The sequence below is a fragment of the Pygocentrus nattereri genome, chromosome 6 (assembly GCF_015220715.1).
Source record: "Pygocentrus nattereri isolate fPygNat1 chromosome 6, fPygNat1.pri, whole genome shotgun sequence".
Taxonomy (NCBI): Eukaryota; Metazoa; Chordata; class Actinopteri; order Characiformes; family Serrasalmidae; genus Pygocentrus; species Pygocentrus nattereri.
In genome coordinates this window covers 17547884-17619640 of record NC_051216.1, presented here as the reverse complement: position 1 = coordinate 17619640, position 71757 = coordinate 17547884, and the positions used below count along the sequence as shown (strand labels likewise).

The 71757-nt window shown below is 40.1% G+C and overlaps 5 protein-coding genes and 1 long non-coding RNA gene across 8 annotated transcripts; 4 read left to right on the top strand and 2 right to left on the bottom strand.

Moving 5' to 3' along the window:
- Window positions 1-2689: 2689 nt before the first annotated feature.
- LOC108423975 (tubulin alpha chain-like) lies at window positions 2690-5314 on the top strand. Its single transcript, XM_017691677.2, has 4 exons — window positions 2690-2707; window positions 2899-3121; window positions 3746-3894; window positions 4315-5314. The coding sequence occupies exons 1-4, from the start codon at window positions 2705-2707 to the stop codon at window positions 5290-5292; spliced, it is 1353 nt and encodes a 450-aa protein (XP_017547166.1). The 5' UTR covers window positions 2690-2704; the 3' UTR covers window positions 5293-5314.
- Window positions 5315-6837: 1523 nt separating this feature from the next.
- Window positions 6838-10282, top strand: LOC108423972 (tubulin alpha-1A chain). The gene is given in 5 exon segments (XM_017691674.2): window positions 6838-6960; window positions 8477-8699; window positions 8791-8939; window positions 9148-10092; window positions 10094-10282. Coding segments are annotated over 5 exon segments (1398 nt in total). The 5' UTR covers window positions 6838-6957; the 3' UTR covers window positions 10172-10282.
- A 1421-nt stretch (window positions 10283-11703) lies between these two features.
- Window positions 11704-19819, top strand: dnajb2 (DnaJ heat shock protein family (Hsp40) member B2). Of its 2 annotated transcripts, XM_017691676.2 has the most exons (11): window positions 11704-11981; window positions 12682-12770; window positions 13428-13537; window positions 13634-13687; window positions 14114-14230; window positions 14443-14541; window positions 14878-15001; window positions 15333-15403; window positions 16535-16825; window positions 19189-19251; window positions 19711-19819. In XM_017691676.2, exons 2-10 carry the CDS (start codon window positions 12706-12708, stop codon window positions 19215-19217), a joined length of 960 nt encoding a protein of 319 aa, XP_017547165.1. In that variant the 5' UTR covers window positions 11704-11981; window positions 12682-12705; the 3' UTR covers window positions 19218-19251; window positions 19711-19819. The 2 variants fall into 2 exon arrangements, with proteins under 2 accessions (XP_017547165.1, XP_017547164.1); XM_017691675.2 differs by lacking the exons at window positions 19189-19251; window positions 19711-19819 and having other exon boundaries at window positions 16535-18743.
- Window positions 19820-20548: 729 nt separating this feature from the next.
- On the bottom strand, window positions 20549-49513 carry ptprna (protein tyrosine phosphatase receptor type Na). The gene is given in 27 exon segments (XM_017691673.2): window positions 20549-21319; window positions 21433-21506; window positions 21597-21615; window positions 21617-21662; window positions 21783-21836; window positions 23762-23792; window positions 23795-23915; window positions 23917-23928; window positions 24368-24487; window positions 24652-24729; window positions 24865-24938; window positions 25146-25293; window positions 25723-25935; window positions 26390-26596; window positions 33950-34014; window positions 34444-34523; window positions 34690-34776; window positions 35870-36156; window positions 36523-36554; window positions 36755-36886; window positions 37185-37497; window positions 37916-38069; window positions 39031-39124; window positions 39717-39794; window positions 39797-39826; window positions 44301-44351; window positions 49243-49513. Coding segments are annotated over 27 exon segments (2748 nt in total). The 5' UTR covers window positions 49319-49513; the 3' UTR covers window positions 20549-21247.
- Window positions 49514-59878: 10365 nt separating this feature from the next.
- desma (desmin a) lies at window positions 59879-70215 on the top strand. 2 transcript variants are annotated; one of them, XM_017691670.2, is made up of 10 exons: window positions 59879-60515; window positions 63043-63103; window positions 63279-63374; window positions 64173-64334; window positions 65562-65687; window positions 65922-66142; window positions 66762-66817; window positions 67277-67371; window positions 68219-68263; window positions 68750-70215. In XM_017691670.2, exons 1-10 carry the CDS (start codon window positions 59956-59958, stop codon window positions 68789-68791), a joined length of 1464 nt encoding a protein of 487 aa, XP_017547159.1. In that variant the 5' UTR covers window positions 59879-59955; the 3' UTR covers window positions 68792-70215. The 2 variants fall into 2 exon arrangements, with proteins under 2 accessions (XP_017547159.1, XP_017547160.1); XM_017691671.2 differs by lacking the exon at window positions 68219-68263 and having other exon boundaries at window positions 59880-60515.
- Window positions 63382-64232, bottom strand: LOC119263606. Its single transcript, XR_005130381.1, has 2 exons — window positions 64118-64232; window positions 63382-63758 (listed from the first exon to the last, which is right to left on the bottom strand). It is a non-coding gene; the product is annotated as an uncharacterized LOC119263606 (long non-coding RNA).
- Window positions 70216-71757: the final 1542 nt, after the last annotated feature.

Genomic DNA, 71757 nt, shown 5'->3' with positions numbered 1-71757 from the left:
ATAGTAAAATAGAAATTAACCAGTGTTTTAATTATTAGCTGATGGTTGTGCATTGCCGATGTGCCCCCTGGTGGAGATTTACACGTTACTACAGGCTTGAGTGACGTTGGTGGGATTCATAGTAAGCAGGATAACAGGGTCAGCCAGCTTCACAAATCGCTGCATATGCTGTGGAAACGTTGTCTGCGAAAACCGGCATTTACTGATTTTTAAAAAGCCCTGGCCTAACACCACAGTCGAAATTTTAAAAATAAAGCCATAAAAATCGGTCACGTTTTTATCCGCCCATTGCGTAAGAAAATAAAAATGAAGCTCAGCACATATGTGTTTAATATGTTGACACCAATGTATGAAACGTTGAAATTGTAGTCCGACTCAACTGCTGTGTTATGTGTTCAAAATTTCGTATGTTACTGCTTCCAAATGTCCTTCTTGCCAAATGTAAGCGTAAAGCCGAGGCAGCCCGCAGACCAACATATCTGAACGATGAGTATGTCGAATACAAGTAAAAGGTACAATGAGTTATGGCGGTTTGTCTCCATCTGGTGGAGATTTTCCTGTATTACATGCTTTCGTGCAGCATGATGTTGGTGCGATTCATGATAAGCAAGGCTTTCAGGATCAGCGAGCTTTACAGAACAATGAAAACGTTTTGCAAACACGGTCTGCAAAACCCTGCATTGCTTCATTCCTGAATAACAAAAGCCCTGCTCCACTGCTCTACTTGCATTGCTCTCACTGACTAACATCCCATCCTCCAGTGGAGCTGTTGACACAATTCAGTGTCACTGCTGGGGTGAGAATAGTCCACCAAATAAAAAAAAATCCAACCAACAGCATCCAGTATAGCCAAAAACTGACCACTGATGGAGGGCTAGAGGATGACTAACACAAACTGTGCACCAACGGATAAGCTATGGTCTCTCACTTTACAAATATGAAAGTATGAGTATATAATATATATATATATATATATATATATATATATATATATATATATATATGAATAAATAAATATTTTTTCAGGATTTAAATTTTTTAAAACAAAGAGAAAAAAATAGTTAAGGGAAGTAAAACGAAGACAGAACATATAAGATTGTGCACTATTTCTAGGTCACAATTTAAATATAGACAAATTTGTGACATTTTCCATGTTAAGGCCTTTGTTGGTTTGTTGGTTTCAGTTAAAGTTTAGACTGCATATTTCCTATGATGTGAGCGCCTCTTTTGTGAAAAGAATAAATTGTAAATTTCATCTGTGGTAAATTTCATCTTTCAGCTTTGCCACCTGGAGCCTCCCAGGGGGGATGAATTTGCTCTTTAAATCTAGGCTCCATATAAGGACTGCTTGCTTCACGTCAGCTCAAGTTTTTCCTTTCCACTGTCAGCCTAGACTTGCTGACTAGGGATCTGGACATCCATTTCTGTAAAGCTGCTTTGAAGTCGCCTTATGAAAACGACAAAATCTTTTGTATTTCAGAAAAAAAGCCTGCTTGAAATGTGGTCCAGCAAAAGGGCACTAACCTTGTCTGCAGAATGTATGCCGGTGCATTCATTTCCTCAATCTCTATAAGACTGACAGCACACGAAACACATCAACTTAGCAGCCTCTGTCTACGGCTGAGGGTTAGAACAAAGTGGATGAATCATAGTTGATCCTATACTCACAAACTCTTGCTATGTACAATGTGCTATGAAGAAGACCCTCCTAGCATGAGTGAAACTAAAGCTGTGCAACTCATTGTTTACAATATCAAATAACTATCATTAACTATGATTGATGAGAGGAGATGAATAAGGACAGATATGCCAAGGGCACGGTGGCGCTAAAGAGACTCCAGAGGTATCAACACTGCAGTCATAGTGTTTAATTCTGCCCAGTGTTGAGCTTTTCCTGTAAGCTGTTAGAGAATATTAAAATTTTAATGATTATAATTACCTTATGATCACTTACCAACAAAAACAATGTGGATAGAATTTTTAATAAATATGATACAAGTAAAAAAATCAGTTTGAATGGTACAATTCCCTCTTGAGAGGTTCGGATTCAGATTACAGGGCAGAGGATGTGAACCAAAATTTATGCAAATGTCCAGGATGTTACACAAAGGATACATTTAAGGTTTGGTCATTATTCTATCCCATAAGTGCCATACAAGTCAATCTGAACAGCTATTATATTACAACTTTTCAATAACCAGCAACAAAGCCCTATTCAAAGTGCACTGAACAGGGTATTACATGACCTTTTTTCTCTGTGAATAAGCACATTTAATTCAGGGAAGTGTCTTGTCTATATGTTTACTGTACTAAATCATGAATGTCCTACTTACCAAAATTACACAATCTTGCAGTCACTCTTTCTCAGTGTGGTGTTACATTTGTCGGTGCTGATTTGTAAAATGTTTAACACTATTAGAACATTGCATATGTAGCACAACTGTGGAGATCACAGCAGAAGTCTATTCAGATTTACACTGCAGAACAACAATAAAAATGTCCTCAGAGTATAGGAGGTGCTAACCCCCCCCCTCCCCTCTTTGTTCTCTTCCTCCGCTAAATGACAGTATCAACTTCTAGGTCTTCTCTCATTACATTGAACACTGATACGTGGACCTAGGTATAAATATGCTGTGCCATCCAGTCAGAAGCATTTGGATCTTCATCCCGATCACTTAACATCGGCTAGAAGAGAAAATACAACATGGTAAGAAGAATCAACTGATAGGGTCAAATTGATGAAAGAGACACTGATACATTGTGTTATAATTAGAAGGGTATAATTTAATGGGCAATATCACATTCTGTGATCCGTCCTCTTGTCTGCATAGCTAGATTTTATTGTATCTGTTCAAATGCATGCACAGCTTATGCTACTTTTTGCACGTCAATCTGCAGCGTGAATGCATTTCTGTCCATGTTGGCCAAGCTGGAGCACAGATTGGAAATGCTTGCTGGGAGCTTTACTGTCTGGAACATGGGATCCAACCAGATGGGCAGATGCCAAACGAGAAGACAACTGCTAGAGCAGATGATTCCTTCAACACCTTCTTTAGTGAAACAGGAACAGGAAAACATGTCCCGCGTGCCATCTTTGTAGATCTGGAGCCCACTGTGATTGGTAAGCATTAAAACATGAATCGAGGACAAAGGTTATTTTAAGGAAAGCATTCTGGGTTTTTTTGTTTTTGTTTGTTTGTTTTTGCATTGTTAATCATAAGCAAATTGTGAATGATGTAAATTATAAAGGCATTATTATAAGCACATTTTTACATATTTTGATGTGCAATGTCGGTGGCGCGGTGGGTAGCGCTGTCACCTCACAGCAATAAGGGCCTGGATTCAATTCCCAGCTGGGCTACCAGGGTCCTTTATGTGTGCATGTTGTCTGCATGGGTTTCCTCCCACAGTCCAAAGACATGCCGTCAGGTTAATTGCTAAATTGCCCCTAGGTGTGAATGTGTATGTCTGTCTGTCTGCCCTGCGATGGACTGGCGACCTGTCCAGGGTGGATCCTGCCTTCCGCCCAATGACAGCTGGGATAGGCTCCAGCACCCCACCTCGACCCAGAAGGATAAGTGGTTTAGATGATGTCTGTGTGAATGTGCAATGTATACTTACAAATTATGTGGAGCAATTATGTACCAATTCTACTGATCATTGAAGCAATAAGTTATTTGAAGTATATTTTTAAAAAGTCATCTGTTCATGCTGTAAAGGTGTTCACCCCTCTTTACACAAACAGATGAGGTGCGCACAGGTACATATCGTCAGCTCTTCCATCCTGAGCAGCTCATCACTGGCAAAGAAGATGCTGCCAATAACTATGCTCGTGGCCACTACACCATTGGAAAGGAGGTCATTGATTCAGTCCTAGACCGCATTCGTAAACTGGTATGAAAGCCGTGCCTCAGAGCTATATGCCAATTTTCTTCTTATATGACTAGCTATTATGGCTGACTTTCATTATTATCATTCTTTTCCTGATCTTTAAGTAGAAATAGTCCAGGGTCTATTTACAAAGCTTCCTAGTGCATGAGCGCTGATTTAGGACCTGATTCTTTTCTTATTTAAGATGATCTTATATAGGAACAGATCCTAGATCAGCACTCCTACTCAGGGAGGTTTCATGAATACAGGCCCATGCATTTCAAACTGAAAGTGCTTCAGAGTCTCAGCACTGCACAGTCTCAGCTAGTCATTCATACTTGATTAAAATAATTACTGCATTAGAGTTGAACCAGGGGTGCTGGAATAATGAGGGTGCTGCAACAGTAATAATGCATTATTCTCTTTATCCTTTCTATGGCTTAGACTGATCAATGCACTGGTCTACAAGGCTTCCTGGTGTTCCATAGTTTTGGTGGAGGTACTGGTTCTGGCTTCACCTCCCTGTTAATGGAACGCCTCTCTGTTGACTATGGCAAGAAGTCCAAGCTTGAGTTTGCCATCTATCCAGCTCCTCAGGTATCCACAGCAGTGGTCGAGCCCTACAACTCCATCCTGACCACCCACACCACTCTGGAGCACTCAGACTGTGCTTTCATGGTGGACAACGAAGCCATCTATGATATCTGTCGCAAGAATCTGGACATTGAGCGCCCCACCTACACCAATCTCAACAGGCTCATTGGCCAAATAGTGTCCTCCATCACTGCCTCTCTCAGATTTGATGGAGCTCTGAATGTAGATCTAACAGAGTTTCAGACCAACTTGGTGCCCTACCCACGCATTCACTTCCCTCTGGCCACCTATGCTCCTGTGATCTCTGCTGAAAAAGCTTACCATGAACAGCTATCAGTTGCTGACATTACTAATGCCTGTTTTGAGCCCTCCAATCAGATGGTGAAGTGTGACCCTCGTCATGGTAAATACATGGCCTGCTGTCTCTTGTACCGTGGAGATGTGGTGCCCAAAGATGTCAACTCTGCCATTGCTTCAATCAAGACCAAACGGACCATCCAGTTTGTGGACTGGTGTCCCACTGGTTTCAAGGTGGGCATCAACTACCAGCCCCCTACTGTGGTTCCTGGAGGAGATCTGGCCAAGGTTCAGAGAGCTGTGTGCATGCTGAGCAACACCACAGCCATTGCTGAGGCCTGGGCCCGTCTGGATCACAAGTTTGACCTGATGTATGCCAAAAGAGCCTTTGTGCACTGGTATGTGGGAGAAGGAATGGAGGAGGGAGAGTTTGCAGAAGCAAGAGAAGACATGGCAGCTCTGGAGAAGGATTATGAAGAGGTGGGCACTGATAGCATGGGAGAAGAAGATGACGATGGAGTCGAGTTTTAACCATATGTCAAAATTGACTAAATATTGCAGTGATGTGTAGGACATCGGTGTTATACTACCAAATATTATGTTAAATGTTATTATCTATAAATGGACTGCCAGTTATAAATGTAGAATGCTGTAGGGAAAAGAAAGAGATTAACAAATAAATGTTACTGTGCATGTGCTCTGCAAGTTAGAGACCACCTTTTGGTCACTTACTGTCACATACCATCCCTGAGAAAAGAAAGTAGATAAGACCGACAAAGATTTTAAGTAGAACACAAGAATGGGACATAGTGAATGTAAATGTAATTGGGAATTCTTGGATTGTTAGAAACAGAAAAGGCAACCAACTTCTAAGACAGGACTGGAGGTGTTTACAAGCGGTATGCAAAAGCTGAAGGAAGGCCTCCTAAAAGGAAAAGAGACATATGTAAACATGTGACATTCAAGGTTAAATTTATTTGTTGAGGCCTAATATTTTTGTTAAATATATGTTTTCTGTTTTTTCCCATTGCTGAAAAATGAATAATTTGGACAGAATAGCTATTTTGACTGAGAATTAAATAAATAAAGAGGTGGTATCTGGGTCTCTGACTTTTGCACAGAACTGTACTTTAGAGTAAGATAATGCTGAAAAGCTCAAGTTTTCTCAGTGTCACGCAGTGTCCGTCCTTTCAGTGGGATTATTTCCTAGTAAAAACTAGGAGCAAAAATAAAATTGTGCAAAGGAATGGTGGAAAGAAGCAATGTTTGCATCATCCACATTTACCCTGTACCACACAAATCATTCAGTTGGCCCTGTGTGATTCCTCACTTTCTTAATGAAGAGCAGATTCACGTCTTTATTGAGCAGAAACATTCATTATATAATCTTTATACTACTACTGTAAACTGCTCAGTATGCATTTGTAAGTGGTGTATCTTTTTATTTGGTTTTCATCAGTTTTGCAAATCTTCTAGGCAAATAAGCACTATTACTGTATACATGTACATCAAACAAATAAACTATTTTCAAAACTTCTGACCTATAAAAACTTTAAAAAACATTTTTGCCCTTTTGGATTTTATTACATTACAGAAGGCTTCTGTCGATGCTACATAAGCAAATGGATACTTACCATGACAACAAAGAGGACTTGCATCATCCTAAAGGCAAATCTATGTGTGAAATGTCCATGTTTTTTTTTTTGCACTTTTCCAAAACTGACAAAGAGCTTTAAGATTACAGACTGCTTTAAAATTCCTTTCAAGTTGTTTAGCCCGTCCCACAGATGATAAAATGTCCAGATGGTTTTTCACACACCCAGAGCTCCCAAGAGAGAGAGAGGGATAAGGGGAGAGAGAGAAAGAGAGAGAGAGAGAGAAGGGGGTGGGGGGGCTTTTGCTGCGTCAAATTCTGCATAGTGCCATACAAAATAGTAACTCAAAGTAGGACATCACCACCATCAGTAGTGCATTTATTAGTATAGTATGTATAATGTACAGTATGCGGTTTGGTCACAGCCTTAGAGGGCGGCCTCTTTGCATAACTGTCTATGTCGCACCAACAGGCGATCCTGCTTCCTGCTTCCTCCCTCCCATCCTCCTCCCTCACTATAAAAACCCCACCTCTCTCTCTCTCCCCCACAACTGCCTTCTCTTTCCGAATCCTCAAGTCGGCCTGAAGGAAAATCTGTCAAGATGGTGAGTGCTGACGTAGATCAACTCTAACTAATTTTTTTTTTAGCAATCTGTGGAATAAAACTCTGTAAAGTCTACATTCTTTAACAGCATACGATTTAATTAGTGGAAAACAAAAGTCATGTGACTAAAACTATTTCTACTTTGTACAGTTTGGAAATTTTCTATGCTTTGAATGTGTAGTTAAATAAGTCTGTTAGCTTAAGTAAACAGCAGTGCTGGCTGATTTTATAGTGTATAAAGTGTTTAGACACAGGGAACATTTGGACGGAGTCACAGTTTAGAGCACAGGGAGGGAGCACGCCTTTCCTAATAAAGAGGATGTGGCTGGGGCCTACAAAGCCAAATCCTAGACAATGCTACAGATTCCGTCAGGAAGCCTGCTTGCTCACCCCTCCATTATTAGATGGGTGACTCTGCTTCATGTGATTCTGTTATCCCAAAAAAATAAGAAAACCCTCTGAAATCTCTGCTAGGGGAAGTTCTGTGATGGCAATGCCTTCATTCTTAAGAGAATGAAAGCATTCATTTGCCTTCATGACATATATAGAGGCACTGGCAATAGATGAGATCATGAGTGACTGACATTGGAGAGACTGGAGCCATGTGGAATAATAGATATGTCTGTTTCTGCTGAAGCAGCCTGGGCGAGACATCTCTACTTGTTACACAAAGGAGGGTGTGCAGCTGAATGGGACAGGGGAGGGGGTGGAATAGGGGCTGTCCTCTAGGGAATTGGGCTATTTCCTCTCCAACGCACAGCTCCAATGAGCTGGCCAAAACGTGATATGCACATGCAAATGTACAGTAACTGGACAGGACAGCACTGTAGACTAAACGGCAGATAAGAGAGGTGAAAAAAGAACTGCAAAGTTGTTTAGTTGACGGACAGAGATCATCAAGTTCAGCCCTAATTTGAAATGCAAAATATTGATGAATGCCCTTTATTCATAGTTAAGAAAAGGCTGAGCATTCAGTACTGACCTCGAAGCAGCTTCTCTGTTATACTATGGGGCACTATTTAGAGCATATGAAGAATCTGGAACAGAAAGTCCCCACAGTCCAGATGACAGAGAGGAGAACATTTGACATTTTTTCCTTTTTACCAAAAATTGAATAGAGAATACACAGATACGGTCATAGGCAAAAGTTTGGGCACCCTTGGTTAAACTGATTTTCTAAGAGAATATACTTCTGCACATTTAAATACACTATCACTGTTTATTTGTTGATTTTTAGCATATTGAAAAAAATAATAATATCACAATCCTGTGCACAGTGTACTGTGCTAATATTATGGCACATTTTATGTTTTATTTTTGGCAATATGTTAATCTTAGCAAAACTGTGCAATAAAACAAGCAGAAAATGACATTTAAGTATGTTCTCTGTATAGGATTTGTTATCTTATTTTCACCTTGAAAATCAAACATGGAATTAGAATACGATTGTACTAATTTCTCATGAACTGAGAGTAATGTTTAATTTTTTTTCATTCTGTTCTTATGCATTTTTGTAGCGTGAGTGTATTTCTATGCATGTTGGCCAAGCTGGGGCCCAGATGGGAAATGCATGCTGGGAGCTTTACTGTCTGGAACATGGGATCCAGCCGGACGGGCAAATGCCCAGTGACAAGACTATTGGAGGAGGAGATGATTCCTTTAACACCTTCTTCAGTGAAACAGGGGCAGGGAAACATGTCCCACGTGCCATCTTTGTAGATCTGGAGCCCACAGTAATTGGTAAGATGATGCTGCCTAATTATATAACTGTTGGGTCATGTGGTAGTCCATTTTAATTTATAGTTGCTCTCTGTAATTTTGTTTTTTTCAGATGAGATCCGTACTGGCACATATCGCCAGCTCTTCCATCCTGAACAACTCATCACTGGCAAAGAGGATGCTGCCAATAACTATGCACGTGGACACTACACCATTGGAAAGGAGATCATTGACTTGGTGCTGGACAGGACCCGTAAACTGGTTAGGTTTTCTCAATTTTAATAGAAAAGTGCATTTTAATAGAAGTCCTATTGGGGAGCCAAGTAATAAAAATTCTGAGTGAGAACTAGACATAACTGTGATGTTCATTGATGATATAAAAATATGAAAGTATATATATATATATGTAAAACAGAATAAAACCATTATGAATTAAACATAATCCTCAAATTGTCTATCTTCCCTCCAGGCTGATCAATGCACTGGCCTTCAGGGATTTCTCATTTTCCACAGTTTTGGTGGAGGTACTGGTTCTGGCTTCACCTCCCTGTTAATGGAACGCCTCTCTGTTGACTATGGCAAGAAGTCCAAGCTTGAGTTTGCTATCTATCCAGCTCCTCAGGTATCCACAGCAGTGGTTGAACCCTACAACTCCATCCTGACCACCCACACCACTCTGGAGCACTCAGACTGTGCTTTCATGGTGGACAACGAAGCCATCTATGATATCTGTCGCAAGAATCTGGACATTGAGCGCCCCACCTACACCAATCTCAACAGGCTCATTGGCCAAATAGTGTCCTCCATCACTGCCTCTCTCAGATTTGATGGAGCTCTGAATGTAGATCTAACAGAGTTTCAGACCAACTTGGTGCCCTACCCACGCATTCACTTCCCTCTGGCCACCTATGCTCCTGTGATCTCTGCTGAAAAAGCTTACCATGAACAGCTATCAGTTGCTGATATTACTAATGCCTGTTTTGAGCCCTCCAATCAGATGGTGAAGTGTGACCCTCGTCATGGTAAATACATGGCCTGCTGTCTTCTGTACCGTGGAGACGTGGTGCCCAAAGATGTCAACTCTGCCATTGCTTCAATCAAGACCAAACGGACCATCCAGTTTGTGGACTGGTGTCCCACTGGTTTCAAGGTGGGCATCAACTACCAGCCCCCTACTGTGGTTCCTGGAGGAGATCTGGCCAAGGTTCAGAGAGCTGTGTGCATGCTGAGCAACACCACAGCCATTGCTGAGGCCTGGGCCCGTCTGGATCACAAGTTTGACCTGATGTATGCCAAAAGAGCCTTTGTGCACTGGTATGTAGGAGAAGGAATGGAGGAGGGAGAGTTCTCAGAGGCCAGAGAAGACATGGCAGCTCTTGAGAAGGATTACGAAGAGGTGGGCACTGATAGCATGGGAGAAGAAGATGAAGAAGGAGAAGAATATTGAAGAGGAAAAAACGACAATGACCAATAAAAAATATGCAGTCATCTGAGTGGCCAAAATGAACAGATTCAGAAACAACATTCCAGATCACTGTTATGGTAAATACAAGGTCTGCTATGTTTTTGTAACTGAAACAATTAAAAAGAAATGGGAAAGTGAATTTTCTGGACTATACTTTCTAACATGACACTCATGCTGAAAATGACCCTTATTTGAAACTCACATTTGCACTGTAATGTTTTCACACATGTAATAATGAACAATGCAGCAGTGATAAACTATAGTCAAAGTAAGTTATTTGCGACAAGCATAAGACTGTAATTGTTTTCAATGCCAGTCCTGGGGAGCCACAGCTTTGCTCTAGCGCACTTAATCAAACTAATGAAGGAGCGTGACACAGCTGAAGCTGTTCAGGGCAGTGGCTCCTCAGGACAGGTGTTGAAAAACCATGCTGTAGAGCACAACATTCCATTCCAAACACTAGACTTTGGCAGATCTAGTAGACAGTTCACAGCAAATCTGAGGGGATTCAACAATGTCCCTAAGACTTGGCAAGAACAGGAGCATTTTTTTTGCTTGAAACAGCATAATCTCAATTTGTCCTAAGAGAAAATGTGTGACCTAATGTATCCCACAAATACATACTGCCACTGTGACATTTGCAACTTAATGTAAACATTTTATATATCTGAAATAACCTTAATTAAGGGTTATTGTGAATTGAAATTTGCATTATTTTTTACAAACTGCTACAGTAAAAACATGACAGCCACACCAGAGAAGGTGGTCTTCAAGAATGTAATGCAGTATGCTAAAAATAACAACCAAATTGTTTCATGGAATTAATTGCAGCATGGCTGGCTTCTTTCCAGGAATCCTGTAATAATTTCATTACAAACCCAGTTTTGTATAAATTCACATAAAACAAATTATGGTGTGTGTACTTCCAACACATTATGTACTTTACTATTCAATACACTTTAACACTCAATACTTAGTATAATATGTGGCCCTTTCTGAGGGACAGGGAGATTATTAGGGGTGAGTGAAACGTCTTTTGGATCTGAACTATGCTGTACTAACAGTGCCAGCTGAAGCTCTCCTCCTCTCGCACGCAGACTCCCGTAAAATGTGAAATAGATGCGCACAACGATTTAAAGTACCAAACACTTAGCCTCAGTCTGACGTCAACAACTGTCTGATGTTGTGATAAATATACTAATAAATACTATTTTTGATTTTTTTTTAATGGTGGTTAATGGTGGGATACACCAGGGAACTTTTTAATGCTATATGTTTTATTTAACAAGAAATACGTAGGGCACCAGTAGACGTGGACGCGACGAACGTATAAAATGAAAAACGTAAACGTTTTTTTATCCTATAAAAATAATAAAATCACTCCGAATAAAATATCACTGTAATTGGACAAAATAATATGTTTACCGTAGTTCACTCTCACACTAACTCTCAACCCAAGTTGTAGGAGAAGGAGAAGTGGGCGGGACAGTGATGTCACACCCCCTGGCATGTTCTAGACGTTCTGTGTTTTTTTTTTTTTTTTTTTTTTGCGCTCATGCTCAGCTGATTGTGACAGAGCGGCGCGGCTCGCAGGAGAAGGGAAGGGCGGCGGGGGACAAATATAGTCGCGGGGGAAAGCCCTCAGTCTGGATATGAGGCCCGGCAGAGCAGCGCGACGGGAAAGAAACTGACTCAGTCGCATGCTGTGTGTGTATATCTGTGACAGATCATCGGTTAGAGACTAGCGAGATTAGCTATCCCTCTCGCTCGCCCACAAAATAATACATTCGTGTTTACGAAGAGACGCTGCGCCTCCTCGGTGGACGCTTCTAAAAAAGGTAAATACTCCCCTGTCGCTTCGTTCTGTTGGTAACGTGGAAAAGACGGTTTACTGGGTTACTGAATGTACTAAAACCTGCTGGTCAGTAAATACCGTTCGTCTGGGCTACTTTGTCCACCCCCGGTGTAATAGGATGACGAGTGTGGGCGCCGCAGCTGTCAGTGGCCATATGGGCCAAACACATCGCGGACTTGGAGCTTGAAATAACAGCGCATTGTGTGTGGCTTCCAGAGAGCTCCAGGCGTTTGCAGGCACACGGCCCCATCTGAGGGAAATGCCATTCTATATTCAGTCACTTGATCCAAATCCCATAGTTGTAGTTTACGGAGAACACATCAACAATTCATTAGTAGTGGATTAAACATGTACCATTTAGCTGGAACTGCTGTGTGACCAGATTGCTCCATGGCACAGCTCCATATTTCACTCCGCTGAGGACTTTTACAGTCGTGTAAGTTACCAATATGCTTACGCTAGTATGCAAACCGTTTTGTGCAGTACATTTAATAAAATAAAACAACACCCCAGTTCATGCTGGGGCTGTCAGATTCTGTAGGTTAGCCATGAAGCACTGTCACAAGTTTTTGTGACACTAGTTTTTTCTAGGCTCCTGTCATCAGCATGTAATAACGCTCATGAGAGACAGAGTTTAGTGAGATGTCTTGTCAGAGCTAATTTTATTTTTCTCTTCATTGCAGTAGGTGCAGTGAGGAGGGGAAGACATGGTGGATTACTATGATGTTCTGGGAGTGTCACGCAGCGCCTCTCCAGATGACATCAAAAAAGCGTAAGTTCCTATTACACAACCTTATAAATAATTTAGTTTTGTTATTTCAAGTCCTTATTTTATGTACAGACTAGCAGAATGAAGAGTCTTCTTGTCAGTTTGCTTTGCCAGTTTCAATGAGGGGCAGGGCACAAATAGCCGAGTTAGGTTTACTTCACAGACACTTGCAAAACTGAAGACTCAGACACATTGCTCAAGATGTCTGTATTATATTTCCATGTCAGGGCACACTTAGGCACTGATACATGCCCTGCAGAAATGCAAATATTAGTGCTCTGTGTAGATGTTCATTAGTGAAGCCTGTTTCTGTTTCGTTTTCATGGCTCAGTCACAAATAGGATGACTGGGCACATTTCCCTTTAAAACTTTTATGACTCAGCACTATTTACGCCCAGTGGACTAACGCTCTGTCCTGGACCAGAATCAGGTTTCCCTGTTTGCTTGGACTCCATATCCAGTACACTCATTAACCTAACACCGTCTGAATCCTTATTTCGTGTTTCTGATTTGCAGTTTCCATTGTAGTTTACATGAAAACTGTTTGTAGTATCAAAAAAGTGGGACGAAAACTAGCTCCTTAAAAGAGCAAGCTCTAAAACACACTGTTATGATCAATCTTGTTTACTCACTTGTGTATAAATGTGTTTGTGTTTGTAGCTACAGGAAGCAGGCCTTGCGGTGGCACCCAGACAAGAACCCAGACAACAAGGAGGAGGCAGAGAGAAAATTCAAGGAGATTGCAGAAGCCTATGAAGTCCTCTCAGACAGTAAGACCCTCAAGACTTTGACCTCTGCGTTCCAGTTGTGTACAGTTTTGTTTCTTGCAGGTCATTATAATTTGTTATATTTTTTTCATTTTCAAGGAAGCAAAAGAGAAGCATATGATACCTATGGAAAAAGTGGCATGCCAAGCTCAGGTGAGGAAATCATCTTACAGTGATCATTAAAAATATTAATAATTTCATTATACTCCATTTTTGTTTACAGAGGAGCGCAGGACAATGTAACATGGATATTTTGTGTAATTAAACAGGTTCCAGTAGAATGTGCTTCTTATACCCCCATTGCAATGTCATCTAAGAATTTTCACAGCAGTTTACAAAGACATGTCTTAAGATTCACCCTGAAGACTGTTCTTCTGTAACTGTAACTTTTTTATCATACATGTTTTACAATTACTGATCTGTATGCTTAAGTTACATAATTCCCTACTATATTATTTTAGTCAGCCTCTTGGTTGCTGAAATACTAAGAAACAGCAAATGTATTAGTTTGGGCAGTACTCTTTGGTGTGCATTTAGGAAAGACCCACTTATGTTTTTGTATATCTGCTTTCCCCAAAGGCTCTGGAGGTGGCTCGTATTCCGATGACTTCCCAGGATTCACCTTCACATTCCGCAGCCCAGACGAGGTGTTTCGGGAGTTCTTCGGAGGCCAGGATCCGTTTGCTGACTTCTTTGGTTAGTTGGCTGGAGTGCATGAAGTGCATGCTTCGACTGGAGGCTCTTTGACTGCTGCTGTTTCTTCTCTGTCACATTTTCCCTCACACCTACAACTCTCATGAGCTCGTCACATTCTTCCTCTCCTATTGTTTCTGCAGTATCCCAGTGAGCTGTGTGTGTCTCTTTCATTTCTAATCTCTCTCTGTTTCTTTGTATCTCACATCTGTTAGATGATTTCCCATTTGGAGGCATGCACAGCGCCTTTCACGGTCACCATGGCTCCTCCAGACTCGGGACCAGTCGGTTCTTTTCCTTCCCCTCAGCAGATGGTTTGAATCTCTTCCATTCTGTAGCACATGTTAACTGTGATGCTGTAGACCAGTTTATTATAGACTGGGATTCAGCTTACAATAAACCGAATGCTGCTGTGAAAATAAGACATAAACATAATATGTGAGCACTAGTTGGTCCAACAAATCTTGAGGTCCTCATTTTTCTCTTTAGGCCTCGTTTTAACAGTTAAAAAGAACAGTTAAAAAGTTAACAGTTAAAAAGTTACAGTTTTTTACAGTTTTTTGCAGTTAAAAGATATCTTGTAATTGACTGGGGAATTCTGTTTATGTATATTTGTCTTGTGCATTTATTGATTTCTCTTTCACTTGCAGTTGACTTCACCACCTTCTCCTCCTCCTCCTCCTCCTCCTCAATGGGGGGCATGGGAGGGGGGAATTTTAAGTCTGTATCCACTTCAACACGCATTGTCAATGGGAAACGCACCACCACAAAAAAGTAAGTTCGCTTCTCTATGTGCTTACCTAATGTAACCTCATATTGTTTTATTATTGTCACCTAGTTGTTGTGCACATTGTGGTGTTATTTTCAATATTAAGCTAATTTTATTTGCAGTCCGGTAAAGAATGTTTAGTTCAATAATACATGTTCAAGATAGATGTTCAAAACAAGGATTTATAATTTGAAAATTAATTTGTAATGAATAGCTTGTTACTTTTTACACTCACACGCAAATCTTCATAAACAAGGGAGAACATAACTGTGAAGCGCTCCTCTTAATGATTTTTTTCAGTGAGAACACAGTTCTGTTATTTATTTGTGCTGGCAGGATCAGAGAGAATGGGCAAGAAAGAACAGAGATTGAGGAGGATGGGGTTCTGAAGACTGTCCTCATCAATGGTAATGTTTAAACATTAATTTTTCAGTCTGTGTAGTCTTCATGTTTTCATAGTAGTGGGATGATTTAAAGTGATGGTTAATCCAAAAAAGTATACAAATGCACAACAAATATGGTCTGTCCGATTGGCTTAGACATGTTTGGTGTCTGAAATGTACCTTATTTTTGCACTGGAGCTATAAGGCCAATGTATGTAACGAGAGTAAATTTATGGCCACCGCTTAGTATTGTGCGAACATGGACAAAAGTATGGACAAAATTCACACTGCAAGGTGCAATGTATATACACTGTTTGCCCATTTTGTCAGGTCCCCTTACCATATAGGTGCATTTTATAGGTCAAGTCAAGAGGCTTTTATTGTCATTCCATCTAAGTAGAAGTACACAGTGGAGTGAAATTACGTTCCTCAAGGAACAAGGTGCAACAAGGAACAAAAAGTACAAAGTGTGAACTCTAAAATTCTAAAACTACAGACAGTTCACTGAAGAAAACTACTAGGAATTCACTGAACTCAAGCAGGATGCTTTCTTATTTAATTTAAAACATCAGTTAATTTTTAAAGTATAGTCAACGTTTTTTCTGCATAAGCTTTGGCCCTATTCACCCGAGTCATCAGTGGTATAGATGCCCACAGGAACTGGTATTATTTAGGTGGTGGATCATTCTCAGCAATGCAGTGATGCTGCCATGGTGGTGGATGGGTGTACCAGTGTACCAGTGCAACTACAATGTCAGTAATACTGTAGTGCTAAGAAAGGTCCAGCGCTCAAACCACCTGCACAGTGGTGGTCCTGTTGGGGTCCTGACCATTGATGAATGGAATAAAGTAAGGCTAACAAATTATGCAGAGAAACAGAGCTGTTCCCATATAAAGTGTACCTGTATGGTAAGTGGACCTGATAAATTGGACAGATACAAGGGATGTGTACCTAATAAAGTGAGTATAAGCTTCAATACTTCTAAGCTACATTTGTTGCACAGTTCTAATGCAAAACTAGAGGACTATTTGGACTGTTTCTGTAATAAGGAGCAAATAATGTAAATTAGATTTTTGGCTGTACCACTGCTTAAAGTCAGGTCAGGTCAGCTATGCAGACCTCCACTGTAACAGTGTTGGTGTTCATGTTCTCAGGTGTGGAAGATGAGATGGCCTTAGCTCTGGAGCTCAGTCGCAGAGAGCAGACCAGCCAGCCTCAGCGGACGCACCAGCAGCAGCTCCCTCCGAGAGCCACCCACACCGACCTAGCTAACCACACCCCCCGAAACAGCACTCAGCGCTCATTCAGCTCCGCCCCCTTCTTCCATTGCCCCGATGCCAGCGAAGATGAGGAGGATGAAGACCTGCAGATGGCACTGGCCTACAGCCTGTCAGAGATGGAGGCCCAGCAGCGGGCAGCCGCCTCCGCCCAGGACATGATCTCAGGTGCTAGGGGAGGGCGGGACAAGCAGGCTCAGGGTGGTCAAGGTGGGAAGGTGGGGGTTGTCACTCATAAACTCAGTGCAGAGAGGCATGGGACAGATGATTCAGCACAAAGCAGCCCTTCATCTCCAGAGGAGAGAGAAGCAGGGAGGGGATCAGACAGAAGTGTCAGCCCTGGGGGGATTGTTGTAGAGGATAGAGAGGGTAAAGAGCCCATAGCAAATGGGACAGCTGTGCTGAAAAGACGGAGAAAGTGTCGGTGTGTGGTGTCTTAATGTGAGCTGACAGCAATCCTGACTGGTGGAACAGAGAGTGAACACAACGTTAAACACTACTGCATGATGTTATCAGTATTAACCCTTTGAATGGCTGCTGTGGTGTTCTTAACCCCGTTTATAGTATTGTACAGTGTGCCAATTGAGAGGTCTCTGCCAGTTGTTGTAGAGTGTATACCACTGTGTTAAGAAGAGTGTTTTTTAGTTCTGTTTTGGATTTTTTACTGTGTGGGGTGAAGAACAGGACTGGTGCCAATATGAATTGGTTTATGACAGAGAAGCTAGTTCACACAACAGCTGACAATTTTGCAAAGGTACAAAAGGTGCAAATAACAAAATGGCAAAGGTTTTGTTTCTGAGAAATCCAGTGCTATACCATGAACATTGTACTGAAGCATATCATATACATCTATACACTACATATTTGTACTTTGTGTGAATTCACTGCTTGGCAGTTAAATAATGAAGTTTTAATATGAGTCAGATTAGCCTTGTTTAGTTCATCTCCCTTCTCCAAGTGAACTTTGGTCTCTGCAAATGCAGAGCAGTGCAGATTTTGGAGACTGAAAGTATTGAATGAGTCATTTTTGCCTTTCAGATTCCAAGATAAAGAAAAATCTGACTGTTAGAAGGAAGGTTATGGTTGTATGTCGCTGTATTCTTGCAGCTTTTCTGCTTCAGCCTTTTTTTGTTTGGAGTTCTTTTTAAAGGGAACTGTTGAATGTGGTGAGAACATTTTTCAGGCAATGAGGAATTTCTCAAAATGATGCTACTATGAATGTGTTAATGCAAGATTATACAAAATGTTTACTACTGCAAAAAAGCAGAATTTAAACTGATTACACTGTCTAAAAATGTTTGTGGCATGATGGCTTTCCTCTTTATGTTAATTCTGTGCATCATAATGATGCAATAGATTACTCCCTTCTTGTAATGTAAACTACAGTCAAAGATAAGGCAAGAAGAGATCCACAGCACTTAGATTTGAAGTGCATTTAATTATAGGTTGCAAGGTTGGAAAAGAAGAATTTATGAATTAATATGTTATTAGTTTTATATCAGAGTGATCGAAAGCTTGTGCCTTTTCTTTGTAAGGATTGGGATGCATGGTTGTGGTTGAGAATGCAATACTTGATGTGCCAATTCATGTGAATGTTGCCAAAGGAATAGATATGTCCTGTTATCACCTGCTTGTCCATTTGGTTATTAATCACCAAAATGGTCAGTAGGTACGGGTATAAAATGTGTAAAAGCTGCACCATTTCTCTTATATGCTAAGGCAGAATGTACAATCCAGCAAATCAACACAGTAACATAAGCACATGTTGTTTTCAAATATGATACTGATTGTCACTGACAGTTTGTTTCTCTATATATTTTTTATATTACACCATGTTAAGAGAGTGTGTTTTTATAAAGAGCTACAGAATGTGCACTTTGTTCTTGATAAATGGCATCTGAAAGGACTGAGTTTATATTACCTGAGAGTCTCCAAACAGATATATCCCTAATTAGGGCTACAGTTTGCTACTTATGAAAATAACACTTGCATTTTTTTGCATTTTTGTTTAAACATCTGCTATTTGCTCATTGTTTACTTGGAGCTGTCAACACTAAGAGGAAGAACAATAAAAGTCAGAAACCAATTTGATGATAAGCACTTCTTTTTGCAAATCATGCCATATTTTGCTCACCGATCATTTTTCACTCTTTCAACACAGAGTTACACAAGACCTAAAGACTTAAATATAAAATTTTTTCTCTTGTGTAATTTTTATAGGGGTTCCTTTTAACGCTTTACAAACGATGAATACATTTGTTCTGTAATTCTAGCTGCATTGGACAAAATTTGCACTGTATTTTTATACACAATGAAGCTGAAGTTCCTGCAAAGAAAGCAAAACACAAAAATCCTTTGAATCTGCAACAGATTTTTGTATCTAAACATTTTTCTTTGTAATCTTTGGTGCTGCCATGGCCTGTAGAGTATACTATCCTCATTAGTTCTCATTACTGATGTGTCTCATGTTCATCTGCATATGTTTCTGATTGTGTCTGTGTTTACCTGACTCCCTTTCCCTGCCGTTACAGAGTCTGACTTCCAGGCCTTCACGGGCTGATTGGTCACCACCTCCCCCCCTTCTGTCCCTTGAGGTAAAGATTAGTCTAGTTTAAACTCCAAACCCTCTACTTTTTCATTATGTGTGTAGTGCATCCTTAATACCAGACTGTCCATTTCTGTGTACTGTAGGATAAGGGTGGGCTACCATCATTTGGATTTCTGAGCTTTTCTGCAAAGCTTTTTTTTACAAAGCTTGATGCCAGTTTTTATTCGAGTCATATATATGGCATAGAGGGTTGCCCATTCCTTCAGTATAAAATAATACACAATAGCGTTACATTTACAAAAGTAAATGTAATTTGGAAGACATTTAAAATTAGATAAATAGTTGCACCGTTACCTCACATTTTCATTAGCCTGTCTGTCTAGTGGTACTCACCTTAACACCATATGCTAGTGTTGGTATGTCATTGGGAATGGCATTAGAGCAGTAGAGGTAGCCTGTCTCAGTGACAGCACTAACACCTCATCCATCCATGTGCCCTGAACAGGTGAAGAGCTCCCAGGTGCTCTGCTTGCCCTCTGGCTCTGCTGCTGCTCACTCTTTTCAAAGTTTTATTTGGAAAAACACAACAAACAGGTCAATACATGTACTGAGAATGTGTGTGTGTGTCTGTATTTGTGGGAGTATTCGAAGCTCTGAAAGACTGGAAACTTATTCTGATATTTTTCTGATATTCAGACCACATGAATCTCTATCACGCTAATTTGTAAAGTGTCTTATGGAGGAAGCTACTGAACAGAATTTGCAAATCATGTTATGTGTTACAGAAACAGTGAATGTGTAGCACTTTGAAAATGCTATATTTAGGAATTCAAAATCATCTGGAATATTGTGATAAAGATCAAATATTTGTTCAAAGGGTTCTCATGTTCTTTTATTTCATTGGAAACAAATAATGACTCATACAATGTTGCCACTAGTGCACGCTCACCTACACCAAAGGGTACATCCCAAAGGCTTTGATATAAACCTAACTGGACTGCACTGACCTGAAGGCTTCCTGTGACCTTAGCAGGCAGCACTGTGGTGTTGCACATGAGTGACGAGTCAGTGGCTTCCTTCTGTTACGCTTTCGTCTGATACCCGAAACCTCAGGAAAGCTCCAGTCAGGAACTAGTTTTCAGGGACTTTTAGACAAAAAACAGCAACACTTCTCTGACTAAAACCTGTATGTCTGCTTACTGTGTTCTCTGACAAAAAAAGCTAGTACTCTTCGTCCTGACACTTTTACCTGCAGTTTCTATTTGGGGCTTCATGCAGTAAAAGATATAAGTGAGGAGGATCTCAGGAGCAGGGTGACAGAGCACAAATAACCCACACCATGCTGCTGCACCACACCACATTTAATTGAGAACAATTGAAAAATTATAGTCATATATTTCTCTTTTTTTGTATAGTTTTCCACACATTTGCTACAGGAATCAACAAATAGACTTGTCAATGAATTATTTACAATAATCACACAACAGAAAGTTTCCACAAGTCAGAAAGAACATGAGGAAAAGCAAGCACATTGAGTGATGGTATTACACTATGTGTTTGAAACACTAATCGAGCAGTACATTCCTCCAAAAAGAGTCTTCCTCTGATGTTAGCATTTTGCATACATGTAGCCACCATGTTTGACTGAATAGGACAATAAATGTGGATTCAGTAATTTTTGACCTCAGCAGAGTTCAGATTCTCAATTGGCATCATCCATTGGCAGGAAAAACAGATGTGCTAAAACTTGCCACTGAAATTAGGTCCATTTGTATCAGTACCTGAAGCTTATGTAAGTTCACCTGACTATCTACCCAGCTATGACTGACTCACTCCAAAAAGTCTATCCATTGTACCCAGGACACAGTGATCACTGTTAAATTGATTTCATAGAGCCTTCCCTGTATCTTCAGTGAATAAGGCCATGGTTAGAAATGCATTAGAAAATTTCTTGAGTATGGTAGTGTCCATTTAATAGCTTATGTGAGTGTGTGAAGGGAGAGAAGGATGCATATAGGCAGACTGGCACACCACACAATGGATCACTGTGGGAGGGCCTTCAGAATGGCATTCACTTCTTCTGCCACGGCTGTGAGAGCAAATTCAAACTGGTCCTGGAGAGAAAGAAGAAAAGATGTACATCAATATATTTGAAGCAAGTACATGCATACAAACTTCATGCGCATTTTCTACAACCAAATATAACATGCACAAATGACTCCCATACCTTGGTGCGCACCATACTTGGCCTCTGGTCACGAATGTGCTCTAGTGTTGCGGCAATGTCAATCTCTTTCACACCTAGAAACATAAGAACACAGTCATGAGACATTCACAAGAAACCTCAATGAAGTGTGAACTGGCATGAGACCATGAATACATGTAGAATACCTTTAGCCATGCGGTTCAGGGACCATGTCAATTAGATGTAAGTACACAGTTCTTCCAGTGCCGTCACTACAAGAGATCACAAAGCAAATGATTACAGTTTTTTGCCCTCCAACAAAATACACAAGTAATAATATATCTAGGTACCTTTCTGCCCCTTGAGACTGAACTGGTATTGCAGTTGTTTACCTGCAGTGCACAATGATTGGGCAAGAGCGGCCACGGTAGCACTTGTTCACTTTCCTGAAAAAAGAACGACCAGGCAAAAAAAACAAACAAACAAAAAATAAATAAACAGGATTAGCATTGGTGGTGGAGAGATGCCTTTCAACAGCCAAACAATATTTTTCAGTTTTCTTTAAATGTAACATGCTGCTTCACTCTGAGCTATCAGTCTGTCAGATGAAAGTGTAGGGTTTACAGGAAAGGAAAAGCGCAGATGTCACAGCTCCCTCGTTTAGAGGAGAGAGGCGGAAGAGGAGGAAGGAGGAAGAAGGAGAGGCGATGGAGCGTCCTTTCAGCTTCGTTCCTGCTGCACTCACACCTACCAATGATCATTTTTGTGACTATGCAACTGGACCCAGACTACTAGCTGCAAACCACAAAAATGACACTGGGAGGTGTGTAACGTTCAGGAGCCCACCAACCTCCATCAGAGAAAAGGGCAGAGAAAGGAGAGCAGGAGGAGAAAGAGAGCATGAAAGAGAGAGACATCAAGAGGGAGGAGAGCAGGGAAGATAGCATGACCCAGCAATCCCAATTGCAGAGGCAAAGGAAGGGAGAAGAATCAAGCAAACACATCTTCAAGGGTGGGTTTTTCGCAGGGCTTGAGGGACACAGTGAAAACAGGACCCACATAAGGAAGGAGAGCCAATAGTAAGGATTGATGAAGGACTTTGCAACAGTTCACCATGACAGAAGTTACTTGACAGTGCAGGGACGTGGGAAGGTGTTGTACCACCCCTTACTTTCAGGACTGTTCAACTGCTATTGCAGAAGTGTGGAATAGATTGAGTATAGCTGTGCTTGTCCACATAGGTGGAATTTGTTTTATGTTTCATTAATATATTTAAGATAACCGCTTTGAGGGTGTGCTGCTAAAATGCAAGCAAGTTTAGCTGTCCAGAGTAAATGTTCAGAGTTATAGGCTAGCTTTGTGCCCTGTGACAGCAGGCCTAACATTCTTCTTAAAAATGAAAAAATTCAATCAACATAATTGAAGTTTCATCCCAAAATTCTGTATACAGTACAACATTGTAACAATGTTGGATGTAATGAGATTTTGAGAAGAATAACAGCTAATACATAATGGAAAACACATTTTTATTTCTTTAATAAAAGCAGTGTTAATGAGAATATGGCATTGACATTTCTTGTATAGCACTGATATTTATAAAATAAAATATATCATTAAATAAATTCTCAAAAGTCTATTAGGCATATTGGAATAAACAATTACACCCCACAGAATGTTTTGATTATTTTTTCAAGCCTTATCTCCTGCTCGATCTGTGTACAAGTACTGATTCTTTTCAGACAGTGGGTAGTTTGAATATTGGTGATACATGATGAAACATATTTCAACAATATGTTTAAGCAATCTGATTGGAAAAATCTTAATATTATTCAGAATGAGAGAAAGTGAAGTGAGCAGAGCCTGCATCTGCTACTGCTATATCAGTGACTTGCGTAAAGCTGTATTATTATCTGCATTATAGCTATTCTATTGTCAAAATATCAATATTTTCTCCAGACACATTCTGTTTGATGTAAATTTCCAAACAATTCAAATGATCTCAGCACGAACATTTCCATCTTGATATGCTGCTTAAAATTTCAGCATGTCCAATTTAAAATGCCCTCCCACACCCCTGTGTGTGTATGATTATATGTATCGCTGCTGCTGGAACAAAATCTCATACCTCCAAAATAATAACTTTACAGGAGAAGGCATTCTTTACTTTAATGTGAGTAAATGAAACCAGACTTTTCCCCAAGTAATTTTTGGTCCATTCATCATGACATGTTACACAATGTAAAGGGCAGCAGGCATTTTAAAATTTGTGATAAACAGAAAAATGACAAAATTGGCTAGGTTTTATTCCAACAGCAGAGAGTTGTTGAATGGCTGTGTTTGAGTTTCATGCTGTGCTCAGCTGTTGCAGTACCTGCGGAAGTCCAGCAGGGGTCGTGTGGAGGTGGGATGCCCTGTGCAGGCCAGCTGAGCAGGTGGAACTGGGTCAGCGTACCGGTCTCCTGCGTCTGCACGTTTTTCAGGTAGAAACTCCGCACCAGGAAGTCCTTACACCAGATGTGCTCTGAACACTAGGTTCACCTGAGGGTCATGAGGGAGCCCAGTGAGGACCAAGACAACCATATGGTAGCTGTTTATCATCATCAACTCACACACAAACACCTGGACAAGGTGTAAAGGTTGGATTGGTGCCTAAAACGAAAAGTACATACTAGACTATGATTTATGTGCTGTAAAAACAGGACTGGCCAAGTTAACAAACCATTTCTAGAAACTGATGATTGCTGCCCTTAATTAACATTGATGGTGTAACTTGACGCAATACAATATGCAAAAATAAATGTAGTGCTGTTTGTCAAGATATATTTGTTTGTGTGGCACACTGCTTTCACAGGGTTTTACAATATGTTAAACAAGAAGATTTAATGATCAATGGCATCATTACAAAAAATCTTCTGAGGAACTCAATGCATGTTAACTAATACAGGGTGAAGTTTTTCAGTGAAATAAAATTTTTCACCTCGTAGATGTTGTATAGAGATGATCCTTCATCCGGCCAGTAGCGCTCACACTGTTGTTCTCCATCCTCTACCAGAGCAGTCATCATCACTATCACTGTGCAGCCATTCTCCCATACCATCTACATCACATTCATACACAAGTGCAGTCAAAATAAAGGCTTCACAAAGCAAAGAACACTGCTATATTCAGCCTCTGGTTAATAGGCCTCTGTTTCTAGTGAGTAAATGGTCACTGAATGAAGCAGTATGGGAGTTAATTGTTAACCACTGAACTGTTACTGACCTGCCAGAAGTCAGCAATGGTGTGTGGCAGGGGGCCTTGGGTTGCGATGTAAGCAGGCATACGTGGGTCATGGTCTATCTGTTGAGGAAAACGGTAAAACTATTAAGCGAACTACTCACATTGAAGAAAGAAATGTGATATTTTTCTGATTTTTTAGCAATTGGATTTAATTTCTGGTTACATTCTTTCAAAGGTAGCTGGAGCTGTTCTTACTATAATGCTGGCATTGATGTAATCCTCTCTGTTGGGGTTGATTTCATGCTTCAGCTTTACCCGGGAATGGTCATCTGAAACACACAAACACAATGTAAGACATCCGACAGCACCAATGTACCCCACTCAGAAAACCCATCTATAAATGGTGCCTGGTGTGACCCATGTGAATGAATCTCAGCAATTCTCTAGCATTATTCTCTATTGCACAAACCAAGTATTGTACAAACAAGAAATATTTAAAGGAAATGATGGAAAGTACAGAAATAAAGTAGTCTTACATGGTACAAAGTCAGGGTAGCGATTCTTCTCCAGGTTGCTCTCACTCTGGGCGATGGAGACAGAGCTGGGTTCAGCCTGGTACGAGCACAGGGCCTCCCACTCCTTCAGCAAACGATCCTTATTCTTCAGATGGTCCTCCATGTACGCCTGACAAAACAAGGTAATGCAGCTGCCCATTAGAGCACTGGATTGGCACTGAATTTTTTTCTTTTTTCTTTTTGGTAGTTCTTGGTTTTACTGCAGTTGTTAGAATTAAGATAGCCGCTGATTAAGACAAATACAAAAAAACTATACAGACATAAATATAATAATGAATTTATACATTTAGTTAACTCGCATTTCATTTTATCTTCATAGATGCTAATCAAGGTCTTATTAGCTCACATCAATGTGCTTGTTTTCAAGGCTGTAAAAATATGATTTAATGTTTAACTTGAACTTAGATAGTAAATTACCTTGGCCTCAACAAATAAACTTCAAATAATAAGTTTACAGAATGTAATATTGTAATAATTGTTCTGTTAACATACTATTACAGATTCAAACATGCATATGTGTAACTGTTGTTTTTTGTACCAGTATCATGTGTCCAGTTGAGATATCCATATTGGACTGGGCAGGTTCCTCGCTCCAGGATGGTGTGCTGCTGTGTGAGCTGGGGCTGTGCTGTGGCCCGTCACTGAACTGAGACGACACGCTGCTCACGCGGGATGTGTCTGTACCTCTGCGACCGCCCGGCTCCGGACGGCTAAATGATGACTTCGCTGCCATGTGCTGCCGACAAAGCTCCTGAGACACGCATAAAAGCCACAGGCACAGATAAAAAGCACTGCTTACAAGTACTATATTACCTTTATGACATCATATAATGACTGACCTGTCCAGTATTGCAGTGTAACATATATTATTTTGATGCTGTCATATCAAAACCTTTAGTTTTTTTATTTATTTACACCATTTGAAAATGCAAACTGACCTTTTACATTGTTTGCACATTTCGTGTTCATGATGAATGGACCATTAGTGTCCAAAATTACATTAAAAAAAAGTCTTGCTACATTAAGGCACCCTTTAAAATCATTACAGTTAATCTGTGCTAAAATGACTATTTCAGGGATACAAGATTTTGTTATTACAGTGAAAATTTATAGTATACCAATCGACACACATTTTCCAAATTGGCTCAGTTTTTTTCCTTCTCCCTTTTTTTTCAGTAATTCTGTGGGGTGATTTGCGCTCCCACCTGGTAATCAAAGTGAGTCTCAGTTCCAGCCTCAGGGCCCAGTCCCAGTTTGCCTGAGGCTAGCTGACGGGCATGATGACGCAGACAGACGACTGCTAGGGCAACCAATACTACCGCACCCACACACGCCATGGCAACCATGGTCAGGACGACCCCACGTGAAGAACCATCTCCGATCCGAGTGGCTTGAGGAAGTCCCTCAGTCCTCTACAGAAAGAAAGGGGGGGGCAGAAAACCTGGCAAATGAATAGGACACCCTCTTAATCTCAACCAGTCATATTGTTGTAATTAAACATTCAAAATCAATTTAAATGTAAATTTAATCTACTCAGCTGCATCTGCGCTCTCAGTGCTATACCAAACAATTAAACAATGAGGCGAGAGTTGAGAGGGAAAACATGGAATAAAGAACCATATATTTTTCAACAGCCATTTGGGCTCAGCTTTGCCACCAAAAAAGAAACAATTATTTGTGAATGCTGCGGGGATCCAAAGGCCCAGCCGAAAATGTCTGGAACAGCAGTGCAGAGGAGGAGAGCATGCTAGGTGCAGACTTTGGGTGGTCTCTCTGGCACAGTTAACAGAGCGTCTCCCTCGCACTCTCTCTCTCTCTTTGTCTCTTTTGTTTCTGTCTCTGTTTGTGTAAACAAGCTGGATGTCAGTGCCATCATCAACGACTAATTACCCGGGCAACCTACACAGACACACACACACACTCACACACACACACACACACACACACACACACACACACACACACACACACACACACACACTACCGCCACGTGCCAGCCCTCCTCAACCCTCTGAAATAATTAGCAAAAGTCACCTGCCCCTCGCCCCCTTCGCATAATTACCAACAAGTAAACAATTAAGGAGACCCCTCCCCTGAACCCAGGGTTAATCAGCCAAAGGAGAGATCTCTTACTCTCTTAATGTTTTCTCTCTCTCTCTCTCTCTGTGTATCTTTCTCTGTCTATCTCTCTCTCTGATTCTCTTTTGCCACTCTTACTTATTTCCTGGGAGAGAAAAAAGGACAGAGAGGGAGAGAGAGAGGTAAAATGTGTTCAGCCCCCTGACTTCAACCCCTGCCTGTTGATGTTGCCATGGTGTCTGGGAGCCTCCGCAGGGGAGAACAGGCCCTGGTGCTGCCATGGCAACAAGAGAATGCTCTGTGTAATCCACAGCCATGAGGGACAGAGAGAAAGAGAGGTGAGAGAAAGAGAGAATAAGGGAGAGAGAGAGAGAGAGAGAGAGGACAGAGAAAGCGAGGACAAGAGAGGACAGGAGATGAAAGGAGAGGAACGGAGAGTATATTGCCTGGAGTCATTACTTATTAAACAAAATGTGTCTTAGAATAGCCAAAAAAAAGGCATGAAAAACGAACATAAAATGAAAATTAATTTAACCTGCATCATAGACATTTGATGCCGCATTTATGAATCAGCGCAACTTCTAAAATAATTAGGTTATATAACACAAGTTTTTATACACCTTTATTGAGCCTAAACCAATTGGTCGGTGCACACCCAGGATAAACTCAAACACTAATCCCACATCTAAACCTTGACAGCTGGTGCAATAGACACAGATTAAGCCTAGCTTTCAAGTGAGTATAATTTAATGGAGGACTAGGCCTAATCTGATGCTACAAAAACATGCTTTGAGAGCATCACAGTGGGAGAAAATAAAAGGGAAATGTTTGAAGTGGGTTTTTTATTATTATTATTATTATTATTATTATTATTATTATGTTTTTCACATTGCTGAGACTAGTGCATTTAATACAAACTCACTAGTTCAAACTAAAATGAAACTGGGCTTTAACTGAACATGGATATGTAAAGCAGTCTCACTGAACTGCCTGCAGACAAACGGTGATCACAGCCACCCGAAGAAGTGAGCACGCTGAGTTAGCAATGAGAGAAGAGTGTGAATACATCCTTCTGTCTCACCACGGAGATGTCAAGGCACCCTCTCCCTCATTCGAGCATTTCTCAAAATTCACCAACCATTCCTGACCCCCCACCCCCTCTGTCTTCTTTTTCTCAGTCCTCTTCACCCCCCCCTTTTTTTTTCTCCATTCTCCACTCATTCCTCACGTTTCTCAGCGTGGGTCTCTGTCCCCCTTCTTCATCCCTCCCTAAGTTCGGCCCTTTCTCTTGAAAGGCCAGAAGAATGTTCCAGAGAGTGGATAAGGGGGTATGTAAGGGGGTAAGCGGGGGTGGGCAGTGTGCAACTGGACGGAGGGACAATACAAGGGTGAGGGGGGAATCGGGGGACGGAGGGGGTGGGGTTGAAGGGGACGGGGCGTGGGGTGCCTCACCTGCTACTCCAGAGAGGCCCCCGAAAGGAAGAGTGACAGGCTTTCAGAATGGAGCAGGGGCGCGGGCAGGAAAAATGAGCTGGTTTAGGACAGGAGCACAAAGGCCCCCCAGGGTCCAGGAGGGCCAGGCGGAGAAACGACAGAGGAAAAGAGGAGAGAGGGAGCATGAGGGAGAGGCGTAGGCCAATGGCATGAAGGACTGTAAGAAGTGAGAGCGCAGTCACAGAAGGAGTAAAAGGGCATTGAGTGGTTGATAAAACACAATTCAATTTCACTCTGGCAAAAGAGACACTTGCTGACACCCATTTGCACTCACATTGTACTCCATGCACTCTGCAACTCTGCATATCTAAATGAAGTAGTGAACAATAATGTGATTATATATATATATATATGATACTTGATTAAGGACTGGGCCTATTCTGCCCTTACAAAAGCAGCTTAGCAAGAATTCATACTATGAGAAAACTGGAGGTAACACTACAGACACTGAATGCACTGCATGTAAACTCCCCATTACTCACTGAATTAAACCAATATATTTACACATTTACACATACCACTCATCCCACTGAGTTAACCCCTTAAAACTCCAATGGCCTGCTAACTACAATTTTTTTTATATTATGTAAGTCGTAAGATTATACTACTAGATTATAACCCTGGGGTTCCAGAGAGGAAGATAAAACCCTCTAAAAGTAGTAAATGATATGTTATATGATGTGTTTTGAAAGCATACTAAACCAGAGCACGTCTGTTGATGATAAACATCTGTTCCTTGAGAAGTGATAGAATAACAAGCTGTGTCCCAGGACCTCTAGACCATCCCCCATAACCCCCTCTGACCCCAAGTGAGCCTTTTAACCTCAGCCACACTCACACATGTATTGTGTGTGTGTGTGTGTGTGTGTTGTGTGTGTGTGTGTGTGTGTGTGTGTGGTGTGTGTGTGTGTGCCATGGGTGCATGCATGCTTTGGGTGATTTGAGGGTTACAATCATATAGATCCCTATCTGCATCTCAATAGATGGAGTGGTGCAGAAACTGAGTGAGCCATTTTTCAGAGATCTCAGCAAATCTCATATCCCATCAGTAAGGAGTCTGCATTTTATCTCTCCCCATTCAGTCCTAGAAACTTTATTTCAGCTGCAGAGTAAAACTGGCTTGTTATCTGATTGGAGCATTCAGTACATGACTCTTCAAAATTCGCTCTGTCACAGCACTGTCCTCAACTTTAAGAATAGATCTACTATATATATATGATAAGCAAAAAATGTTTCCAAAAAACATGAAACATAAAACATGGTTTTAAAACATAAAACCATAAAACATGCACTTCTTGGAAAATTCCCTAAAACATCAAGATATCATTCTCACAGAGAAAATGCATCCCTAACAGCCTACAGAGGAATATTTTGCTTAGATGCTCTGACATTTTGCTTAGCGTTCTGACATTTCAAATGTCTCAAAAGCTGGACAGCTTGGAGGACATTTGAAAATGTGAATTATGTGTTGACTAAATACTAAATGGAACTAGAATACACAGGACGGGATGAGGGTGATAATAAGCCTGATGCGGCCTCCCACTTAAAGATAATCCAAGCACCAATTCCTAAATGAAACCCACAGAAATCCAGTGAACTAAGGGGCACCTGCAATGGCTACAAACACATTACATCATCTCACTCATCCAGACTGCACTGCCTGGTTTCCACAGCAACCAATCCACCTGACATCACCATCCAAGATGCTACGCTCAGAGCTCAGTGACAGTATTTAATTTCAAATGTACATATGCAAAAACACACACACGCACACACACACACACACACACACACACACACACACACACACACACACACACACCCATACCCCCACACACAAACACACCCATACCCACACACACAAACACACACACAAAGCACACAAAGCACTGGAGACACTACGTTAGTGAACCATCTAAAAAGAAATGGTCATGAACACCATATGGGAAGATTCAAACAGCGTGTTATTTTGTTGATGTTGTTTGATTGATTGCTTCCTACTCATTTTAGCGCTATCACACTCTGGTGTGGGCACAGAAGCACATCAAGGACTGGTATTTCTTTGATAACTGAATTTTAAAGAAAATGAAATGAAATCTTTAAAACAACTCCAAAAAACTTTTCTGAATACCTCTAAATGTTTTAAAAACAGTCCAATATAATTCAGCAGTATTATCCATCATGTCATATTTTTATTCATAAATTTAATAATATAAAATACTGCTTTAATTCAGTTATTGGTGCCTGTTTCATGAGCGTTCTCCTCATAAAAAATAACTATGTTCTGTGCAAATACATTACCACCTTAAGCACCTTATAAGCACCTTATAAACTACACTGCACACAAACACACAACTAATGAATCAACAATTCATCAAGGCGTGGCCATCCTCTAAATGGGGTAATAAATCAAAGCCAAGGAATGGGAACCATTCGTGCTTCTTCTATATTACAATTTATGAATCTATGAGCAGGTTCAGGCTTTACCTTATAATTAACCATTTCCACCCCATTCAGATATGCTAAAAACACTCATACAAACTATTGCTGTGTCTCAATTTTTATTAATTTTTCAATAATCCAAAAAAGATATTTTGTCTAGAGCTTTATCTTTAAAAAATTTTTTTTAGCAGGAGTCATTTTTATTTACCGAAATAAACCCAAATGTTCTAGGCTTATCCCAGATCACAGTTTACACAGTAGTAGAGTAAAAAATGATTTGTAGAACAATTCAGCACTGAATCAAACTAACTGGGTTATATCAGACAGTAAATGTGGTTATTGAACCAAGCCTGTTTGCCACTTACTGTCTCACAGTCTGTATGAAAAAAGGCTGTTTCAATCTGAAAATATATGTGGCAAAATCTACAATGTTAAATTTTACTCTTACACTTTCAACCTGGACTTAAATTGAGCCTTCCAGCTGTTAATACAACCCTGTAAGTGTACACTTTTAACTTTCTAGATCTCTTATATTTACTTGAATTAAATTTAATTCTAATGTGCAGCCAAAGTGTAGTATGAGCTAAATTAAAGAAAGCAATTATAAACATACACAATAATTCCTTATAACTATATTCCTATCTTAATAAAAAAGCAAAAGTAGGCAAAAAAATAATGCACTTCAGCCCTACCTCAGTATCAATCCGCAGAAAAGGCTCATGTAAGCCCACAAGCACCCATGTCCTGGATTAATCACCGGGACAACACCAGCATGGATGGTCTCCCTTCCCAACACAGGACTGAATCTACACTCAGCAGCCTCCGTAAAGCCCAAGCATAGGCACCGGGCGAACAGCATATTAAACATTACGTCCCTGTGTGGCGTATCTTGTAAGAAGAAAGCCAGGGAACAGCACGAGGACTGAATGAAATGGAATGAACGGAAGCAGCAGGAAAAGGAGGGCAAATGTGGCTCCTTGAGCTCCGGCTGGCTCATTTGAAGGCCCCACATCCCACAGCCCTGCTCCACATGTTGCTCATGGCTGAGAGGGAGGGGGGCTGTCCAAGGGGAGGGGGATGCTTAGAGCATGAGGAGACAATAAAAAGAATAGGGTATATAAAAAAGTGTGATGGTGCAGAAAAAAAGGGGGTTCATATGAATTACCAGTTAGTACACTCTAGCACATCTGGAAAGACCCCAGTCATTAGGTAATAACATAATGAAAGAATGCAGCAGACAACAGACTGCTGAGTGTTGTACATAAGGAAGAAAAAGTCCCCCTCAAATATGACTAGAATAATGTGAACTTTAAACAATGATAACTTGAAGGGAAAACAGTAATGGGATTGTTAATACTGTGAGCCTTGATAAATATTTAAATAGGTAAAATTTAAAATGCGTCCCATGTGTAATTATATGCTACAGTTTGACACTACAAAGAACTGCCAGTCTCTCCAGCACTTTTAGTGAATTCTGCATTTTATTATGATAGTGTATGCGAGCCACATACTTTGCTTAGTGGACATCACACTTAAAAAGATTGCTGGATAATCTGAGGGAGGTTGCAGGAGGCAGAACTCAGCATGAAGAGTGAGCCATATACATGAATTCAATTCAATTCAATAATGAAGAGAAATGATAGAAGCACAGAGATTGAGAGAGAGAGAGAGAGAGAGAGAGAGAGGTGATGGTGGGGAGGTGCAGAAGAGGATTTAGCCCTCATAATGGAGAGACAAAAAAGAAGCAGGTGCAACCAGGTCTCATTACTGAGGCAGCGAGAAAGAGAAAGAGAGAAAACTGAAAGATAGGGCACAAAAGAAGGACACACACAGACACACACACACACGCACACACACACACAGATACAGATAAACGCACACACATCATTCATACATTACACATCTCAAAGCAAAGAGTGTCATAGCCACACAACAGAACAATGCAGAATAATTAAAAATATGAGCAGCCGGATGCAACAAAAGCCGCTAGGCCGCATTCAAGGGTCCACAACAGCTGTAAGCAGTGAAAAGAGAGAGTGCGAGCGAGGGAGAGAGAGGCAAATGCTTGAATATGCACGGCGAGCACAAAGGCCAAGGGAGAAAAACGGGGGAGTGGGGTGGGGGAGTGAGAGGCAGAAAGGGGGAGAGGGGAGGGGTCAGCGGCAGAGGTAACAAAAAGAGAAGGGCCAGAAGAATGGCAGAGGCGAGAATGGCAGGGGACACAGAGAGAAAGAGTGGGTGAGGGAGAGAACTGAGGAGCAGCGGGGGAAAAAAGCTGGAGGAGTTAAGGCGGGAGAGCGGTACAGTAGAGACAGAATCGGACAGCCAAAGAACAGAGAAACGGCTTCAGCGATTTTCTTTCTTTCTTGTGCTTTCTTTTTTTTAGCACTCTTCTTGCCTGCTGAATTTGTTTGAATGTGATGTGAATCTGAAAAGAATTAGCCAATACTTTGTCACAATATGTGATTTACATCCTGGGATGAAATGGCGTACCGATTCGAATAAATACTAATTAGAACCTTCCCTGCTTAGTTGTATGGATGTATAATGAATCTGGCATCACCAATAGATACACACGTACCAAGAATGAGCGGCCCACTTTGCAAACCAATTAACAGAATGGTCAATCTATATACTTGTCAGTAAGAATTGCAACGTGAAAAGGGGCATCTCCGCAGAAAAATAGAAAGAAAGAGAGAGAGTGAGAGAGAGAGAAGCAGGCACACAGACAGAAAAACAACGGCACCCACCTCTCCTACTCCTGTCTGAATGATCTTTAGACCCGTCTCTCCCTCCAAGAAGTTCTTTTCAGCCACTGAGGAGCAAAGGGAAGTAAATTGTTCATAATCACTTTCATGCATAATAAATGCAAAAATGATGAGTCACACTGTCATTTGAGAAAATATGAAATGCAGTCGCCAAAAGGAAAAACACCGCCAATTGTGACATCTCAGTCTGAGGCACTAAATGATGTATCTGATATAGACAAATTTTCCAGCCACATCCTTTCAGCGAAAAGTGTTTGAAAGTAGGCTAATGTTTCTGAAGTGTTTGCAAGATGTTAGAGAGCAGAAGGTGATGAATGTTTGAAATAATTAGAGCCACAGCTAATGCCACTGGCCCCTCCCCCTCTCGCTTTCTCTTTCTCTCTCAGGCTGTTTGTTTAATTGCCTGTAGATTTAGGATGGAATGAGAGTGAAGAGAGGAGAAGGTGTGTGAAAGAGAGAGAAAGCCTGTCACTCACCCGCTTTATTGGCCACGTCCTCGGCACTGAGGTTCAGAGAGTTCTGTCTGATCCTGAACGTTAGCGCAGGCCCCACCACGCTGCAGACACACACACACACACACAGCCACTGATGGATGTGCTCTGGGCAGCTGAGATTACACTTAATGGATTACACTTTGTCTTTCTTTGGCGCCTTCTGTGTGTCCCTGTTCTTTCAAGCTTTGAACACGCATATTCACATATACACATGTACGCTGACTATACCTGATGTTGATGAAGCTGCTCGTCGTGAGGTGGACCCTTTCTGCAAGTGTCTCTAACAGCTTCACCCCATCATACAGACTCAGAGGACTGGAAGATCACACATAGGCACACAGCATCCTCAGAAACCAGCATCCTTAGAAAGTAGTATAACATTTAAAGGGCCCATATTCTGTTTTTCTTGTATTTTATAATGGTTTCTCCCTGAGATCCATTTGTTACATTTGTATGGCTTTATGTACTAAAAACAGCAAGAATTCTTTTTTTACATGATAATTTTAAAATGTCTTTTTTATACCATTAAGATTGAACATACTGATTTTGTTAGTTTGCCATTAGGACTGACATATGTAAATGACTTTTGATTGGCTGTCTCATTTAAAAAGGAGTCTAGACTAAACACTCCTTATAACTTCACTGTGAATGGGTGGAGCTAAATGGGTGTAGGCTGAATAAGCAGACACATGTAAATGTGTTTGTGACAGCACAAAAACAGTGATTTTAAAAAAATGGGTTGCTTTTTCCAAGAATGGAATACATTTTGAAACTTTAATAATGTTTATATATTATATCAACCTCTTTCAATTATAAAAAAAAAGTAGCAAAATTCAATTACCCTGATATGGTCACTTTAAAAATATGTATTTGCTGTATAATTTGTTAGTTCTTATGTCAAAACAATCCGAGAACAATCATTTCTTCATTTTTGCTTTTCTAGATGGCAGTAATCTAGGAAATGCTAATTCGATGCCCTCATTATCAAAACAGCAGAATCCGGTAAGTATTGTGTTATATTTAATGCCCTTCAAATAATACTTACTACTGGTATTGTATCTTAAACACTTTTCACTTTATAGCTTTACACTGCAAGCTTTTCTGTGTCACTAAGTGAGCGTTATAGTATATAGCATAGCGATGTCAATAATGATTTTCCAGTGAAAATTCTACCGTGGCTTGGACAAGCTTTATTTATTCCTATGAAAAAGTCTTTGAATGTGAAAGTGAATTAAAACCCTTGAACCCCAGGCTTAATATTCAGTTATTAATACTAAACTTATTATTAAGTAACTGCTACAAAAAACTAATATGCAAGTTCTTTATTCTCTGAGACTGGGGAACTGAAGAACAGACCATATACAGGGTCCTTAGGGTTTTTAGGGGTTAAGCTCAATCAATCTAGTACCTCTGGTTCGTGACTATGTAACCATATTCCTCTCTGATGTTGGTCCCATCCTTGGCTCCTGTTTTTTTCTGGCCTGGTGAACTCTTCTCATTCAGCTCCATGTCCTTCATTGGCACGATGGATCTCTGTGTGGTGAAACTGGCTCCGTGAGGCACAGTTACTGGGGCTGGTGTAGTTGGGGCTTGGGTAGGGGCCATCTGAGGCCCGGCAGCAGAGGGTATGGCCACAATAGGAGACAGAGGTTTGGCACCTTTCTGTGACACCTTGTCACCGCCCTCTACAATCGTCTGCGAAATATAAAACAGGACAGAATATATCTAATTTCATTGAGAACACTAACATGACAAGAGCAGGATAACAAAGACCTAAGGGTAAATTAAGGAGCTCACTCTGTACCCCTACAATAAAGTTTAATTTGAGCCAGCCCTTAAAATTTTACACACATTGGTCATAATCTTACTACAATGTATTTACTTGTTGGAATGGAACAACACTGTACTCATAAATATTAATTATTAGACCTTAGTGGTGAGTTTCTCACTCTGACTGCTGTCTCAAACAGTTAAGATGATCTAAACACTAGAACGATGCTACCAGAAAGTCTCTTTAGTGCAACATTTAAAATAACCTTTGGCCAGTATTTTAGACTGTACCTCTTTCACTGTGACTGTTCCCCGATGGTTATCTGAGGATGAAAAAATAAGAAATAGCACAGTTAAATAAACACGTTACTCAGCTTGATCTCTTTAAAACTAATGACTCGCTGAAGAAAGTGGCTTGAGATTTTTTTAAAACTCTATCATACAATTTTTATATTAGGTGTTGTTTTTTTTGTGTACATTAGCAAAGAGGTGCATGTATGTTTGCGTTCGTTTTGTGTTATACCGCTGTTGGTGATCTCGTCCGTCTTCATAAACTGCAGTAGGAGGGCCAATTTGTTCAACTGCTGAGGACTCAGGTCTTGTGGAGTCATCCCCAACCTCTCCAACACGGTGGAAAGCTGCACCATTGCTTCATCTACAACACACACGCACTTATGCAAAAACCTAAAACATCATAAACAGCATTACGCATTCATACTGTAGTGACTGTGATTAGGAGTTAAGAATTCCCAAAACCTAAAAAAGGTAATAGATTTGATCAATATCTATAGATTTTTACCTAAATCTATTCTCTCTTCTCAATTTAAAGCATCACCATGAATAAAAATGCATTACACCTATGATGCAGGCCTAGACAAAAAGCTTTATAGTTGCATTATAAAACAGAAGCTGACCCCTTTCCCCCTCCACAGTGTGAACATATAGCCGCTTACCGTCCAGTCCAGACAGAGAGCTGTAGTCCTGCGGAACCTTTTTGTTGGTGCGCTGGCGTGAGCTGGGTCGCTCCTGCAGGGTGTAGTCCTCTTCATAATCCAGCGGGAAGTCCAAGTCCTCATAATAAAGGGCGGCAGGGAGGCCTGCTGCCCCCCGATGGCGGAATGAGGGCTGTGCAGAGGAGAGGTAGAGGGAGACAGCGTCTTCCAGCAGCTGCTGTTCTCTGTCTCGCTGCTGCTGTGAGCCGGAACGTGAGGAGGGGCGCTGGTAGCCCACGCCGGCATGTGGATGTAAGGAGTGTTTGATATCGTCCTGTAAGAGAATAATCAGAGACCAGTCTAGCGTGGGAAGATACAGACACTTACTTCACATGAAAAGCATTTGCAGACAAGGTCAGAAAAAAAGATGGGACGATGGGTTTGTCTGTTTTTTTTGCCTTCTAGGAAATGCAGCACTTCTTAAATCTGGCTCCAGTGTTGCTACATGAATTAATGCAGGGACATTGTCTGCTTAATGAGAGCATGAAAGTTTATATGTTTATATGTTATATCTTTTTTTCTTGTAATTAAAATCACTGACATAATTTTTCTGTTACCCTTAGGGGCTCTAACCAGGTACTAAAGAACATGTATACATCTCTGACCCACTCTCCGACCCAAACACACACACAAACACACACATGCATAAAAACACGAATGCACACATACACACACAACATCTGTCATTGTACCTGCAGGTAGGCATATGGGTCCAGCGGTAAAGCTTGCATGCGTAGAGACGAGGACTGACGAGGATCTAAAATCATATAATCCAAATAGCTCTGGGGAACGGTGGGTTCCGATTTAGAACTGGCATAGGCCTTCTTATTAGCATGTTGTGTAGACCTGTACAGCACACAAAAACACCTATTTTTCCCACTAACACTTCACATATGGGCTAGCAGTGTGCACTGTGAATTACAGCGAAATTTCTAGCACAGGTTCAGTATTAGGATCTCATAGAACACACAAACAGATCCAATGCCGTAGAAGAAACAAACTGTTTCCCTAAAGTACCTAGTCCTTGAAGAACCAAGAACCACACGGAAACATGTGAAAAACTTTTAGAGGTTTAACACCTTAAAATCCCATGATTACTATTCAGTAATTACAGAGACTTCAGTGCAAACTGGTTGAGCTATTCTTTGGTTGTAGAAGTGTGCAATAAAACCACTGACAGGCCCTGACCATGTAATGGGTTAAAGATGTTAATGTAAAGGTTTTACACCAATTAAAGATTTTTCCTAGAACTGTATGTCCAAAACAAGAAAGATTTGTGACCCTTTATTTTTTAGCACAGTGATTAATTTGATTAATGTAAAATATTGCTTTTTGATCATCTACACTCCCAGAAGGTATCAAATTGTTACTGGGGAGGTAAACCTCAAGACTACATCTTCAGTACCTTTAGTCAAGAAACATAACTACTATATTCTATTGCAATTATATTTTAAGTTGCACTGACTCCATACATGAAAAGTGTTCAATTCCAGTCATTGAACAGGAGAATCATCAAACTGTGCTGGATACCAGCCCACCAAGACCAAAACTGAACACCCCTGTGCCCCCCCCCCCCCTTGTATTGACTTCAGGGTTTATTAATATTTTTCTGTTTAAAAATGAAAGGATATGAAAAGATATAAAATATGAAAACAAATATTCTATTCTTGTTACTAAACAAGTTTCAGCCAACAAACATAGAAAAGGTCATTGATGTTACTACATGTAGCATTGATCTATATTATAATAGCCAGAATATAGTACAGTGATGCTCATGATTGTTACTGCTGCAGCTGCTGCCACTCACTGTGCTGGCTGAGGGTTTGAGCCCGAGTAGTGAGGAACACGGCTCAGCTCCTTTGCTATAATGTGCTGGGTGATGTCATCCTGCCAGGAAAATCCTGCCCACACACACACACACACACACACACACACACACACACACACACACACACAACACACACACACAGAACAGAACAGAACAGACAGAGGATGTGTTAGAGAATGTGGATTACCTCGCAATTGTAGGGCTTACTATGCAGTTATTAATCCTAAAAATTATTATTATTATTATTATTATTATTATTTAGTAACTACTCTAAATGATTCAGCAATTACTACCCATAGGACTAATATGTAAGTAATGCACTAAAGAACTATGTGAGGTTTACAGTGCTTAATGTGGTCACAATTTTCACAACTAAAAACAGTAAAAACATGTCTGTGGTGAATTTGATATATTATGAAAATTGAACAGCTCAGTTGGTAGAAGTGTGGTAGCAAATACTTTGACTTCTCATGTGGTGTTTTTGGCTACAGGATTCATGTAGCAGGATCTTAAAACAAAATTTATAATAAAATCATGAGTCATTTTGAGTAGGGTGGCATAGACATGTTTTTAACTACTTGATGACTGTTAGGTCATTTACTCTCCAGAGAACTGTCTAAAGGAGTGATGAGTATAATAGTTGAATGGGCTGTGCTTGCGTGCACCTTGCATCATTAGCTGTTTAGATACTTCCTGCAGTCTCTGGAGAATAGGCACAGACACTTGGTACTGAACCTGATCCAGCTGGAGCTCCGACACTGACCAAACAGCCTGTCTGTAACACATAATACGCAGAAGCATTAGCACATAACATACAAACATACTGAGACAGAGACAGTGAGAGAGAGACGTGTCATTATGAGCATATATCCATCCATCCCATCCATCCATTTTCTAGAGCGCTTCTCCGTCAGGGTCGCGGGGGGATGCTGGAGCCTATCCCAGCAGTCTTAGGGCGGAAGGCAGGATACACCCTGGACAGGTCGCCAGTCCATCGCAGGGCATATGAGCATATATACTGTTTATTCTGTATTTTGCAAGTTTAGTTTGGTGTTCTTACTTTTTCTACTACGTAATATCATTAATCTATTATGGCTCATAGGAAAGGCTCATAGGACAGTATGTCCTCCCTGCACAGTATTCAGAGGAGGAGCTTTATATTGAGATTTAATTCAATTATCAATATATCCGTACAGTCACAGCCGATTAATCGAGTAAGCAGTAGTGCAGCTAATTTATGTAGTTCAACTCTTACCAGAAATGAACTCTTCTTTATGAACACACAAATAAAGTGTAAGTAAAGACCCATGATGTAAATGAAAACAACATGAGACTTTCTCGACAGAGTTTTCTCATACTCTTGCATACCCAAAATTCACTGCCCACATGCAAACCACTGAGTCATCCCTGACTAAAACATAGCATTTAAAAAAAGATCCCGGTGGAATTGATCCTGAAAGCGGTCAAGCTCTCAGTCTGAACTCCCCATTCTCCATCTAGAGCTGATATGACTCACGGCTATTTATAGATGGAGGGAAACAGGAGAATGCACTATTTGGGGAAGATGGATCAGTTACACACGGATATCGAAATATGAGACATAATCTGGCATAAGAAGACCCCAGCCAAGTGTTTAAGTGATGACACACTAAAGCTGAAAAATTGTAATGACAAAATTAATGTGACATGTACTTCATTACTTTAGAATGGATATTTTAGATAATAAACTTTTCACTAGTTACTAAATATTATATATCAGTGTGTTGCACAGGTCTCAGGGAAGTGGAAGATTCTTTTAATGCAAGGATATCCAAACTTACCATGACAATGTTTTACAAATTTTTATCTTTGAATAGGCTTTTTGAATAATTTTTAATGTAAGCGCTGTATGGACCTATTGAAGATTTAGGTCATGGAAATGGCCACAGAGAAAAAGAGCTTTGCAACAGTGACACTGTGTGCCTTTTTTATTCATATAATATAAAACTATTTTTTTCCTTGTAATTTATTAAAATTGGAAATAACATTTTTACATGAAAACTTGAGACAGCATTTTTATTAAAGATTAGATAGATCTATACATATAATCTATAATCTATAATTCTAAACTTCTTCATAAAAGAAAACAAGAAATATTTTGAGTATTATTTTTGCGAGTTTGAAATTGAGAGATTAGAGAGGGACAGAAACCTCCCAAAAACAAAGTATCCTATAGATGGTTAGATATATGCATTATATTTTCTCAGTTGCTTTACAAACTGACAATCATGACTGCATCATCCTTCCGTTTCTGTTTTACTGATGCGTTAATGTATGTTTCCTTTACAAAAAGAACTTGCTGTGATTCTGAGGGATCAGGTCAAGAAAGGGTATAAATATACTTCTATGTTATCAGAAAAGTCAGAGAACATACTTTTTACATTTATAAGTAAGGTATTATCTCAGCTGCGACAAAGCCATCATGAAGGCAACAAGGGAAACCACTGTTTCATTTTTTTTCTCTTAATTATCTGAAAAGGTGTTCAGAGGAGAGGTTTCAGCTCCCAGAGCTATTAAATGCTTAATGGAGGGCATAATGGAGAGAGTGAGCTTTACAACTGACAAAAATACGGATTACAGCTAGAAAATAGGATTCTGAGGATTTATGTTAGATTTGTTAGAAGAGTTAGGAGTTAGAAAAGTTCAGAAGGATGAAGAGAGAGCACCATTAAAAGAGCAGAGCATCTGCTGGGTTTGGACTCTTTCAGGCGTGTGTGTGTGTGTGTGTGTGTGTTTATGGGTGTGAGCGTAGCCCTGTGCATAAGTAATAAGGGCACGTCTGGAGCACCTGCTTCTGTGCGTATGCATATGTGAGTGTGTGTAGGTGTCAGAGAGGCTGCTGCAGAGAACATAACATAAGAGAACACAGATGCACAATAATATCGGAATCATATCAGTATCAACAGATTTTTGCTTTAAAAAATCAGCAGCAGATGTTTAGATATGACAGATATTTCACATCAATATTTAATGACATATTTATATTCCAGATGAGCAGAATATTTAGATGACACTCAGCTACTGTGGTAAAATATCTGCATTGCATTCATTTCCCTGCATTTATACCCCAAATGAAAAATCCTATATTCTCAGTAATGTTAAACCAGGGAGATGTGGTGCCAACTATACATTTTATGAATATTTATGTATCAGTTATTTCCTGCATAGTTTGCATAGAAGTACCATTATCTGCATATTTTTAAATAATGTTTTCAATTTTTTACTTGTTTTCCTTCCCATTCTTTATGTAAATAGATAATATTATATCTAAGCATCTCATAAATTTAATAATTGCACTTGTACCTTTGACTGGAAATTAAATAAATGAAAGTTGGTCTCTACCTTTTGCACATAACTGTATGTACATGGAAAATATCAAATTTTTGCACCAGCACATAATTATATCAGTGCATCCCTCTAAGAGAATATAACATGCAAACATACAAAGTATAGTTATACATCTGTCACCTTGTTTCATCAGACCAAGAGAAGAACGTCTTGGCCGTTTGTGACCTACTACACTCACAGAATAGCCAATGTATTTTCAGGATCATTCTCTAAAAACATTTGCACAAGAGCAGTGATTAAACTGGGCTCATGTGTACACATGTGTGTTTGTTAGAGTGTCTGTGTCTGTGTGCGTGTGTATGTGTGGGTGTATGTCTCTATGTGCAGCAGAAACACAGTGCCTGTGCGTAAGCGTAGGGTAGTGACTCATCAGTGATTGTGGAGGCGTGCACCAAGATGCAATGGGCTTGATGATGTCAGGGTTGCCATGGAGATGGAGGGCAGTCAAGGGAGGGGCTTGGTGAGGGTTAGAGGCAAAAATAAAGAGAGAGCGAGAGAGAAATGGAGAGAGGAGCAGGTGACAGACAGCAATGGCCTCTGACACTCACAGCAGTTTAGTAAACTTGCAGTGGTACATCTCAAATAAATAATGACAAAACCTCAAAACTGTCTTAAAATGTTTCTGTGCTTACATTCCAAAATGCTCTACCCTTGTAGATATCCACATATTTTCATATATTCAGTGGGTAATGCTCAGAGCCTTCTACACTATCAGGGATGAACTTATGTGATGTAAATAAAATTCATTCTGTAATTTTAGGTCATTTTATTTAATAGAATAATTATGCCTGATGCATTTAAACTCTGCATGTTTTGTAGAAATTTTCTTATTTCATTATAGAGCTGTTGGAAACAAAAGGGTTAAGTTCTTCAACTGCCCAAGGGAAAATGGTCCAATTAGAATGCTTTTTTTCTCTGTGGTATTTAAGTAGATACAGCCACGTCAGCTCTCCTATTGGTTAGGAATTTCCATGAATGCACAACACATCAGATTAACCACCAAAATAACAAGAAACTGACAGTAGAATCATCCAATCATGTTTTGATTTCCAGGACAAATTTTGTGAAAACACCATACTAGTCCTTGGGGAAGTCCTTGATACGTCACTGACTGTGAATATGAGTGGTAACCCAATGCTTTGTAGTCAGATGTTAGAAATGGAAAGCTCTATGTCAGTGCTCTTTACTGAATGAGCTGCTGTGAATCTGCTCTAAGTTAAAATATATGGTAATATGTCTTTTACAAGCTTCAAACATGTTTGATCTAGAACTGCCAAAAAATGTTAATGTGTATTGCCATTAGCTCAGAACTAATATGCTACTATAGTCCTATAGGAGTGCTAGCAGAAACTGACATGATCATAGAAATTATTTTTCTGACATTTATGGCTCAAAGTGAAGGCCTAGCTCTAACAGTCACAGATCACAGCTAAATATATTAGAACCATTCACTTAAAATGTACACAGCTCAAGCATATAGCATACATACACAAACACACTCATGGTCTGCAGACAGATAAGGAATAAGCAAAGTGAAAGTTCCTGTGATGGGGATGACATTGTAAATTATTCAACAGTGTGTTGTGTGACGATGTGACTCTGTGTGTGTGTGTGTGTGTGTGTGTGTGTGTGTGTGTGTGTGTGTGTGTGTGTGTGTGTGTGTGGTGAGAGAGAGAGAGAGAGAGAGAGAGAGAGAGAGAGTCTCCTGTTGTGTACTGGCTGGATATTGCAGACCTGAGGCAGGAAGCACAGAGCTTCTGATTAAATCATCATGAGCAGGAAGTGCAGCGGCAGGACACAGAGGTTAGCATGGAGCACTACACAAACCTCCACTAACACAGAGTTATTCCTGATACACTCACCATCAGAGCAGAACTGCTCTTTGGCACACAGCCTCTTGTCAAACAGACAGCCTATGGAGAAAGAGAGAGAAAAGTGGGAAATAAATTAGCAAAGCCCTTCACTAAACACACATAAAGCAAATGAGAATAAATTGCATCATTGTAAATCTTTACTTAACCCCTTTTCATAGTAGCTATAAAATGAGGATTCCTCTTGTTGTGGAGGTCTCTCAGTTAATCTATGCATTTTCTCTTCAGCAATGCTGATGGAATTTATTTAGATGTATAGAACTGTATCTACAACTTTTTCATTTTGGAGGTTATGCACACTTTTTTATATCAAGAAAGCTGTAGCTGGGCTGTCTGTTTTCTCTCAGCATGACCATCTTTGTGGGGAGGTGTGAACATTTTTCACAGCATGGCAGTTTTCACTTCTCCCTTTTTACTCATCCTTGCTCACTAGCAGTTCAACACAAATTCTCTACATTTCATGCACAGAGAGCCAACAGTTAATGTGATAACAGAGGTATGGAGGAAATATTTAATTTGACTATATTCGTTGAAGATGCTGTCAAATTCCCATTCAACTTCAAACTGATTTCTTAAAATTAATAATCAATTAACAACTCAGTCAAAATGTAGGTATTTTAACAAAAAACAGTTGTGACAAACTGTACCATATTTTTTGCCAATACTCTGTATAGCTTGACAAACCTGGCAATAGCTGCTACGAAACAATGCCTTTACAGGTATTGCCGGAACAGGTCAATTGCAATTTATGTTAATAATACATTTTTCACTTTGTAAGTTAAACAACCTCTTTGGTTCATTTAATTTCAAACAGTGGCAAACACACTGTAAAATCACCAGCTCAGTTAAATGTCATCCAACATTGCTGTTTTGTCCATTGGTAAATAGCTGTGAGTAGTTGACAGCAGCTCTTATTTGAGCTGGGCTTTTGGATGTCTGGGTGAGTGACCTCTCCCCTACACACACATTCAGCTCTGCATCAGTGGGCAACCTGTAAACAGCCCCTCTGCTCAAATCTGTTTCCACCTGTTTTTCTTCATCTGCCTCACATGCAGAAAAGTTAGAACTGCAGCCAGCTAGCAACAACAAAGGCACATTAAACTCAAATAATGAGCAGCATTTAACTGCACAGTGCCCTGGAACAGCAGCTGATGGCCTGTTTGCTCCCAGGTGCAGAGTTGTGTGGACAGTGGAGGGGTTTGAGCAGCCTTGGTGGCCATGCTGGACACAGCTGATCAAACACTGTGGTCAGCCGACTCCAGACCAACTTCCTGTCTGAATATGTGTGTGTGTGGGAATCACCTGGGCCGGCCAGCAGCACTCCTGCCAATTGAATGGAGCAGGATAAACAGAGATAAAAAGCTGCGCTGACAGCACTGACTAACAGAAAAGCCTGGAGTGGCCCGAAAGGAGACTTGAGCAGTCTTAATAGTCAACTGATGCAACTCAGCATCATGGAATTTCCCAAAGATACCACAACATCACAATATTTGATGATATTTACGTTTGTATGTTGTTGCACAATTACTGAACCAAGCCATGAGTGCTGGTCCCCTGTGTTAAAACAATGAGTGTGCATACATGCACTCAATAATCTGATCATAATTGGATTTCTCAGTGTATGTATACTCATACTCTGATGTAGAAATCTGATAAAGAGAGCTGGATTTTAGCTCTGTAATCTGATTTCTCAGTGAACGTATACTCATACTCCAACTTCTTTTGGATGTCTCAGTCTGTACAAGCGCAAGAACAGATGATGGTACCAGTAGCGTTGTACATATGTCAAAATGTTTGTAGATGACATTTCTTCTCAAAATAAAGCGTTCCCACTTTGCTGCAGTTCAGCCTCCTTTACCAAGAAGGCTTTATGGTAGGTCAGAGAGTTTAATGTTTTTCACAATGTGCCTGTTTTTTAAGGTTAAAAATGGTTCACAATATTGACTGATGCTTCCAGGATTTGTGAATTCAAGAAGTTGAAGTTCACTAGAAACTAATTCACATGGCCAGCCACACATCACAGTTATTTTCTTTAGTTTTTTTCTTGTATATATCTTTATAGCACCCTGGACTCCCAAGTTACGACTCCCAGTCCAAATGGCAGGCGCAAAGTTTATTCCACACTTCTGCAGCCTAAGAAAAACTGAACCAGTTTGCATTGGAGTCCCTGTAGTTGAATAGTAAGCCTTCGTATGTAATATGTCTTGGAATTTAAGGGGTTAAGAGCCCCTACACTAGATGTTGGAACAGTGTTGTGAAGATGTGATTGAATTCAGCCACAACAGCATTAATGAGGTCAAGCACTGATTTTGGACAATTGGTTCTAGATCTCAAATGCCACTCCAGCTTATCCTAACAATATTGGATGGTGCACCATCACTCCAGAGAACATGGTTCCACTGCTCCACTGACAAGTGTTGGGAGAATTTATATTTCTGTAGGTGAGTCTTGTAATTGGGTATAGTGGCCTTAGCTCAGGAGTGGCTGCTCATTGTATTGGCAATGCTTTCGATGAAGATTAGACAAGCTGTGTGTACACAATGTGTGCACGCGAAAGCAGCTGAATTCACAAATTAGAAAAGATGTCATGATTTTTTTGGACATATAACATAGCTTGTTTTGACTGGAATATTTTGTTTTGCTTTGTTTCCATTTAAATTACACCAAAGACAACTTTACACAGTATTGTAAACTACAAAGAAAGATGTGTTGATATATTTTCACTTATTTTTTGCAATATTTACAAAAAACAGCAAAACATCAACAATCATTTTACTGGGGGCGTTCAAACTTTTCTACAACTGTACGAATACTACTACAACCAAGTCAATATTACTGTATATAGCGGTATAAACAAGCCCTATCTGCAATGCCAGTCTTCTGAACACTACTTGCTTAGAGTTGATGGATCATTCACAGTTACAATAACATGATTTTGGAATCACAGACACACACACACACACACATTATCCGAGTCGCTTATTCTCCTGGGTCATGGGGAATGCTGGAGCCTATCCCAGTGGTCACTGGGGCAGAAAGCAGAAAACACCCCGGATGGGTCAACAGTCCATCACAGGGAATAACAAACAAATATAATATTGATTATATATATGTCATCAAGCATGCAAAACACTTTGTTTTCCTCTCATTCTCTATGAGAGAGAATTTATACATCAGCTATTTACCAGCAGAAGGAATAGACAGATGTGCTGGTGATTTCTGCCGGCCCCAGTGAGCATATCCTACTTGCATTATTCATGGCAAATATAAATAGGATGAGACGAGGCTTGTCAATCTCACGTCCCCGCTTGCTAACAGGTGGTGATTGGAGCTGTGTGACAAAATGAGTGATTCAGGAGGAAATGGAGAGAGGGAGAGTGGGAGAGAGAGGGAGAGAGGGTGCAAGAGAGAGAGAGGATGTTATCATATCACTGAATATGGCAGAGACAGCCTCTGATCTGACAGCTTCCTGCTCACACTGGACGCATTCTGCATGTTGATAGTGCTTCTCAGTCACAAGCTTACATGACCCAATAAAGAAAAAAAAGAAGAAAAAATGAAATCAATATTTTGAATCACAACTAAGCAAGCAACCTTTTAAACTGAAGGCTCATCATCATTCAGTAAAGACTATGTATATAATGTGTAAGATATGTAGTTTTAAAGGTGAAGAACAGAATCCGCTTCTTATACTTTCAGGTGAAATCTTGCAGACTGAAATTAAATCATTCAAATGCAGACACACACACACACACACACACACACAATATATATATATATATATATATATATATATATATATATATATATATATATATATATATATATATATATATATATATTTATGTGATGGATGGAAAGAGGGTGTGACATGGGCTAGCATACATACAGTGAGTCACCGCTGCCCCTGAGAGCACAGGCTAACACAACAGAATAAAGAGAGACAGAGAAAGAGTGAGGTATCTAACATGGAGAGAGTGGGTGTCTGGCAGGACACAGTATGTGTATATATGTCTGTGTTGAGAAAAGTGAAGCCGTCAAAGACTACAGCTATGTATGAAGGTCGGAGATTAGCTGTAAAAGCATTAATATGTCACACCAGATCAAAGGAAAATAGACTGCAGTGCCACATACACAATTCACTGACTGTCTTTAGAGTTGGTTGAAAAAACACCCAATTGACATTAGTGAACAATGAAATCATGATTTAGCACCTGATAACATCTGAGAAATTAAAAACAAATCATAGAAATATCTAATATATATCTAGAGGCATCCCTCAAAGCGACAGTTTTGAGGTGTGCTGTGTGACTAGGGCAGAGCAGTGACAGGAAGCAGCCTGGTTTTAATAATTAACTCGAGTAAAAGGGAGAGAATAAACAGAGTTGAACGCGGTCGCTGTCCGTGGTGCTGAAAGCTGCCACCTTCAGCCGGTCGCCCATTTCCACCAGTTGCTCAGCATGGTCACCTCCACCGTAGCCTCGGTGTTTAGTTTGTTTTGGTGACCATGTTCAGCTCAACAGGGAACCGACCTGACCATTTGGTGCAATGTGGGCCAATCACAACTGTTCGTGCCCTCGTATTCTTTTTCCGTGGTTAATGATTTCTTGCTTTCCAGACTTCAGTAATCAACTCACACATGCAGACCTCTCAACATGAAATGGATGGCGCCTAACAGCCTTCTGTCCTTTCCTCCAGCAGCCGAGAGGGACTGTCAATATATCACAGACAGGCGTTACCTGAGCCAAGAACTGATAACCCAATCACGCCTGCAAGCAAAACTAATGCCTACGTGTCTGTAGAGCCCTGTCGATCGAGGGCTCATGAACCCACGTCCTGCAAGTTCACGTTAGCTTCTCGTAGGTTCTTTCTGGGTGACTTTTCCCCCCTGCCCACTCCCTCCTCGCCTGTCACTGCGCATCTATCTACTCACCGTATTTGCCCGCCATCCCGAGCTGGTAGAGCACGGTCATGCCCAGCACGACTCTCCATAGTCGAGGATGCATCATACCGAAGAGTCGTGAGGCTGAAGCGGATGGTCCCCGTCCCACCACGGCGGCGATCTAACATCTAAATCCACATTTCTGGCCCCTTCCCTCCTCCCCCGTAGCAGCACAGGTGATGGAGAGCACGGCGCTGGAGCTGAAACCGAGCGAGGCAGGACGAAAACACACGGAGGCGTTGACGGCAGCTCGCGTGTGGCGCCGCCCTGCGGTCACGGCCAGCGTTACTCACGCAGTGACGTCATTTCGGGAGGCCGAGGGTCCACCAAGAAGTTCATGAAGGACCGCTGCTTGCCTATTTCTTTATTAATGAGGCAGGTGAAAGATGAAGCATTCCATGTAGGGATTTAAAAGGAGAAATCATTCAGTTATCTGGAAAAAATGTATATGAAATGATTTGTGATGCACACAAACAATGACACAAAAATGATGCATGCAAAACTATGTGTGTGTGTGTGTGTGTGTGTGTGTGTGTGTGTGTCATGTTCATAAATGTAATTCAATAATAATTACATGACTTTAAATATTAGAAAATATATCAGACCGTAAACCAAAGCCTTATTTGCGGTAAACGTTATTAATGAATAATCGATTTATTATCTATTTATAGAAGTTATCTATTTATAATTTCTCGGCGTGAAATTACTCTGAATAGCTATTTGATCACTGAGATTTGTTCACAGCAAAATGAAGCATCAAGGGGGTAGAAGTGAGTTTGACATTGGGGGTCGGGCACATTTGCTATGAATCTGCCGGGAAGTCACAGAGCTGAACAGCTGCTTGTGAGAAGTTTTGAGGAGGATTCAAGAGGCTTATGAGAAACTAAGCATATCGGATCATTTCTGTTTGAATTGGAGAACTGACATTGGACAGTATGGAGACCGTTTAAGAAGCGCTTACTTGTGTTCTCTGATGAAGCGGAAATCAGCTTCTTAGCCAAATGTGCCCCCTTTCCACCTTAAATGGTGCGGCAGTCATGCGCGCCAGCTACTGCACCATTTAAGGTGGAACGGGAATTCGAATAAGAAGCCGGCGCACAGGCACCTGACCCCAGCATCGTGGTTTTCTGTGGCTAAAATCTGGCTGATATGTAACACTGCTGTCCTGTCTCACGTGTAGCTACGACTCAGTATATGTAAAAATCACAGACAAGAAGTTTGACTTTATGCGGTCGAAGCTGACCGTTTGTTGTGAACTCCCAGCTATTGGCGATGCTATGGCACTTGCACTTAAGACAGAAAGTTAAATGCTTAGGGTAAACGAAATAACGGCTTCAGCAAAAATGTTCAACTTTAAAGATGTCCTGGTGTAAACTGGCATCACCCTATCTAACCATATATAACTAATCCCGTCAGAGTGGGACTTCAGGCTACTCTTTTTGGCATTAGGCTGAAATGAGATGACAAAATATTAAGGTTACGACTGACATTATCGTCCTGAACTACACACTCTGGAACTTTACACACCGCACTACTGAGAGCACTTCTAATGGCGGTGTGCTACTTTTTACACTCCATTCAGAGTGGTAGTGTGTTTATTTGGGACGCGGCCAGAGACGTTTTTGACGACTTGAGCGTAGGTAATGTTAAGATTAGCATACTAAACCCTCCTAGTCCCGCAAGAAGTCATTCATAAGCGGTTTCCGTAGTTAGGATTAATCGTTAACCGCAGTCGTTACTGACCCGGAGTCCAAAGCTGGTCAAAGCTACTAACCACCAAACAGACGGAAGGCAGCTGCTGTCAGTGAAGCTGGTAATTGGAGAACTGTCAAACAGCATGATCTTTAAGGCAAATGGTCTTTATTTTTGAACAGGCACTACAACACAAGGCTAAAAGGCCCAGCGCCACCCAATATTTGATGGCAACTTTTAGCTCTCACATGGTCAAATTTTGGGTAGGACAAATGCATCTTTTTCCAATACGGCATCGCACCCGTTCTTATGCCAATGCGATGCATTATTAACTTATTACTATATTAACTGTAATGTAAGTTAATTTTGGAGGCCATACAGCTTTTTAAATTATTACATCTATAACAGCTACAGCTGTTTATGAAAAATTCTATTACTTTTTTAACAGCTTCCTACAAATAGTTTGAATCATTTAGAATATAGCATTGTTATCAAAAAATGTATATGTATATGTGTGTGCTTTTGCACGTATGTATGTGTGCTTTTGCATGTATGTTTGTGTTCTTGTGCATTTATGTATGTGTGCTTTTGCATGTATGTATGTGTGCTTGTGCATGTATGTATGTGTGCTTTTAGACCAGATTATTTACACAAGGGTATTATTAACCTGCAGTCCTCTCTCACCTCTGATCACTAATGGGACAATGAATGTTCTCGCCAGCAGTGTCACGCATCGCCTTGTAAAAATGCTGTAGACAAGCTCTTAGCACTGGCTATGCCTCGGTGTACAAGTCACACACATAAAAAGTGATTTTATCAGAAACAAACCAGATGAAATGTTCAGGGATGTATATCTCAATGTCATTCATAGATACGTATCATTCTCCAAAAGCTATAACAATAATAATTCACCATTGATTAGTATTCTGCAGAAGAGATGTATGATGAGAACTGTGAAAAGTTAAGTAATTAAATTAAGTAATTTCTGTCTTAAATATTTCAGATATCACTTGGTTTAATTCAGAATTCAGAAATAAAATGGATGACTTGTGAGGTGTTTTTGTTTCATTGATTTGAATAAAGTCTGCACCAATAACCAAAGTTGCAGTGCCACCCACTGTCCGCATGCTGTCAGTGTACAAAAAAATTATCCTTGGATTTTTTTTGTTTGTTTGTTCATATTAGTGACTATTTAACCAATAAGTCCTTCCAAATCAGGCTTCTGACAGGAAATCACAAAGGTACAGGAATTCACAAAGGTAAACTGATGAACTCTCTCTGTCTCTCTCTCTCTCTCCTGTATGGCCTCTCTCCTGTCTGGAATCTGTATACGTGTGTTTGGTGGGTTGCTGAGGCAACCTGCTGTGGTGCTGCCACCCCCGCCTTTCCATAACCCTCCGCCTACGGTCAGAGTCACATGCTGTGGCATTTAAACCCTAGCACCTTCCAGCAGCAGCAGTCTCACCTCCCCCATACTGGCACCTAGTCTGATGGGCAAGCCATGCACTGACGACAGATTAGTCGCTAGACAGTACTGTAGGACAGGAGGAGCATGTCATAAAGGCAAACATGGAAAGCAAAAAACAACACTCTATGAGACAGGGGACAAGTCAATGTAACAAAACTGAATCAATCATGCAAAAGCTAAGGATTCAGATTGTCATGGAAAATATTGAATTTATCAAGAAAACTTTGTTTTGGAAAAGTGATGATCTAATCCCAAAGCAGATAACTTATCTAGCACTTGCTATATAAAAAAAACAATTTAAGATCCTGTTTCCCAAAAACACTTAGTTGAAGACTGAGCTGCATTATTTTTACACAAATAATTGACTTTTGTTGTTTGTGTGAATATATGAATCAGAACACCCACAGATCCCAAAGAAACACTGGAACTGTGGACTGAACAGGATTCTCATAGCATGTATGCACTAAAAACACAAGATAACACACAACATTAAAGCATTCATTTGTGTATTGCAGCCTTCTGTGATACAAGGCCAATATCGTAAAAATGGTTAATAAATGATAAAATAATAATTTAATAGTAATATCAACATTTCATGTGCTATATAAATTGCTTTACAGACAGGTGATAAAGTTAAACAGTAATACAAGAAATTATAATTATTGACTTAGAATCAATCAATCAGAATCAGACAATCACTCAGATTAAAAGATAAATACCCTGAGATGTAGAGTTTTAATTAAGTGCTAAGTAAAAAAAGATTAATTTTTCGATGTTTCTTAAAAGTGAGCACTGAAGCATAATTACTGAAAGAGGCCTCTCCATGTTTTCTATATTTTACAGAGAGTATATGTAGAAGGTCAATATCTGTAGATCATGTGCTGGTACATAAACAGACAGACACTCTGTGATGTAAGTGGGTGCTAGGTCATCTAGAGCCTTAAAATTTAGCAGCAGAACTTTAAAATCTATCCTGACAGATACAGACAGCCAGTGATGTTCTTTTAACACAGGAGCGATATGATCTGCAGCATTTTGTACAAGTTGTAAGGGATGTATACTTTTCTTAGGAAGTCCAGTAAGATCATTACAGTCACCAACTCTGCTTGTAACACGTGCATGAACAAGTTTCTCTGCGTCACTATGAGATAGAAAAGGCCAAACTTTCGTGATATTTCTCAAATGAAGAAACGCTACTTTAGTGACTGTATTTACATGTGGGATAAAACAGAACTCAGAGTTACACCCAGGTTTCATACTTCAGGTTTAGTAAACAAAGCTAAAGCAGCTTTCTCTGAGATTTTTGTACCAATTATCAATATTTCAGTTTTTTCGGAATTTTGATTTTGCCACATCCGCTGAGAAATATCTTGCACACAGATTGTGCAGTCCCATTGTCTAACAGTAATAAGCCACTCATCATAATAGTAATTATAGTAATTAAGTACGTTGTGGTGACTGTCTAGAATGGTCAGTAGGTGACTGCTAGGTATTATCCTGGCAGAGTCGTTTTCTAGGGATTGGTCGTGCTCTCTCTGCCTCCCTCCTGCTCCCCATGGCTCCACAAAGCCATGCTGCCATTCAGCAGCAGCTGGGCCCTTCACCCCCAGGGATTGCACATTTCTGAGAAAGACAGGAGCAGAAATTTTCTTTTTTTAATAGCACATTCTGTTGAATTCATTGGTGAATCCTTGAATGTTTTGACACCAGACATTTTTTTTTTGTTCTTCAGTCCATCTGAAAAAGACTGTAATGATTTTATGACACAGAGGATTCTCTAAGGTTTCCTCAGACACACACTGAGAACTCAGAGAGTCACCCCTGAACACAGAGGCCTATAAACGGAGCACAGGTCAGTGTCTCATCTGTGTTTGTGGTTTCCAAGCGACTGGGGACAGTGTGTGACCTGACCTTGTCATAAATCATTTCTGACCTGCCACCTTTGATCCATTCTCTAGCTGGCACTTTCCTTAGGGAGTTTCCAAAAATGTAATCTGATATTGTCACATTAACAAACAACATATATTGTCACTGTCATATCAAAAGGATATAACATTACTTTTTCAGTCATCTACTTTTTGCACTGTTTGAAAACACCAGCTGCCTTTGATATTGTGTGGATAGAAAGGGTCCAAAATGACCTGGAATGCAATATTTTTACGTTAATATTAAAGTTTAAAACATGTTTTTTTTTTTTTGCTTTTTCTATTTCCAGACCGTTTTCTAAGATGTTGCTATGACAGTCATGATATTTACAATGCAGTTCTGTATGTATATGAATGCATTGTAAGCCAGTTATGTCTGTGTTTCTGTTTGAAGTTATCTCAAAAGATAACAACATCTCCACACACTCCACTTACAGTCATAATGAACACATATCACCAGCCGTACCATCAGATGCTTCAGTCTGTCCACATTCTTTAAGAAGACTATGTTAAGAACAGTTTGTATTAGAACAGAACATAATTGATTGCATTAGAACAGGAAGTACACATGGTGTCTCTATCTGATGAGAAGCGTATCTCTTCCTATGACACAGTTGCTATAAACATGAAGGCACATCAGCCAATTCACTTATTTCTCTGGCAGCAGGCCCTGGTTGTCTGTGTCGTGAGTATGCCTGAGTAAACGCTCTCACCAGGAGGTGACCTGAATACAGTGCAGTATACCATCTTTCACACAGACTTCAAACAGAACCTCCAGTAACTCAGCACTTGCAATGACCAATCTTACAATATCTCACCTGTAATACTATTATTTATTCTTTATTTTAAAAAAATGTCAGAGCAGTGATCGTCTACTTTTAGACCACATGTCCCAGACTGAGATGATAATATACAGGTCACTACACACATTCTACACATTCCTACTACAACATTCTCTCCCTCTTTTATATTTTATGGAGCAGCTGTCTCCATGGGAGGTAGCGAGAGTCATATCCAAACCCCTTTCACAAAGCAATGGCGCAAATCTAATAAGGCAAAAGCCAGCACACAGCTCTAATATACTTATAGCCTTCTACCTCATAGCAGTACAACTCCAGAGAGGTTAGAGCCTATTACAGTGGATGACAGTATTCTTAAATGCTGCCCTTTTGACAATTTCTATAAAAAATAGTAACAAAACTTCTTTCCATCCACATTCTTAAAAAATAAAAGTGTGACTTGGAGCTTTTCAGATAAAGGTTCTTTAAAGAAGACAAATCCACTGATGTTATATGGTGTGTTCTAAAGTTTCTATGCTACACGACCATATTTACCTTAGTCTTTTTTTTTTTTTGGCTCACAATCGGAAGACTCATGTGTTTTCCCCACCGCACCACTTTCTAAATTTGCTGCATCAAGCTGTTTCAGTCCTACTGACTCACATGGGCTGCCAAAACCCTCTAGAGGATTGCTATGTGCTATTGCAACCGCACTGCAGTCAAAAGCTTTCATGTTGTTTCAGTGAAGCTGAATTCTCCTGTCAATCCACTGGCAGCCAGTGTAAATGTCAAAGTTTCACAGAGTTCCCCTGCCCTAAAAGTTCACTCTGCTGTTGCTATTTTGCTTCACTAAAAGCTCCCCAGATACACAGTGTGAACCTGTGGAAAACTTACAGTGCATTAAAAATGGCATTGTTTGCATTCCTTTGGGCACTTGTGACACCAAGACATACAACAAATACCAAACCTATTCCTAGAGAAGGCACATAACAAAATCTCTTTAGTGTTACGACTGCCTTAAAGCAGACATAGCTAACAAAACTGCCTTTTCATCACCAGGTCGCACATACGTTATTTGTCTTTATGTACACCGTCTTCTTCACAAAGAAACCTAAAGAATTGAACTTTATTCCACCCTCACCTCAGTAAAATGAGCAAAAAATATAAAGAATACTTTGCATTTTGGAAAACATGATTATAAAATCTACTACGATTGCCGCATGATATAGCATCGCATTGACTATGCATTCTGCCCCACTCTAATATACACTCCCCTAGCCTTCATATATTCAGCATCTACTGTCTCTGACAGCAGTGTACATATCAGCAGGGTTGCGAGGGTTACTTTACTTTTTTATATATAAATGTACAGATTGCTGATTACATGCAAACTATTCCAAATAATTACTTATTACATACTATGAAGTAAACTAATTTGATGACTTTTCATTACTTTTGGATTATGTATTAAATAAAGCTGTGTTCAAACAAGTTTCAACAAGACATCTTTAAACAAGGCAAACAGGAAACTATACTGTTTTAGGAACTTAAGTGATAAATTACAGGTTACATATAATTAACAAAACTATGTAAGTGGCCTAACAAGAAAGCACTATGTTCCAGAGACATTGTCTTGTTGGTATCTTATCTGTTTTTTTTTTTCAACCAATTAGCCAACTAGCCTACCTCATTTTAACATCCCCAATCCAAATAGTGAAATAACTGGACTGTATTCTGCCCTCTCTTGAGTAAGTAGACCAGCTGGGCAAGCTAATTTTTTAAGTGTAAACCTATACTGAAAGAGTCGGTATCCAAACTGCAACATGCAAAGTAGAGACTATGCGAATGCAATTATACATGTTTAATCAAGAGGACTGCTATAAAATGAACACAACTGTTAACTTGATGCTACATAATCTAGACAATTAGAGTGCTGACTGTAATTGGCATTATCCTCATAGTGGTAATCAGGTAAACAAAAACTACTCAACACAAATTTTGAGATTTGTGCCTTATGCATGGCTGTGTATGTAATCAGATGCTTGGCTGGTACATGATCAAATGATCTGCATCTGGTTCCTCAGCATAGTTAAAGCAAAGTTAAAAAGTAAAACAGATTTGTTACAGTGTGCTTAGCTGCAGCGATTGTTGAGCTCTTCACCATTGCAGAATGTCCACATTCCCCTTCCATTGAGATGACCAATGAGAGCAGGGTTAAAAAAAAGAATCAACACCCAAAAAATAATGTTATGTCCTTCAGTGAGCACTTAGAATTATGTTAATATGACATAATATTATGTTACCCTGTATTAGAGCACCTACAAAAAGCAACATGGCAGATATGTAACAAATATTTTTTTACGTTTCACCACTGACTACCCTATACTCATAATCTCTTTTGCACCTATATGTCTTTGATAGTTGTCTTTACACATTTCCCAATCCATCAGTGCTTTGTCCTTTATTTAGATACTCCAGGTGAAGAATGTTTAAGCTAATGGTCGTTTGCTTGTTTGCTTCCGTCAGGTCCACAGTCTCCTTCTATCTGAGAGGCCCTAAGGACAACCTTCTAGTGACAAGGATCAAACTGGAAGCCTATTAATAGCAGTGACAGCAGCAGCTGTGGAGTAAGACAGGCCATTCAGTCAGTCACTGGACAAGCAGGGGAATGCAGGCAGAGGGGGAAGGGAGGCATGCTGGAGCTTTTATAGGGCATCATGACTGTTTGATACAGAATCTTCTCAACATGATTTCTCAAGAGTTGTGTAATATATGATATAAGTAACTTAATTACATCAAGTATAAGTGACAGAAGGTGGATTTGGTGACATCCTGGGGCAGAAAATATATTCACCTGTTCCCTTTTATTGTACTTTTTCATTGTAACACTAAGATATCTCAGATATTTCACTGTAGCGTGAAATGTTATTTCATATTATCAGAAGTGTATACAACTTTATAGACTTTACTTAAGCCCATATTTCAATTCCTCACTCTCATCGTACTAGTACTAGTAAATATAAGAATAAATATATATATATATATATATAGAGAGAGAGAGAGAGAGAGAGAGAGAGAGAGAGAGAGAGAGAGATAGATAGATAGATAGAGAGATAGATAGATAGATAGATAGATAGATAGATAGAGGTTAACTTTACAGGAGAAGGAAAAAACATACTTTTCTTTTAGTGTACGTCATTACAGCATTACAGCAGGTACATTTTTGTTCATCAAGGTACAAAACAAGGTTAATAAGTTAAATAAGGTTAAATAAGTTTTTCCCTGTGGAAAAGTACGAATTTGTACCTTTTCATAACTTAATGTTTTAAAACAGAACAATAAAATAAAAAGCTTGGAGATGAGATGGGGTGTGTGGAGTCAATACAGTTTAGAAAATGTAATTTCAATGGATTATGGTACAATTATGTTCCCTGATAAAAGGTACTGAGATGTAACCTTGAAGGTCCCACCCCAGTGATAGTTTCAGATCTGTGTTTCTGAGAGTGTAGAACCAGAGCTTTTTCCAAGTAATTTTGGGATATTCTTTTTGGTCCATTCATCAAAAAATGTATACACAATGTCAAAAACTGAAAAACAAAAATGGAGTTACAAGGTTTTGTCCTGACAACAACGATATATATGTAATACTAATTTCACAGTTGTTATCGGATCATTTATACTAGTTACTGAACCATACGTCTAAGCTCAATAACTGACTACTAAGCCTAGTATGGATTATGCTGGTTGAATTGAATTTATGTTGCACCAATGAATTTATTGGTGCAGTAGAAGAACACATGACCAGTCCAAACTCTTTTCATTATAATTTAGCATGATCCTTAGAGGACAGAGTTGTAAAAATGGACACAATATAAAAATCTGCAAAACTGTTCCAATTGGAGATGCCAAAAACCAATATACCAGCTGGCAATTGCCTAATTATCTATTGTCTATTGTTATTTATTTGTGACTTAATTAGCACAATATAGAGTTAATTTTTTTCTGAAATTTGGCAGTGGTAAAGACAGAAGTCCTGATAGGTGCTTTCTTAAGCTTAACATAACTTTCTTAAATGCTAATCTGTGAGAAAAGGCAAAGGCTCAGAGCCAAGTAAGACTACAGCACTGAATCACCGATCTGGGTCTTCTGTTCTCTGTCTGCCCCAAGGATGCCACATCCCACTCACTCAGACAGCCTCTCACCCACCAGCTTCCTGTAGAAGTGAGAATATCTGGCACCATGGACGTGGAAGGTCTTAGCTGTGCATGAATCCAATACAATGGCAATGTGTTCACTGTGGAGGAATCATGCTGTGAAAGAGCCAAAACCAAGATGGATGACCTTTAATGTGGCAAATGGACTGTTTGCTTTAACTCATATATTGCTAAAAGCAAAAGTTTCAAAGCTCTACAGTTGCAGGTGTTTATGGAGTGCCACCATCACGCAGCCCTCCTTCATGTTGAAAGAAAAGTCAGTGGCATTGCTATATCATGAATAATATTGTGACAGTTATTCATGATTCTTTTCCCAGGTAACACAAGACTCCATGTCTAGTCTAGGCCACTGTCCACCCCCGCCAACCCACTCACCATATCTCATGCACTTACTGGCATCTACTCCACCCAGCTCCTGGAAAACCTATGACAGCTGAGAGATCAGGAGGGCAGGGGGAAGAGGTGGGGTCCAGCGGGGGCTGTGACGGGTTAGGGTGGGGGGCGAGGGGGGGTTCAAAGTGAGTAAGGCTACATATAGCAGCACCCTTGGCTGCTGGTCCTCATTCTACTCAAGCCCTCCAACTCAGACAGTTTCGGTCCAGCATTCACCGCAGAGTTTTCCAATCATGAGCAAGACCTACAGTGCCTCTGCTGAAACGGCTTCATCCTACCGCCGGACCTTTGGCTCAGGCCTGGGTTCCACCATGTCCGGCTCACTGTTCTCTGGCCTGGGCTCCTCAGGCTCCTCCGGCTCCTCACGTATGTCCTCCAGAGTCTACGAGGTGACGAAGGCCTCCTCCGCTCCTTTCTATTCCAGCCTCCGCTCCTCCTTCAAGGCCGGACCTGTGATGCGGTCCTATGCTGGCGAGAAGCTGGACTTCAACCTGGCCGACGCCATGAACCAGGATTTCCTGAACACACGCACCAATGAGAAGGCTGAACTGCAGCATCTGAATGACCGGTTTGCCAGCTACATTGAGAAGGTGCGCTTCTTGGAGCAGCAGAATCAGGCCCTGTCTGTGGAAGTGGAGCGCCTTCGTGGCCGCGAGCCCACCCGCATTGCTGAGATGTATGAGGAGGAGATGAGGGAACTGCGCAGGCAGGTGGACGCGGTGACCAATCAGAGAGCTCGTGTGGAGGTCGAGCGGGACAATCTGGCTGATGACCTGCAGAAGCTCAAACTCAGGTAAGAGAGATTTCACACCTCTCTGTTCTAAATATCATTCATATCAGCTTGAGAGATACGAACCTGTAAATAAATGTGTAGCAAGCCGTATGTCACAGTTCAAAATCTATTGCCCATTAGACAGACCAGAAGTGATTCTGCCATTAAGAACATGTGGAGCTATTAGAAGGATGGCCATAAAATAGGATGATGGAGTCTTAATAGTTCTTTTTAATGCCATAGTGGTTCTTCTGTCACTCCCATCTATTCTGACTCCTGTTATGCAACAGCATGTCTGGCCTAAAAGAAGCCATAGACTGCTAAACTGGAAATATTCTGGCTGTCCATCTAATTAACTCAGTCCATGCATTCCTGATCCGAATGTTTTCTAATTTACTGTAACAATTGGTGATAATCTACATCTACCAGAATTCTACAGTTTCTTTGTAAGTGATACTACGACAAGAGCTGTGAATTTTCATTAAATTAAAGTTTATGCAATTTGATCATAATATTGCCCTTATATTGCCCTTCAAAGCCCTTTGTGCCCAGATTCCTGCAATATAAGTAAGAGCAATCCTGCCACAGTGCCTTTGGCAAAAAGGCATGTGACATTTTTCAAAAGATATTGCAAAAAAATAATTTCATTTCACTACAGGTACATTTATCACAGAGGTCTGCTTTAGTAATGAGTGTCTGTGACTGTGGAGGCCAAAGTTCTAAACGTTTATAAGGGAATAAGCTTTTAACATGGCCACACCAGCTATAATATTAACAAAGTGAGAATCATGAATCACAGAGGAAGTCAATAGGCAGACAAGGCCATCTAGGAGTGCAGCGGCCATTGTCGAAATAAGGAAAGAGAGTGTGCGGGAGTGAGAAAAAGAGATAGAGAGGGAAAGACAGAGAGAGGAATAATATGAATGAGTGACAGAGTTTAACCCATGGTGTACAGTAACCATGCATAGCAACCACTGCTTTAGCTTACACTGGAAGTATAGTGTATGTTATTAGAAATGCGGTTTGACAGTACTAGAGATGCGCTCCCAGCTGCAAGAGGACCCACAGTCATGTAAGAGCAGTTCCCAGATTAGAAAGCTATTATTATCCTCCCCAATATACATCCCCCACCCCTACTACCACCTCCCCAGGACTGTGGAGAATTCTCATCTCCTAAAATACCCTTATCTCGCAGCCTCTGTGTGTGTGTGTGTGTGTGTGTGTGTGTGTGGGCGAGTGTGTGAGTGCATACACATGAGAGAGGGAGTGAACACTTAGCACTCAAAGGACTGCAGGCATTAGAATGAGACTGCCCCACATTAACAATACTGATTCACGATAACCATTTGTAGGCTGTTAATAGCAGCTGCTATTCATAGGCATTGCTTAAGAGGGCTGGACCTCTGCATACAGAAGATTGCCTAAAAGAGGAAGAAAGAAGAGCCATTTAAAACAAACATGTCTTTTTTTATCTTTCTCTTATATAACTCCTCACTATACAATAGGAATAGTTTTCCAGAGAACATTAGGAATGCAAATTTAATAGGTGCTTTCTAGATTAAAAACATATTTGGCCATATTAATGTAACTGAAGCAATTTATTTATTTTTTTATTGTTATTTCCTTTTAACTGTAATATAATAAATTTTAACTTATCTTCCTGTTCAAAGTACATTGAGATTTTGTAATTACAATGAAACACATTATATAATAAAAACTAATTATTAATTAGTTCTATTCATTTTTCTAAATTATTTGAACACAGCATTTGTCCTTTACATTGTGTTACAGTTTCAGCATGAATGGGCCAGTAGAAATGTGCCAAATTGCTTGGAACAAAATCATTCTGCATTCACTTCCTTTAAAAGTTAAGAATGTTTTGCCTTCTTCTGTGAAATGACCTTTTTGGAGATTTTATTAGCATTTTTTTAATAGTGATGATGAAAAGTTAAAGAACAATAATGACACCTGTTAAGTATTTCATGTTGAAGGTTTTGCAGTTCACTTGAGTTTCACATAGCATAGCATGTAATGGAGTCATCTGCCATCTGTCATTGAAATGTCGTCAGATGCGATCAGGCTGTCAACAATCGCATACATGAAACCTGATATGTGCTGCGTGCACTAGGTATCACCATTTCAAAGGAGCTGGTGGCATAAAGTTTAATGACCGCTGCAATGGTGTGATTCCACATGGTATGGAGCTTGGCTACATGCCTTATCCTTATCTGACCATTGGCATTGTTCAGTTATGGTAGGGGGACACCAGAGAACCAGTCTCACTTCATTTCTCCTATATTAAAAAACAGCTGCCTGTGGAACGGTTGCCTATAGGGGACGAGACTATTTTTGTACATCTTGAGATTCCTATACGACCACACCAAGAACAAATATTTAATTGCATATTATGTTACCTACAGTTTTGAAAGGAATGTAAGCCATGTGATAACGTTTATGGATTGTTACCTCTGAGGACATTTGCTTGGTGTTAGATATCGGCTTTTGAAGCAGTAAGTCAGTCTGAGGACTTTTGCTTGTTCTTCCACAGACTCCAGGAGGAGATCCACCAGAAAGAGGAGGCAGAGAACAATCTGTCTGCATTTAGAGCTGTAAGTCCACATTCTACAAACATATTCAAATGAAATCTTACACATTTTCAACAAATAAAACCAGAAGTCTTCTTAAAGATTCTCTCAGAATAACCTGAGGTTTCAGTTTGAAATTACCACATGTTTGATCGCGGATTAAGACTGAGGTAAAAATCCTTTCATATCTTCTCTCGAGGATGTTGATGCTGCTACCATCGCCAGGCTGGACCTGGAGAGACGCATTGAGAGCCTGCATGAAGAGATCGCCTTCCTCAAGAAGATCCACGAGGAGGTCTGTATGCTTTTCACAACATTTATTCCATCATTCTGTCACTCCGCACATTTATCATCCACTCATTCGCTAACAGCTGCTCCTTGCTAAATCGGCAAACCATGAAAACCTCTGATATTTTTTTTTCTATTACAATAAATTCCTTATCCACACACACTTTGTGCTAAATATATGTATATACAAAGACATATTTCGTAACACATGCACATATAGTCATACTTATAATTAAGACGCATGTGCCAGATCTCCAAAGGTTAGACCATTTCAGACTTCCTCCTTGTTGTCTGACATTTGGAGGTGAAATGTTAGCGTGACACATGCTTGCATGTGCGCATGCATGTAGGTTTGTCAGCTGTGCTCTGGCAGGGAGGGGGCAGTGTAATGCTGTGGAACAGATGCATTTCTATAATTAAAACCTGAGAAACAGATTCAGACATGCAGCTGTGAAACAGACCGAAGGACTACACTTATAAATGCCCCACATCTTCTGTTTATATAAGGAAACATCACACACTGTAATGAAATGCTGTACAGTACATTATTTAGGATATGATTCTCAAGTGGTTTAGATTATTCTAGCAGTACATATCCTTAGCTTTATTATCGTAACTTCAGCCATTGTACCTTTTTGGCATACAACATTGCTTTAGTATATATAAATGTATTCATTGCATACATTGTATACTTTTATACATTGCTTTAAATGTTTAGAAATGTAAATAGAAATATCTCACTCAGCTCACCAAGTGAAAGGCTAGGAAGGTGAATGTTCTTATCATTTCTGGTTTCTGTGTACAGGAGATCCGTGAGCTCCAAAACCAGATGCAGGAGTCCCAGGTCCAGATCCAGATGGATATGTCCAAACCCGACCTGACCGCTGCTCTGAGAGACATCCGCACACAGTATGAGGCCATCGCTGCCAAGAACATTTCAGAGGCTGAGGAGTGGTACAAGTCCAAGGTGTGTCACAGGGACATAAACACTATACAATGTAATATTAACAGGTGTAGAATTACCAGTAAAATTCAGATTTAAGCGTAAATGTTTATTTATGGACTGTAATTAAGATTAAGATTAAGTGACCCTTTCCCACAACAGGGAAATTTCATTTCCGCATTTAACCCATCCGTGAAGTGAAACACCACATACACGCTAGTGAGCACACACACAATAGGGGGCAGTGAGCACACTTGCCCAGAGTGGTGGGCAGCCCTATCCACAGTGCCCAGGGAGCAGTTTGGGGCGCCCGGGGAGCAGTCGGGATACCCGCAGCATCAGTTCTCTGTCTCTTACTACTATCATGATAAAAGTACTATTATGACACAAATTTGAATACATATCAGCTTATTAATGTACAATAACATAAATGAACCTACTGACTCTGGAAGGATGTAGGTTCAGATCATATGACTGACTGGGTATACCTGGTTTTGCCCTTGAATAAGGCACTCAGTCCCCCATTGCACCACCGCCCTGCTCTGATGCAGATACTGTTCATAGGCTGGGCATAGATAGGCAGAGAAATGACAAATGTCATCATTGTACATCATATAACACAACGATCAAATACATGGTGCTTTCAGTCACTGCCTTTGCTGAAAAATCAGTGGTAGCACCCTAACACCAATACATTACTGGAAAAGATATTGCTGTGGAATAGTATTCTCAAGCACACTCTGAGATTACAGCCAGTGATTGAACTGTAAAAAAAAGTTCAAAGGGTTATTGGCTTCAAACGATCAGGAGGCTAGAGGCACTGGGGAGGTTGGTTATGAAATGTAGCTACATTTACTTTTTAGCTCATGAAAAAGCCTTTTCTCTCATCTTATACTGTAATTCGACTGGCCGTTTTTTTACACACAGAGCAAAGTAAAAAAATTGAAGTCTACAGGCAGATATAAGATTTTAAGAATTAATTTAACTACAGTACTGTTGCAGATCATTAATATATACCTGCACCATAAACTTTGTCATGAAAATCTCAAATATACAAGGATTTGAAATACTAATAATAATCTTAATCTTTTTAATTGTATCACGTTAAGATTCAAAGGGGGTGGATAGGACAGATGACAGTTTTACAATGGGGATGTTTTTTTGTCCTTTTTTGGGAGCGAAACAATGGTATTCCTTTGCTTTCACCCTTAAATCAAAACCCTAACTGTAACCAATCGTTCCCATCCACAGGTGTCAGATCTGAACCAGGCTGTAAACAAGAACAATGATGCTCTAAGACAGGCCAAGCAGGAGAGCATGGAGTTCCGTCACCAGATCCAGTCCTACACCTGTGAGATCGACTCTCTCAAGGGCACTGTGAGTATTTCTTCGATCTTTCTTTTCATAACCTGCAGGAGTAGTCATCAGACCCCACAGCAATCCGACTATGAGCTCAGCCTCAGTTACACCTGATAGTTATTAGAAAGACTGTAATATATTTGCTCAGGTTGGCACATATTGACTTTCACTGAGTGGTACTAAGCACTGGTGTATGTATCTGTTCTCTTTCTGTTTTATATATTTAATTAATTTACTATTCGCACTCTCCAGAACGAGTCTCTGATTAGGCAGATGAGGGAGATGGAAGAGCGGTTGGGCCGCGAGGCTGGAGGCTACCAGGACACCATCACCCGTCTGGAGACTGAGATTGCTAAAATGAAGGATGAGATGGCGCGTCACCTGCGGGAGTACCAGGACCTCCTCAATGTCAAGATGGCCCTGGACGTGGAGATTGCTACCTACAGGAAGCTGCTGGAGGGAGAGGAAAGCAGGTGAATGGTCTTTAGATTACTTAAAGATAAGAAGAATTAGAAAGTTGTTTAGTATTTCTTTTATTTAGTTAAAGAATCTGTATTTAACCAGACTGTTCAGTCAAAATTGTGTTAAAATGTAGAAATGTAAAATGCAAAATGGAGAATAAATATCCAAATATTATAAAGAGAAAAAAAGAGATAAAAATAGGGCAAGCGGGAAATGGAGATATAAATGTGCTATTTCAAAAACCATAACTTTCACTGCTGATTCAATTACATTTGGAATGAAAACATTTTCAATATTTTGAATTGCATGTGAATGAGAGGAAAATTGAGCTCCCAAATGACCATGCTATATTAACCTGAACCAAATGAGTAAGAAATGACCAGTAGATTAAATTGGACAGAATGTAGATGTGTCAGGCTGACCATATAAAGACAATTTTTTTCATCATGTGTAAAATGATAACTAGTGAACTGAAGAGTACAGAGCGCACTTGTATATCATATATGTGAGATATTAGCATGTTCTACATACTTTTCTAAAGTATTGGACATCTAGTTTTTCATGCAGATAGACACCAAGTTCACTTTAGTGTTACATAACATTTTAACCTGTCATATGTTTCCTTCCCAGGATCACTCTGCCGGCACAGTCATATTCCTCCTTGAGTTTCAGAGGTGATGTCAGAGGTGAGGCCTTTGTGTTTATTTGCTCTCTCTCTCTCTCTCTCTCTCTCTCTCTCTCTCTCTCTCTCTCTCTCTCTCCCTCTCTCCCCCTCACTTGCTCTCTCTTCCTCTACCATCCAAGAGACTGAATCCTGTCATCTAACTGAGTAGATGTGACATTCTTAAATTATCCACCAGAGGGAGCACAGCCATTGTGTTTAGACACTGTCCTTTTTTCTCAAGCAAACTGTTTTTGTAATAGTGGGGTAGCTATATTAATAAGGGATCCCAACTTCCATTATAGTTAACCATTTAAATCCAAAGGCCTTTATGCGCGTATGCTCGTCCAGACTACTACTAGATTATTAGTCATGTTACTTTCATAACTGTTACCAAATAATTTATAGCAGTCACTAAATGAAAAGACTGTAAATTGTACCTTAATGTAAAATCTAATGATGGTTGTGAACTATGTTGCAATAGAGACCAACCCTGAGCAGTATGTGCAGCCACGTACCTCTGATGTCCACTCCAAGAAAACAGTTCTGATTAAGACCATAGAGACTCGTGATGGAGAGGTGAGATTTTATATATATATATATATATATATATATATATATATATATATATATATATGTATACACATATACACACACACACACACCCACACCGCTGTGATTTGTTGCTTAATCATCTTTTTATAGCTGGGTTTCAAATTGGACACTGACCTGTATAAAATTTCATTCATGTAACTAATTAAGACATCCACTTCTTTAACCCCTTAAATGGCCATGAACTGCTACCATTCCTCACCCCTATAACTTATAGGGGATTCCACTGATTTTTCTAAATTTCTACATAATTTTAATGAGATGTAACCAAAGTCATTCAGAGTGATTTGGTGTAAATAGGTTTATTGTAGAGAAATTCTTTACAGGTAGTTATAGGAACCAGGGATCACAGTGTCTACAATGCAAACATAACTCTTTATGTAATATCCAAAATGACCTCGGAATCTACACGTCTTCACCAGCATTGTATTGTAAAAGTACATTATAAGCCAAAATGTAAAAAAAAAAAGACATAAAAAATGTCTTGGGCATCGTGTAGTGTAATTATTTAATGTAATATTGTTCTGTGAGGAAGCTCTTAGAGGTATTAAACGCTTCAGAAGTCTGGTTTCTATCATCACTGCTGTTTTTCACAGCAAACTGCCCTGACTGACTTTGTTTACATCTAACACATTGAATTATGCAGAAATCTTTGAAAAAACAGTAGAATTCCCCTTCAAGAACAAATTAACGAGATCATACCATTTTCAATGTACATCCTAATGTAAAAAGTCTGGAAATGTAGGGGTTAAAGCCATATCCCTTCACTCTCTTCATTCATCCATCCGCCTCCTTATTTTTCATTTCCCTCTAGACTAGAACATCTAGTGAGGAAATGAGTGCCATGAGCGCTCAGCGTGTAAGTTACACAGCAGTTTATCCATCTCATCTCTTCTTCTCCTTCCTCACCTGCTCACTCTCTATCTCTCAGAGAGTCCACTCCCTGTAAAAGCACCGCTGGCCTCCCCTGAATGCTCCCTAGGAAGCATCATTAAAATCCACTGCACAACACTGATAGCGACTGTCCTCTGTGTAGTGCCCTGCCGAACTGGGCAGAGGAGAGTGTTATCACTCAGAAACACATTTCTGACTGCACAACACTACAGCAACTGGCTGTTTATCATTAGCTTTGACAGATAGTTCTGCACCGGCACTAGTATTCATATTTGGCATAAAAGCACAGTAATTGGAATTCGTCTTAAACCACCTCATGCCTGTTCAGTTCCTCTCTGCACTTTGCAAGCTGCTTTACTTACCTTACACATCTCCTAACCCATCTGCTTTGAGCTTTATCCATCTTCTGCTGCATGTGTGACTGATCTCCACTGTTTGTCTCTCCTTGAAGGTTGTCAGCGAATCCACACAGCACCAGCAGGACATCATGTAAAACCGACAAAAAGAAAGAAGCAATATACCCCAACAGAATTCAATTTCCTTTTGAAACAAGAGGAAGAGGCCTTCAGATTTAGATTTTTTAATGAATATTCTGATGAATATGATGACATGCTGACCCATGAACCCAAGCAGCTATGGATGAATAAGAAGTCAAAGCTGAAAGTGTTAACACACATTAAAGAACAATGCTAACCTGCTGCTAAAAATACAAGTACTTTAATACAGTGCATAAATCACTCACACACATCCGTGCACTGCGTACCGAAACCTTCTCCTTCTGCTCCACTTCAGCAGCCAACTGTCTGCCCCTGAGGCCAGAAGTCATGGCAGAAGTATAACCACACAAAGCATGCGTCCCACCCTACTGCCCCAGTCATAGCTCTGGCTGACATTTAGAATGCTCCCTGCAGTCTCACCATCTGATTACAGTATGCTGTACCACAACTAAAATTGAGACATTCACAACTAAAGTGGTTAAGATAACAGCTCTGGCCTCTGTGTCTGGCAAATGCAGGATAGATCATTTCTACAAAACAAGCTGCCATCTGTGTGAATGTGGAGAAGTGGAAAAATATACAGCACAAGTTTTAGACTTAAGTCCTCACACATCAATGCACTATAGAACCTCAGTGTTCTTTAAAGAAATGCTTCAAGTCATATGCAGTCCTAGTTAAAGGTTGCTAAATTGTTTTCAACTTGGCCATACCATTTGAAGAAAATCTTGGTTATTATTAATCTTTATACTATTTGGAGGTTCTTTCAACCATAAGAAAGGTTCTTCATACTTACAGATCTTATTTACAAACAGTTATTTAAAAACATATTCTTTGAAAGATTCTTTAAAGGGCCAAAAGTGGTACTTCTGTATCTGTAGGTGTACATTGTCTGTAGGCACCAGGCCTAAATCGAGAGTATTAAGAAGGAGCAACAGTCTCTATTCTTCTGGGAGGGCTTTACACTAGATGTTACAATTGTATTTCAGCCACAAGAGCATTAGTGAGGTCAAGTACTGATGATGGATTATTAGTTTTAAATCCCAAACACCACTCCAACTCATCCCAAAGGTACTGGATGGAGCTCTGTCAGTTTAGAAACCACAGTTCCACTACTCTACAGCCCTTCTTTGTAATAATAACTGGCACAGTGCAAGCTGGTCTTAGGCTCATGCACAGCTGCTCCAGAGAGTCCTACTCTATTTGGCAATGCTTTTTCATGGAGATTTTTCAAGTTGGGTATGTCAGCAGAGTGTGTACCTTAAAAGTGTCTGGACACATGCAAACCATGGATGTTCATTTTTCTTGGGGTTTTGTTGTTGGTTTTGTTCTTGTGGAGAACGCAGAGGTCACATACTTGCTCTCACTCTCAGAAAAACAAAGTCTTTTTCTCCTTCTCTTATTAAAGGATGACAAAACTGTATCTCTTGTTGTGGGTGTTGTTAAAGCAGGAGCAGAGGTCAGAACCCCCCCCTCTCTTTTATCTCTTTCTCTCTCTCTCTTTCTGTAGGCTAGCAGTCTAGACGCATCCTCCAGAGAGTATAGCCTAATTAGCAGCAGGGTGTTGAACATCGGGCTGTAATTGAGAGTGTGTAATCACGCTAAAAACTAGCTACCATCCTCTCATCAGCCAAGGCTAGACCACCTCAGAGTGGGTGCACATGAAAGAGAATTGCTCACGCAGTCTTGCTGTCTGAAGCGACTGAGTGATGATGGAAAACATGCATCTTAAAGGAAGAGTTCCTTTGCTCAGCAAAGCTGTAAAGAACGAGTTTAGGTAAAAGTATGTACAAAAGACAAATCGATTTCTAAAGACATCTAAGGATAAGTTAAAGATAACTGACATTATTGCTTAGACTTTTAAAATGAAAGATTTCTGCATTCTTATTAGTTTGGACAATAACCAATATGCATGTTTTGTGTGTTATTAGAGCCAGTTGCTGTAACCTATTTATGAGGTTTCAGTTAGATTTTATAGGTGATTTCAAATATTTGGTAACTTGACCTTCAGGTTTGAGTTTTTTGAGTCTCCATTCAGAGGGAGAGGAGTCTGGTCTTGTGTGACTGGAAATAATTGCCTGGCGGCGTTGCAAAAATGACTGCTAAACAAACGTATATGTACGTTGACAGAAAACTGTGTTAAAGGAGGCTATCCTTAACTGTTTTCACTGTGTAGCTGACAGCAGTAGTTGAAATCAGTGCCTATCAACCGCATCCAGGTAAGGAATTCAAATCCAGTAGCGATGCCAGGATTGTTGTTTTGGGTGGGGAAACCGGCACTACGAGAAGCCAAACAGCACAAAAGCCGGTCCAGACTCGGCTGCTCAGCAGAATCTCCAGGTTAGAATTGCCAGGTTAGAAATCGTGTTAGTTACATTCACACAGAATTACATGTTCCTGCTTGCTGAAGATCACTCATTATGATAGCACTGAAACGTTATCGGTTTGTTAATTTTTATACAAACTAAAATGCTATTTTAATGCTTACTTTAATGCATGTTTTGCAGCCATATTTGTAAAACGTTTTGTAAAATTACTTCCTTATTGAGAGGGTTATAGCTAAATGCTAACCCTGAATAGCAGCCTAAGCATGCTTTAAGTGGTTTAAAGTACTAAACATTGACCAAGGATCATCATATCCATTCCTCCTTAGGAAAATAATATTAAACAAATATTTAATATTAATATAAATTATAATTAAATAAGCTGGGAGAATTTAACTCTTGCTAAATGCACATGTGCAACATATAAGATACATCTTGCATTTTTGTATTATTTTCTTTATAAGTACTTCTAAGAAAATGACTTGTACCAAATATCTGCATCAATGCGCACCATGTTGTGAAACTTGCATATCGCTGCACCCCTACTGCTGTATAATTTCCAAAAGAGCCGTAATATATTGAAAGATTTTCTATGGCATTGCCTTTATTGTGAAGAATGTAGATGCAAGGAACATGCAAAC

Excerpts from the sequence above, each read along its gene's own strand:
- LOC108423975 (XM_017691677.2), top strand. Across the intron at positions 3,122-3,745 it reads TCTGGAGCCCACTGTGATTG|ATGAGGTGCGCACAGGTACA; the intron begins GTAAGCATTAAA and ends TTACACAAACAG. Across the intron at positions 3,895-4,314 it reads TAGACCGCATTCGTAAACTG|ACTGATCAATGCACTGGTCT; the intron begins GTATGAAAGCCG and ends TCTATGGCTTAG.
- dnajb2 (XM_017691675.2), top strand. The coding sequence starts at position 12,706 with ATGGTGGATTACTATGATGTTCTGGGAGTGTCACGCAGCGCCTCTCCA. Across the intron at positions 13,688-14,113 it reads AAGTGGCATGCCAAGCTCAG|GCTCTGGAGGTGGCTCGTAT; the intron begins GTGAGGAAATCA and ends CTTTCCCCAAAG. Across the intron at positions 14,542-14,877 it reads TTCCTTCCCCTCAGCAGATG|TTGACTTCACCACCTTCTCC; the intron begins GTTTGAATCTCT and ends TTTCACTTGCAG.
- desma (XM_017691670.2), top strand. The coding sequence starts at position 59,956 with ATGAGCAAGACCTACAGTGCCTCTGCTGAAACGGCTTCATCCTACCGC. Across the intron at positions 60,516-63,042 it reads CTGCAGAAGCTCAAACTCAG|ACTCCAGGAGGAGATCCACC; the intron begins GTAAGAGAGATT and ends GTTCTTCCACAG. Across the intron at positions 63,375-64,172 it reads TCAAGAAGATCCACGAGGAG|GAGATCCGTGAGCTCCAAAA; the intron begins GTCTGTATGCTT and ends TTCTGTGTACAG.